The following is a 54001-nucleotide window of genomic DNA, read 5'->3' as shown; positions in this document are numbered from 1 at the left end:
ATATCTTCCTTTTCCTTTAGGGGCTATGGGGAGATGTAGAAGGCCCATGTGACAGATTACCTCATTGATGCTTACCAGAAAATTCCTGACTGATCATTTAAGACTACATTTCTGGGGGAGGTTGAAAACTGCAATTAGGTTAGGTAGGAAGTCCCGCTTTGGTGACTTGGCCTGGCCCAAGTGACATTTTGGGCCTGTGGTTTTCTTTTTATTACTCAGGATGTCTATGTGGGTGATAATCCTAGTCTTGTGCAGTACACAGCCTGCACAACTGCACATTGAACTCCTGCATGAACTCAACCTTCTAGTGCTTCTCCTTTGCGTTGTTACCACCCATGGTCCCATATGGACTATAAAGTCCCTGAGGAAAGGAACATAGAGTTTTTTATACTCATACAGTACCTGGCATTTAGTTGATGATCAATCATTCTTCCCTAGTACTCTGTTAGGGGGCCTCTTCCGATCAGCTCCAGGGAGAGAAACCAACCGTCTTTCGGGCTGCTCCTGACCCTCCAGGTACACCCAATCCAAGTTGCACACACACACCCCATCAGCCTCCAGTACCCAACATTATGCCTGCCCTCCCCTTGAGACCAGATTAACTCGAACACCAGGAAATCGTTACTATCAGAGACTCACAGAGGGAAAGGGGCTTTGTAGCTGGGGCGCAGGGGTGCAAAAGCACCCGGCTCCAGGGGTCCCACACAGGCCAGGTTTGGCCACTGGCCACTGACAAAACCCAAAGGCTTTACCACAAGAAAGGAATTTCAGCAAGGCCAGCGCTGGGAAGACAGTGCACTGGCATCTCAAAACTGTCTCCAAAGGGCCAAAAATACTTTCAGGTTTCTATAGGAAAACGTTGGGCGAGGCCCGATGGGTAGATGCAGGATAATCAGGTCAGTCATTGCCTTGGGACCAGTTATACAGGGTCTTGCTGGCTCTAGGCAGCCCTTTATTGCTCTCAAGGGGGGTAGTTTCAAAGGGGGTGGTTTCAATTCCCTTCAGGGGATGTTTGGCCCTCAGGGTCTTTTGTCTGAGTTAAGAGATAGCTTGAAAAGAAGAACTTGATCAGTTAGAAAGTTTGAGGTCAGAATGGAGGTAGTTGAAGTTCTCATTCAGCCTCACGGTTCTGTGGCCCAGGGTCGTGGTATTCAGCGCCTCTCAACCCCAGGAAGCAGCTTTCTCACGCAGGTGGTGGAAAAGGTGTGGATCTGGTCACCTAGCCTTTGTCTATGCAGGATTCCAGAGGCCCCAGGGGCCATTGTTGGAGAGAGCTCATTTTTAGGTGGTTCCTCATTCCAAACCCAAATCTGCCCCCCCGCCCCCCAGCCTCCAGCCCTTCACACCCTGGTCCCTGGTCTGCCCTCTGCAGTCCCACACAAAAAGCCTAATCTCCTCTTTCAGTAAATAAGAAACTACAAGACCCCCTCCCCGCCCCCCGCCCCCCCCCCCTCGTGGGTTCCAACCCAGAAGAGGTGATTGTTCTTCAGAGGACTGCTCCTTTGTCCCACACCTGCGCTAGGATGGGGGAGGAAGGCTCAGGAGGCGCCTGAGGTGTTGGCCTCAGGTGCTTGCCTCTTTCTACATCCAGGCCCAGAGCCTGGCTCCCAGCCAGAGACACACAGGCACAGAGCAAAAGTAGAGCGGGCCGGAAATCAAAAAGGAAAGCCTGTGCATTCCTGCTTCCTTCTCAGCAAGTTGCCCAAGCAACGAGGCCACTGAGGCTGCTGGCTGGGACATCGGAGCACAAACAAATCTCCTCAGCCAGGAGTCCCTGAGAGCTGCCTTTTAGGAAAAAAGCCCCCCAGGCTTCTTGAGAGCCCCTCACCATCCCAGCAGTCTCTGCCCCCTCGCACCTGTTCTGTCCAGGTTTGGGAATAAGATACGGGCTTCCCCGGGCACCTGTCAGCTTCCAGGAGAAGATCCAGGGACTTATCTCCTTCTGGAAGCCAGCAGCACACCTGCCCCTACCTTGTCCCACAGCGCCTTGAGATAGGCTACCTATGTCCGGGAAGGAAATGCAACACCCGACAGTCTCACTACATGGGTTTGGGGGCAGATGGAGGGGACCCGCTGGGCATGGGGAGGGCGTCTTCCCCGAATGAGGATCGAGGCATCAGAGACTGAACAGAGAACAAGCAGTGCCTGGCCTGGATCAGTGCTGGCCGTGGACGGGTCTCCAGAGACGGAATGCTTGTGGCACATGCTCGGTGGGCAGTGAAGGACAGAAATGGCCCTCTTGTCCCAGAGGCAGCCAAGTGTTAAAGGGGGGGGGGGCGGGGTGTGAGTGACATCCAGGAAGGGTGCAGAGGTACAGAAGCTGGAAGAAGCAGGGAAGGCCAGGCAGATAAGGCTCTGGGTTCTCTCCCCTTTGGGGCCACAGCCAGAGGACAGAACACCCAGTTGCATAATCCTTCTATTTGCCCAGAGCCACATTTTGTCCTGAAGCTTGCTGCCCTGGGAGGTGACGGAAGAAGGCACCCAGCAAAGACTGGGCAGGGAAGGGAGTCGGCAGCGAACGAGGGGTGTGCCGGGTGCCCCTGGCCTTCCGCCACCACACAGGAGAATGGAGCCCCACAATGTGACTGCCACGCTCAACTTCACCCTCCCACCCAACTTCGGCAAGCGCCCCACCGACAAGGCACTGAGCGTCATCCTGGTGTTCCTGCTCCTTATCATCATGCTCTCACTGGGCTGCACCATGGAGTTCAGCAAGATCAAGGCTCACTTCTGGAAGCCTAAGGGGCTGGCCATCGCCCTGATAGCACAGTACGGCATCATGCCCCTCACCGCCTTTGCACTGGGCAAGGTCTTCCAGCTCAACAACATTGAGGCGCTGGCCATCCTTGTCTGCGGCTGCTCACCCGGGGGGACCCTGTCCAACATCTTCAGTCTGGCCATGAAGGGGGACATGAACCTCAGGTAGGACTGGAGGTGAGGAGGGAGCAGGCTGGGCATGGGAGCTGCATTGGAGATGTCAGAGTGTAGGGGGAAAGCTGGGCTAAAGCCAGGATGGGGCGTGAGCGGGGACCAGGTGGATGCTAGGGCAGGGGGTGGTGGGCATTGTCGTCCAGAGTCTATGCAGGGCTGGAGGTAGGATCTGGGGTAGACCTTGGCTTAAACACCAAGTCAAAGGGGCCCACCTGGTCCAGGGGCCTCCTGAAGACTCCCTCACAGGTGGCCCACAAGGACTGTCTTGAAGGAGTAGTGATTTAAACCCGAGGGGCCTCTGGGAAACTCTGCCCACTTACCATGGTGGGCAAGTGGTCTGCCTTGAGACGAGAGGTCCGAAAGGGAGTGCAGATGGTCCAAGCCACCCTGGAACCACAGAGCACTTCCAATCCCTGCAGAATAGGCAAGACGTTCCAAAGATCCTTCCAACTATCCAGGCAGTGAGGGGTTCTTCTAACTTTCCCTGTGGGCCCATCGGGCACAGGAACGCATCTGTGCAAACACACAACCAGGCAGATCCTCGAGTTTCCCAACACTGGCACAGGCCATGCTGGGCCACACCTCAGCCCAACTGGGAGGGAAAACACCAGCAGTGTCCTCTCACCCAAAGCATCCGAGCAGAAGTCGGCAAAGGCTCATTTCCGCAGGGGCCGGCTGAACACCTGTCCTTCCAAACAGGTGGGACTCTGATCTAGAACACCTGCCAGAATGAGGCCATTTCAGTCCGGGGCTCCAGCCCCAGCAGCAGCCCATGCTGGCTGAGGGAAACTCATCAGCGAAAGCTCTTGCCTTTCTGTGAGGCTCAGTCCCCAGCCTAACTCCTCTGACGTTCAGTCCTCAGTGGAGACCTTCTTCCATCCATGCCTGTGTTGGCCAGCACCCTACCAACTCCAGTAAGCAAACCAGACAACTAAGGAAACCCCGCCTGTGATGTAGAGCAAGACCACCGCTCTTTAAATGAAAAAAACAAGAGTGAGCTGGTCCTTCCTGGGACCCACCACCCGAGCTCTGGCCTCTCCACCCACGAGACTCAGCCCTCAGGGAGGTAGCTGATGGGAAGAGAGGCACAAAGAGGGGACTTGGCTCATACAGTCTTCCCTGGGAACACGTTCAATGTTCAACTACCTGTGAGGAAATTCTTCCCTCCATCTGATCCAAGTCCTTCCTGCTGCACAGCAAACCGTCAGTCTGCCCTTTGGGCGCGGCTCATTGCAGCCTCTGTGTCCTGAGAAATCCAGACTGTATCTTAATTCCGGTGCAGAAGGGGTGCAGGAAGTCGGGGGTCAGGGAAGGGGTATTCTCAGGGCTCTGTGAACCTGCAGAAACGGCAGAGCAAGGAAGGACCATGTAAAGAACAAGGAGATGTTTTTAAGTGTAAGTGACCAGATGTCCCAGTCTCATCAGCCAATGGGTGCCAGTGAGGTCTCTCCAGTTAGGCCTGCATTTCTGAGGTTCGAGACCCCCCCGGCCCAGCCTCAGTGACTCAGGAACGTGAGCCTTCATGCTCGCCTGCTCAGCCTCCCTGTCTGGGCCCGTGGGGACTCTCACTTCTACCAAGACTCCACAAAGACAATGTTGGGATGGCCACCTCCTGCCGTATCGTCCCTGCAAACAGACAAACCTCTCACGCACATTAAACCATGCCTTAGAGCCCAGTGGTGCAATATGTGTCTCATCATCTACCTTCACGGCTGCCAGACTTTAAATTACAATTGGAGTTCTTCTGGGACAACATGTTACATGTATTATACTGAAATGATACTGATAATAAAAAACAGCCAGGCACTGCTCCAAGCACTTTCCATGAAATCCTCATACAGCATCCCGTAAGGAGGTGCTGTAAATAGTCCCATTTTAAAGATGAGGAAATTGAGGGGCGCCTGGGTGGCTCAGTCAGTTGAGCATCTGACTTTGGCTCAGGTTGTGATCTCACGGTTCACGGGTTCAAGCCCCACGTCGGGCTCTGTGCTGACAGCTTGGAGCCTGGAGCCTGCTTCGGATTCTGTGTCTCCCTCTCTTTCTGCCTCTCCCCTGCTCATGCTCTGTCTCTCTCTCTTTCTCAAAAATGAATAAACATTAAATAATAACAATAATAAATAAAGATGAGGAAACTGAGCCTAAGAAAGGTTAATACATTTGTCCAAGGTCTGGGAGATTCCAGATCCTGCACTTTTACTCAAATACCTTCATGGGGTGCCTGGGTGGCTCAGCCGGTTGAGTGTCCAACTCTTGATTTCCACTCAGGTCATGATCAGGTGGTGGGATCGAGCCCTGTGTCGGAATCCGTGTCGAGCATGGAGCCTACTTGGGATTCTCTGTCTGTCTGTCTGTCTCTCTCTCAACTCTCTCCCTCTGCCCCTCCCCCTGCTCACTCTCTCTAAAATAAATTTTTTTTTATAAAAAAAGGATTTTTTAAAAATCCTTTCAGGGCCCGGCATGTGTATAGACGAGCCAAGTGGCTGATGGGCCCCCTAAGCAGGGCAGATGCCGCATGTCTGCTGTGGGTGTTCTGTGGGAGCCACTGTGGCCGATTCAAGAGAAGGCATTTTTAAGTGAATCTCCATTTTTAAGTGAAATCTCCACATTTTTCAATATCGGCAACTCATTGAAAACTTTTAAAACACCGTGCAAGCCAAAAAAACGTGTGTTCAGGAGCCAGCTGTAGCTCAAAGGCTGCCAGTACGAGACCTCTCTTTAAGTACAAAACGATAGGTTTTGCCACTGAGAGTTGGGGTGGGGGCAGTTAAGACTCCCATGGCATTTTATAGACGAGGAGCCGAAGTCCAGAGACCTGCCAGAGGTTTCCCAGAATTGGGGGGGAAAGTGTACAGATGTCCAAAAGCAGGGCGTGCGCAGTGCTCTGAGAACTTAAGCAGGAAGGAGGAGTAAGGAACTCCACGTGCCCCTTTCCCTCTGGCCCTCCGTCCCCCAAGGGACAACCAGGTCCATGATGTGCCTACGGACCAGGCTCCAGTCTCCGAAATGGAGCCTGGTCAAGTCACCTCCCCTCCCTGTCTCTCAGGGTAAACTGAGGATCGCGACAGTCATAGACACCAGCAAGGTAGGAGGTGCACCCGGCACCTGCACAGCAGTCCCTTGGGGCCTGGTTTCCAAGGCACACCCCGAGGCACACCGCGTCCCAGAGCAAATTCCAGAACTCCTGACACACCAAGCCAAAGTAAGCATGACTCCTCTGCTCAAGGACATCAAAACAAGCACACTAGTTGTGTGTGGCTCTTCTCCTCAGAAGAGATCAATAGTAGCCCTGTAGCCCCTGTGCGCCCCTCCCCAATCCCGTGCCCCCTACCCACCCCTGGGGAGCACAGACCCTTTTATACTATTGCTACAGGCAGTACTTGTATATATCCATAGGCAAGATACATTGTTGTCCTTGTACGTTCTTAAAATGTGTATAAACAGTACCATACTGCCCTTATCATTTGCCAGCTTGCTTTTTTGAGATGTAGGCATATGAATAAAATAGCTACTTTGTGCCTCTGGACTGCAGTGTCCTTTGCTTGAATGTATCTGTTCTAGTGGCAGACGTTTCGGGGGATTTCTCGTTCTGCTGCTGTGAACAGTCTTGTACCCTATGCCCCTGCGCTGCCATGTGAGAGTGTATATAATAAAAACAGCACTTCTAGGTCGTAGGGTTCACACGTCCACAAATGAGTCTCCAGAGTAGTCATTCCGGGTCACACTTTCCCGAGCAGTGTAGATAGATCCTTCTTCCTCCTTGTCTTCGCTGTACTCGGAGTTGTCAGACTCTGATAGTTTTCGCCACCTGGTAAGAGTGAAATGGGTCACAGCAGTGTTAAATGTGATCTCAAGAGAGGCTTAGCACATTGTCATAGGTTTATTGACCATTTGGTGGAAGACTGGTTCACCATTGGTCTTCCAGAAATAAGTCTTTGCCTATTTCTCTAATGAACTGTTGTGTTTTTCTCTTTGATTTGTAGTTATTTGTTGTTTTGACGCGTTGCAGTGGTCTACTCACAGTTTGGGGCTGGCCCTTATATTTTGATAATGATGTCTCATAACACAGAGTGCTTATTTTAATTTAGTTGAATTTACCAATATTTTTTCTTAGTTTGTGTTTGGTGGGGGGTCCTTTAGGAAATCATTTACTACACTCAAGGTCATGAAGATATTCCTCTACATTTTCTTTGACAAGTTTCAAAGTTATGCTTTTCACATGGAGATTTGCAATCAACCTAGCGCTAATTTTTACGTATGGTGTGATCTAGTTTTATCTTTTCCATATGAATAGAGAAAATTCCCAGTACCACTGAGTGAATTTTTCTCCAGTAAGTTGTACTGCCATCTCTCACATAGATAACATTCACAAATGTGCATGGGTTTGTGTCTGGGATGTCTCCTCTATTGGTCTATGTGGCTCTTTGCACGGGCACCAAATTTTCTTAATTACAATGACTTTATAAGTCTCAATATTTGAAAGGCAAATCCCCACACCATGTTCTTCCTGAAAATTATGTTAGCTATTGTTGGCCCTTAACTCTTCACTTGAATTTGGGGATTAGTTCTCAAGTCTACAAAAATATTTCTGGACTGTTGATTAAATTCATAGATAAATTTAGAGGCCATCTTTATAATATTGGGTCTTCCCATCCATGAAAATGATAAGAGCTTTTTTATTTGGACTTTATTTTATACCTTTCTATGGAGTTTTATAATTTCTTCTATAAAGATCTTGCATATCTCTTTTAGATTTATTTCTAAACATTTTATATTTGTTTCTTTTTTTTTTCTTAATTTTATTTATTTTGAGAAAGAGACAGAGAATGAGCAGGGGACGGGCAGAGAAAGAGAGAGAGAGAATCCTAAGCAGCCTCTGCAGATCCCGACGTGGGGCTTGAACTCACCAACAGTGAGATCATGACTGAGCTGAAGCCCAAGAGTCGGATGCTTAACTGACTGAGCCACCCAGGCGCCTCCTTCATATTGTTAATGTTTTTTAGAAACTCATGGATTCTCTTCCTTACTAGTTATGAATTCACTTGGATTTCCTCTGTTGACAGTCCAATCATTGGCATGTAATGAAAGTCTGGTTTCTTTTTTTCCCATCCCATACAGTTTCTATTTCTTGTTTTGCTGTGCTAGCAAAGACATATATAGGATGATTTACAATAACTGTGATGGTAATAGATATCATTTGCTTTATCTTTCTTCTTAGAGGAAACTTTTTTTTTTAATGTTTAGTTTTGAGAGACCAAGAGACTGTGAGCAGGGCAAGTGCAGCAAGGAGAAGGGGACAGAGAATCCCAGGTTGGTTCCACCCTGACAGCAAAGAGCCCTATGTGGGGCTGGAACCCATGAATCAGGAGACCATGACTTGAGCCAAGGTCAGATGCTTAACCAACCGAGTCACCCAGGCGCGCCCTAAGAGGAAACTTTCTAATTTTTCACCATGAAGTTTACTGTTTGAGGTACTTTTTGATAGATACCCTTTTCAGGTTAAGGAATTCTATTCTGTTGCTAGTGTGCTAATTTTTGTAATGCATGAGCATTGACTTTTGTTGAATGACAATTTTCTGTATCTATCAAATGATACCATTTTTACTTTAATGTGATAATACAGTGATATAGGTCAGTGGATTTAGTCTAATGTTAACCCACTCTTACATTGCTGGGACAAACCCATCTTATTTTTTGTATTATTTTATAAAAGCATTGCTAATCTGCTAATAATGTATTTATGACTTTTCCTTCTTTGTTCACGAGAACGGCCCCTAACTTTCCTTCCTCATGATATCCTTTTGCAGCTTTGGTTCTAAAATTACACTATTCATATACAATAAATTGGGGCATACAATTTACAATACAAAAGGTTTCCCCCTTTTGTATTGTCTGTATGATAGTGAGACCATCTGTACTTTGAACATCTGGCCGAGCTCTGCTATAAAATCATATACATCATGTGGGGTTTGGAGGGTAGGTTTTCACTTCCTTCATATCCTTCAGCAATACTAAGGTTTCAGCTTCATTTTGAATTCGTTTTTGTAGTTTATATTTCCCAGGAAATTGTCCATTCAATCTAAACTGAAAAATGAAAGTACAAAACTGACCTCAGTTTCTTCTAGAACTCTCTAAAATCTTTAATGTGTCTGCAGTTATGTTCCCTTTTTCATTCCTAATACAATCAATGGTGCCTTCTCCCTTTTTCCTGGGTTGGCATGCCAGAGGAGTCTTTTCTTGGACTTGGCAGAGAAACTACTCTTGGTTTAATTGATCCTCTCATTGTATGTAATTTTTGTACATCATTTCTTTCCTCTATTTTCATGAGTTTCCTTTGTTTTTCTCTAAGTTTCTGGGTAAGATATTTAGCTCGTTTTTACTCTTCTGCTTTCCCTATATAAACATTTAAGGCTCTAAACATTTTCCTCTAAGAATTATTTTAGCTGCTCCCCAGATTTAATTATTTTTTATTGAGCTATAATTCATATACTGCGAAGTTCACTCTCTTAGGGTGTATCATCCAATAGTTTTCCGTGTGCTCGCAAGGCTGTACAACTGTCACCACTATCTGCTTCCAGAACATTTAAACATCCCCAAAAGAAACCAGTTAGCAGTCACTACACATTCCTCTCTCACCTGAGCCCCTGGCAACCACTAACCTATTTCATGTCTATCAATTTTATATAAGTGGAATCACACACTATGTGGTCTTTTATGTTTCTCCTTCCTCCACGTAGCACACTGTTGTCAAGGTTCACCCATGTGGTAACACGTAGCAGCACTTAACACATTGCTTTTTGTGGCTGAACCATATTCAGTTGTATGGATACGCCGTATTTTGCTTATCTGTTCTTCAGTTGACATTTTTACTGTTTTCCACTTCTTGGCTGTTATGAATAATGCTTCTATGAACATTAGTATACAAGTCTTTGTGTCAACATACGTAACAACGTATGTTTTGATTCTCTTGAGTATGTATCTAGTAGAATTGCTGGGTCGTTCTGTAACTGTCCCATCGACAACACAGGAAGATTCCTGCTTCTTCACATCCTCACCAAACTTATTATCCATCATTTTTATTGTAGCCATACTATTGGGTGTGGTGATCTCCTCATGATTTTGATTTATATTTCTCTAATGACTAATGATGTGGAGCATCTTTTCATGTGCTTATTTGCTTATTTGCCATTGGTATATCTTCCTGGACAGTGTCCTTTGAAACACAAACATTTTTAATTCTGAAGAAGTTAAATATATCTATTTTTTTCTTTGGTTGTTTGTGCTTTAGGTGTCATTTAAAAAAAAATTTTTTTTTAAGTTTATAGAAGGGGACAGGGATAGCGTGAGTATGGTAGGGGCAGAGAGAGAGGGAGACCGGGAATCCCAAGCAGGCTCCGCACTGTCAGCGCGGAGTCTGACGTGATGTTCGAATTCATGGTGAGATCGTGACCCGAGCCAAAATCAAGAGTCGGACACTTACGACTGAGCCAGCCATGTGCCCCTCATTTCTACGAATTATTGTGTAATCCAAGGTCAGCTCCCATGTGTTTTAAAACATGTGTGGCATCATTATGCTTTTCCAAATATTTTTTCCATTATGATTTTATATTTGACATGTGAGAGAATTAGATCTTTTCTTTTCCAACAGTTCTTTTATTATGGATATCTCGGTTTCAAACCTCCTTTATAAGCAGAAGACCTCAGTTCTGGTCCCTCCCTTGGGCAATAAGACCTAAGCCTCCAGATTCCCAAACACCCTCCTCCCTCCCCACTCCATGCGGTGCAGCTCCAGCCTGACTTCACCCACCAACTCCTTTGCATTCTGTCTCTGGTACCTGGAAACTTCCCTAATTTTCCTACAAGCTCAAATATGTGTTCATAGGTGTTTTAGATGGCCACAGAGGAAGGATTTACCCATTATTAAGTTCTCAGCATTTTTTCAGGCTCTCTCCTCACCTCTGATGTCTTTTTTTTTTTTAAGTTTTATTTAAGTAATCTCTACACCCCACATGGGGCTCCAATTCATGACCCCAAGATCTTGAGTCATATGCTTTTCTGACTGAGCCAGCCACGTGCCTTGCTCTGACATCTTATTCCTAATGATGATACCTCTACCTGTTGCTGTTCTTGATGGCTACATTCTGGCCCCGTTGACCTAGGCCATGCTTGATGTTCAGTTAAGCTATAGTTCACCTCTGTGGAAACAACCAATTAGTGCAGACAGTTAGGGCTGTGGGAGGGGAAACACACACTGAGTGGGGATTTCCGGGGCTCTTGCCAAGCCCTCATGACTAACATGGCCGCAAGAATGGAAACCAGAGTCGTATATTGTCACACGAATATCTGCAAATCCAACAATGTTCCCTAGCAGCTTCATTCTTTCGGGTGGCCTTTCTGGAAGGCCTCTCCTGTACAGGGTCCTGTGACCAACATGTACTGGATTCCAAATAGAAATGGTAATAGTACAATTAGGATACAAATTAGAGCTGAGAAGATATATTATGACTCCGGCTTTGGAACTCACACTCTGTCATAAATAAAGATAAAACAGAAAGTAACAAACATGAGACTGTCAACCTGTAGCCTGTATCTCTTAAGCCTACTGGGAAAAGGAAAGGAATTAATGTATGTAAAGTGCTTAGCACGGTGCCTGGCACGTAGCAGGCACTCAACAAATAGTCTATATTAACGGGCGCTGTCTCTCTGTACTCTCCCCTGCTTCTCCCACCCAGTATCGTGATGACCACCTGCTCCACCTTCTGTGCCCTGGGCATGATGCCCCTCCTCCTGTATGTCTACTCCAGGGGGATCTATGCCGGGGATCTGAAGGACAAGGTACCTTATGGAGGCATTGTGATATCACTAATCCTGGTTCTCATTCCCTGTGCCACTGGGATCTTCCTCAATGCCAAACGGCCACAATATGTACCCTATGTCAAGAAGGTAAGAACCTCGGGCCCCGTGCAGGGAACAAGAGCACCACCATCATCTCAATGTATGGCTTGAACAGTCATTTGGGCTTTTTCTGTGTCCGTTTCCTTCCTCGTTGGAGAATGCAAAGGGTCTAGTATTGGTACACTTACCTCGTGGGCTGGTAATGTACATGAGAGTCCTTTGGAAAAGTTAGGAGGAAAATTGTCTTTGTAACACATTTCATAACACGATCATCAGACATCATTATTTTAATAACCAAAAGGCTTGTGTGATGCACCGCCCAGATGCTAAGTTTTATGCTACACACTCTGATGGCTTCATTGCCATCAAGGAGTCGGGTACTAGCAGAAAGTGGAGGAACACACGAGGAAGATCACATACAGCACACGGGCAGGTGGGTGTGGTTGGATGTAAGAAGGTGGGGTTAGTGAGGAGCAGGGAGTCTAGAAAGGCTTCCTGGAGGGGACAGGCTTGGAAAGGGTAGGATGTGGGTCAGCCTGGGGAGAAGCCTGGATAGAGGACACTCGGGGGGAACGAGGGCAAACTTGGCTGACTTTACGAGAAGCCACAGAAGAGCCCAGGGCAACAGGTGGTGTATGTGCTCGTAGCATTTCAGGTGTGGGGTGGGAGGGAGAGAGGGGTAGGGCCCCAGAGGGCTGGGGGTGGAGGGGCACTGTGGTCACACTCAGGACATCATGCCACTGCCTTGCCCTCGGAAGAATTAGACTCTTGGAGCGTCACCTTGGTCCCTCTACCAACTTTGTGACCCTGGAGCTCAGTCCCAGTCAGTCTCCCCTCCAGCCCACTGCTCACCCCCCAGAGCCCCAGCTCATCCTGGTACTCCTGACACTCCGAGAGCCTGCTTTTGTCTCTGCCCTGGGTCGATGCCTTGGGCCAACCTACAGGGCATGCTGCCTGGAAGCCCAAGGCTTGGCGGCAGTTTGGGGCTTGGAACAAAGAAGCTGCAAGTCAGCTTCTCAGGACTTTTCAGTTTTCACACTACCACTGTCCAGGGTAGTTCTGCCCTTGTCCTGGCACAGTCCCCATACAGTGGCCACAGCGCTCCTTCCCACCCCGTTGGAAGACCCGGAAAGGTCATTCCTCTTCCTTTCCGAGTTCGAACACCCCACCTCAGCTCTGGATGGCATCATCCATCCCCCCTACTCTCGCTTCTCAGAGATGTCCTTTCATCGATTATGGCCCCCAACCTCCAAAGCCTCCCCCAACTTCACTCTCATTTCTTAAGTCTCTGCATGTTTTTTCACAATTGGTGTTGACACAGGTTCACTGCTCTCCAATCTTAAAAAAACAAAGCAATCCCTACAGGGCTCCAACACTTCCCTTTCCTCCCCTACCTACACTTCAGGAAACATCCCTCCAGCACACCTTTCCCCCCACCACTCCCGCCAGGGCTGCTCTCACTGGTAGCAGGCTCTCAAGTTAGTCTCAGCTACTTGAATCCCTCTTCTCTCCTCCTTGGTCTCCCATCCATTCAGCGTCTCGATGACCACCTGTTCTTTCTTCAAATCCAACAGACATTTCTCATCCATCCTTAACGTTTTAGCAACTTTTGGCATGGTTGACCACCGCTTCCCTCTCAGAAGCCTCCTCCCTCAGCTGGGCGCTCCTGCTTTCCTCTCATCTTTCTGGCACGTCTCTTTGTACTCCCTGATGAGTTCCTCTGGTAAAAGTTACTTCTCTGCCTTCGCCCAAGCTTTCTTTTCTTGCCAAATTTCCCAAAGCCCAGGGTCTCTCCACCATAGATCTGGTCCTTCTCAATGACCATCTACAAGCTGATGACTTCCAGAATATCATCTTCAGCCCTCAACCTTTTCCAACTGCAGGATCCACCCATCCATTCATCCATCCATCCATCCATCCATCCATCCATCATTTAAGCAGGCTTCACACCTAGCAGAGTACAACATGGGGCTTGAAATCACAACACCGAGTTGGAGACCTGAGCTGAGATCAAGAGTTGCATGCTTAACCAACTGAGCCACCTACCCACGTGCCCCCAGGATCCATTTATTAACTGTCAAATCTTTCTACCTGAATGTCCCATGCATTTAAAACTCAGTATGTCTTTTTTGTTTCAAGTTATTTCAATTCCACTTAGTTAACATATAGTGTGATACTAGCTTCAGGAGTAGAATTTAGTGATCCATCAGTTCCATATAATACCCGGTGCTCATCACAAGTGCCCTCCCTAATATACATCACCTACTTAGCCCATACCCTGCCCACCTCCCCTCCAGCAAGTCTCATCTTGTTCTCTATAGTTATGGTTTGCCTCTCTCTTTTCCCCTTATGTTCATCTGTTTTGTTTCTTAAATTCCACGAGTGGAATCATGTCTTTTTTTTTTTCTTATTTTCTAATCACATTACACTGTAGTTCCATCCACACCATTGTAAATGGCAAGATTTCATTCTTTTTTATGGCTGAGTAGTATTCCGTGTGTGTGTGTGTGTGTGTGTGTGTGTGTGTGTGTGTGTGTGTGTATCACAATTTCTTTACCCATTCATCAGTTGATGGACATTTGAGCTCTTCCCGTAATTTGGCTATTATTTATTTTTATTTTTAAAAATTTGTAATTTATAATCTGGCTATTGTTGATAGTGCTGCTATAAACATCAGGTGCATGTGCCCCTTCAAATCAGTTTTGTATCCTTTGGATAAATACCTAGTAGTGCAATTGGTGGGTCCTAGGGTAGCTCTATTTTGAGCTTTTTGAGGAACCTCTGTACTGTTTTCCAGAGTGGCTGCACCAGTTTGCATTCCTGCCAACAGTGTAAGAGGGTTCCCTTTCTCCACATCTTTGTCAACATCCGTTGTTTCCTGAGTTAATTTTAGCCATTCTGACAGGTGTAAGGTGATATCTTATTGTAGTTTTGATTTGTATTTCCCTGATGAGTGATGAACTGAACATCTTTTCATGTGTCTGTTGGCCATCTGTATATCTTCTTTGGAAAAATGTCTATTTGTGTCTTCTGCCCATTTCTTCACTGGATTATTTGGTTTTTGGGTGTGGAGTTTGAGAAGTTCTTTATAGATTTTGGATACTAATCCTTTATCAGTTATGTCATTTTGCAAATCTCTTCTTTTAGTTTTGTTGTTTCCTTCACTGTGCAAAAGGTTTTTAACTTGTAGAAGTCATAACAAATGAAAGGTGGTTCAAGATGGTGGCACAGAAAATTCTTGCAGTCACTTCCCACAGACACACCAGACACTTATATATGGTCAGTATATCTTAAATTAAAGCCATCTCCTCCCCGTTATTATCTCAAAGAATGGCATTCCATGTGCCCAGCTGCCTAAGCCACAAAACCATTTGGTCTTTTTCAATGTCCTCTCCATTCCATCACATTCACCTGAAGAGGTGATTGGCTTTTCTGCTTTCTGTCGCTCACTTGGATCCATCTATTCCTCTCCACCTGTGACAACACTACCATCACTTGGGCCACTATCCTCTCTCACAACTGAAACAGCCTTCGAACCTGGCTCCTCGATCAGGTTCAACCTGAGGATGGAGACGGAAAGAACAAACTCCGTCACGTCTCTCCACTGCTTCAAACACCTCCCTGGTTCCATACTCTCTGCAGGATAAACTTTCAATCCCCTTATGTAGCCTCCCGGCTCTTCTTGATTTGCTAAAGCCAACCACCTCCCCCCCCCCCCCCCGACCCCCCGCCTCAAGTGTTAGCTCTTTTCTCTTTGCACATGTCCTTCCCTCCGCCTGGACCAGTCCACACATTAGCAGGGGAAGAAAAACCCAGAAATGTTTGTGTCTATCACTTAATCTTATTCAAGATAGTTTGTGGAGGTACAGGAATACTAAAAAGAAAAAAAAATGTAAAAATGTGAAGTGACCTCTGATAATCATTTAATCCAACTCTGTTCTTTCTCATCTTATAGGTGAAGAAGCCAAGGACCATAGTTAGTCACAACTAATATAAGAATATATCTCCTTCTTAACTCAGAATAATTTAAAATATTTTTAATATTTATTTTTGAGAGAGGGAGATGGACAGAGAAACAGAGCATGAGCGGGGAGGGGCAGAGAGGGAGACACAGAATCCGGAGTAGGCTCCAGGCTCCAAGCTGTCAGCACAGAGCCTGATGCGGGGCTCAAACCACAAACTGCGAGATCCATGATCTGAGCCAAGTCAGACCGTTAGCCAACTGAGCCACCCAGGCGCCCCCTAGAGACTTTCAAATCAAAATCACCCATTTCTAACTGGCTCTGGCAAAAGGTATCTGCTTGTAAACACACTACCCAGTGGGAGGTCACATGTAGATAATGCCAAGATACAATTTCTTGGATGCTCTATTTGGAACGGCAATTCAAGCAATACTTTAACTTACCTAGGCAAGGGCTTATTCGAGTCCATGTGGTTAGGTCGATGAACCTCAGCATGACCTGGTCAACAAGCCACTTTTACAAGCCATCCACCTCCCTTAAATAAGGGAGTCACTCACTGTTCGAGTGACTCAGCCAGTCCACCTATGCTTTTCCCGTAGCTGCTGCTACTAGTGAACTGCCTCACCCGTCTCACGGCGTCTGCCAACCTGTGGCTTACGCTGCTGCCAGGGTGCTGTGTCTTTTAACACTTGCCTCTGCTCCTGCTTCCCTCGCTGTAGTTCCACAAACTCCCTCAACGAGAGGATCTGATTTGTTTGGTCATTCAGCAAGCTGTGGAGGCCACCTTTGTGGGAAGCGCGAGCCAGGTCGTCTCCTGGGTCACCGGCAAGCTGATTTGATTGGCTGCCCACGAAATGGACATTCAGCACATGGCTTCAGTGAAGTCAGGTGGTACAAAAAACGCAGTGACCTATGAAGAAGCAACTACCTACGGCCTCCGGTCTCAGCGGCAGGTTGTGGACAAACGGCAAGACTGAAGTTTTTCAACTCTGTACCTCTCTCTACAGAAGGGGCACACCAAAGGGAGATAGTAGCTCAGACAAGATGCTCTCCAAAGCCTTCAATCTTGACAATATATAGACCTCAGATGGGAAATGCCTCAGAGTTCTCCCTCACACCCTTCCTTGGTACTCATGTGGCCTCAACAGTTCCCAATCTAAGCACTTTCCAACGTGGGACAGGACAACCAGGAAAAAACCTTCCTGGCAGCGAGGGACAAAGCCACTTTAGTGGATAAACGGACTCTTGATCAGCGATGTTTCTGAAGAAAGATCTTGATCGAAAGGGAGCAATGTGGGGTGTCTGGGTGGCTCAGTCGGTTAAGCCTCGGACTCTGGCAGGTTATGATCTCACGGTTCAGGAGTTTGAGGCCCCCATCATTGTCAGCAAGGAGCCTGCTTTGGATTCTCTCCCCCTCCTTGCTCTGTGCCTTCCCCATGCACATGCTCACTCAAAATAAACTTAAAAAGGGGGGGAGAGGGCGCCTGGGTGGCTCAGTCGGTTAAGCGTCCGACTTCAACTCAGGTCACGATCTCATGGTCCGTGAGTTCGAGCCCCACATCGGGCTCTGGGCTGATGGCTCAGAGCCTGGAGCCTGCTTCCGATTCTGTGTCTCCCTCTCTCTGCCCCTCCCCCATTCATGCTCTGTCTCTGTCTCAAAAAATAAAGGTTAAAAAAAATTTTTTTTAAAAAAGGGGGGGGGGGGGAGAAACGTGCAAAGAAAATCTCATATGAAATGGAGCCTGGAAGTCTTCAAGGGAAAGCTCTCATACACTACCACTGGCCTAATGGAAAGCTTACTTTACATACCCCAGCACGAGGAAGTATTTCTCCTTCCCAGCAATAGCCCAGCCAAGGAGAACTGCATGAAACAGACCCTCCCGGCTTCTTTTCCTCTCTAAAAGCAAGTCCCTGTCCCGTGTACTCAGGACTTGCCTATGGTTCACCATGGCTTGCTTGTCCCAAACTGCACTTCCTCTATTTCCAAATAAACTCATTTTGCTGGTAAACATCTGGCTTTAAGTCAACAGTAACAAGATTGTTAATTATTAGGTCTCTGTCCTCCAAGAAGCTTCCTAGCTACTGATTAGGAATTCCAAATAGATGGGAGATAAAAGGTTTTTTTGCACTCCCTTGGTTTCCACCTCTGATATCCACCACCCATGCTCCGTCACTCTGCTCCTCCCCATCCCCCACCACCCTAATTGCCTTTTCTTCCTGTCTTCATTTACAGGGAGGGACCATCACCATGCTTTTGTTAAGTGTGGCCATCATAGCGCTCTCGGTCATCAATGTGGGCAAGAGTATCATGTTTGTCATGACACCACACTTGCTGGCCACCTCCTCCCTGATGCCTTTCATCGGCTTCCTGCTGGGCTACATCCTCTCTGCTCTCTTCCGCCTCAATGGACAGTAAGTATTGTTTTAGACCTCTGTGTTCCATCGGCCTCACTCTTGTCCTGGTCTCTCAGGAAAAGGAGACCCAAAACCTAGGAGAGGCATTTTCCTGGCAGTATGTGCAAATGCACCCACTGAACCAGGAACCCTGGACTCGGAGACATATTGGAGAGAAGGTATCGAATGGCTTAGGAACAAGAGCATCTAATACCCAAAGAGCTCATGACAAAGTGCTCCCTCCCAAGCCTAGGCTCCACCTCCTGCTGAAATCTGGTAGGTAACAACACTGGAGCAGTTCCATGCCATCGTGGTAAGTGTTAATATTCCTCCTTCCCCACTCTTCCGCCCTTTCTGCCTAGGCTTCAGTCTTGACAAGGACACCACTGGGTGACAGCTCTGCTAAGTGGCCCTAAGAGCTTTAGTGGTTGTGGACCTCTGCTGAGTCTAATCCAACTTCACAAACTCAGGGGCTACTTGCAGGGACAGTCGGCCTGACAATCTGGTGTGGGATAAAGAGACCCTGTCTAGAGTAGCACATTTCAGGAACTTTGCCTCTTGTCAGCCCTAGACAAATCCTGCTGGAGTCTGAACGTCAGAAGCACTCTAGTACCCCCCCCCCCCCCCAAAAAAAAACCACTGCCTTAAAAATACAACTTATAAAGTTACCCATTTTAAAAAACACACTAATAAAAAAATTACTATAGAACATATGTAGCATTTGGTTATACAGTTGAGTCAAAAGGCTGTCAATGACTTACTGTACATTGTTTTAAGAGTGACAGGTAATAAATGGCCACACAATCAAGGGCCATCACAGTAGTCTCCCCCTAATAAATGTGTTTTCAGAATTTCTGGTAAGACACTGACCACAACTCCATGAATTAAATATGTATTCATTAGATATAAACATCCCATCCCGCCTCCCCTTTTTAATGTTTAAGAGAGCAAGAGGGACAGGAGGGGCAGGAAAAAGAATCCCAAGCAGGCTCCTCGCTGTGAGCACAGAGCCCACGCAGGGCTTGATCACACGAACCGAGAGTTCATGACATGAGCCAAAATCAAGAGTCAGATGCTTAACAGACTGAGCCACCCAGGTGCCCGTTCTTTAGTCCATAAAACGAGAACAAAACCATGAATATGTTCCAAAGATATTGGGGCTGAACCAAGTTTGGTTTTTAATCATTAAGTGTTTTGGACTCAAAGATACCCAAACCAGAAACTAGGGAACTGGACAAGGGGCCCAAGCATTTCAGATCTTCTGTATGTTCACACTGCAACTGCCCTGTGTGTAAACCCAACATACAAGCCAATGAATGATAGTGGCTCACATCTTCCCTTCATCCCTCATCATCCAGCCATTCTCCAAATTTTAATCTGGTAGTCCTGCAGAAGTGGTGAAACCCCCAAGCTGCTCAAAAATTCTCACGAAAACTCCTGGCCACAAAACTACTAGTCACCACTGACTTCCATATTCATTCAATGGGTCTTGGGTGATTTGGGAGGGAGAAGGGCCAGTGTCGCACCCTCCTGTCCCTTCTGAGGGCATATAAGGTTGCTTTGTTTTGAACCTAACACAGGTGCAGGCGCACTGTCAGCATGGAAACTGGATGCCAAAACGTTCAACTTTGTTCTACCATTCTCAATGTGACGTTCCCCCCTCAAGTCATTGGGCCACTTTTCTTCTTCCCTCTCCTCTACATGATTTTCCAGCTTGGAGAAGGGGTTCTTCTCATCTCCATCTTTCGCTGCTATGAGAAAATCAAGCCTTCCAAAGGTGAGTACTGAATCATTCTCCTTTGAGTTCTCCCATATCCGACCTGATCCTTTCCAGCAAGTGAATCTCTGGCAGGGACCTTTGCAAGGGGCTTCAACTCCTATCAAGTCACTAGGAACCAGGTAGCACCAAGAAGTACAAAGGGACTTCAAAGAGCCAAGGCTCTTATAACTCCACTCCATCTCTGCCTTCTAGCTAGGAGAATCAACTGTGGACAGATGCACTTATGGGAGTAAGGCAAAGGGGAGGCCATGGAAGACTCAGGATGAAGAAATGGTCTTGGATATTAAATAGCTATGAGGTGTTAGTTGTGTGAAATGCCCCTATTCATAATCTGGAAAATGCAGTGTTTCCTAGGACTAGGTTCTCCGGTCCTAGAACCAGGTCAGACCACAGTACCACTGGTACTCCTTTATGAAGAAAAACATACTGAAGCAATGCAATCGAATTAGCCAAAAATCCAAAAAAAGACTCCCAACTCTGGTTACACAGTAAATAAAACTTAAATATAAGCTTATTAAATAGCTATCACAACAGTTTGAGACTTTAAAACCTGATCACTATTGAATTACTTTCTAAACAGCACCTCCTCTAAGATGCTCAGAGCATTTTGCATTCTCTTTAAACTATAATAAACCTCCAGGAAACCCACTAAGTCCCTTCCTTTAAGTGGATCGTTACTGTCTTTTTTTTTTTTTTTTCCAAGTCAGGAAACTTTATTTGGAATGACATTTTCAGTATTTTGTAATTCTAAATGTATTATATTCATATTATAAAGTATATTCTTAACCACTCAAATCCTTCATTTCCCATGAACTTGAGGGCTCCTTCAAGATGTTTTCTACACCCTGGGGATAGACTTAGACCATAGGAGACAACTTCCCCTGGTGATTATCTTCTGGTAGTAAAAACAAACAATTAGCATATAACCATATCAAGCAGCCAAAAAGAAACCAGTAAGTAGCTGAGCATACTTCAGAACTTTGCGTTTGTTCAAAACTAGTGTTGTGTGGAAAAGAATCCCCTCTAATGCTCACCTGAAAGTGACTCAAATCTGTTGCCCCTGAAGTCTGAAATCTCCACCCTCTTGCAAAAGCAGTGAGAAGTGGAATTTTCTAAACTAACCAACCATGTTCCCAAGTTTGCAGGGTTACAACACACTTAAGACCCTCTTCAGAGCCAGTGCACTGTAAGGGCTGATGCGGCTGTGCTGAGAAGGGAGATGCACAACTTTTCATGCTTCTGAGCCCTGTATCTTCTACAAAAATGGGGACAAGATAGGTGAATCCCGACTCCTATGACAACTCCTCACCACCTCCATACAGGCAGAAAAAGGGCTAGGCCAAATACAATGAGGGGGCCATGGAAACTCCACACTTAGAAGACCTCTTAAAGCTATCTCCTCCCTGCGCTTCCTTGCAGAACGCAAGTCCGTTCTGCTGAACGTAAACTCTCCCACTGCACTGTCTGTACCAAGAAGTTAGAGAGGAAGTGATTTAAGAGTCAATAATTTATTAGATTGATTGGTAGTATTACCATTAGGAACGTTCAAGGGAAAGCAAAATTAAGTCATGGGAGGGAGCACCTGGGTGGCTCAGTCAGTTAAGTGTCCGATTCCTGATTTTGGCTCAGGTCATGATCTCTAGATTTTTGAGTTTGAGGCCCCCATCAGGCTGTGTGTGGATAGTGCAGAGCCTGCTTGGAATCCTCTCTCCGCCCTTCCCCTGCTCATGCTCTCAAAATAAACAAAACTTTAAAAAAAAAATTAAAGTAATGGAAGGATGCATGGTAAAAGAGATGGGGGTGGGGGGGAACCACACAAAAACATATAGAATACAACTTAACCCCTAGGATGTGCTGTCTTCCACTGAATAAGCTTTTTTATTAACAGTTACTCTCCTTCCCCACCCTTGACCCTCTTCAACTTTCCAGATAAAACAAAAATGACCTACACAGCTGCTCCAACTGAAGACACGATTCCAGGAGCTCTAGGAAATGGCACCCACAAAGGGGAGGAATGCTCCCCTTGCACAGCCTAGCTCCCCCAGGGGACTGGATTCTGGTCAGAGGATATTTCAGAAAGCCAGTGTGATAGAGTAAAAAGATGAAAGGAACACCAGAAATGAGAGTCTTTCTCCAGCACTGCCAGCAGAAACTATCAGAACTGACAAACCTCGCCTGGTGGGAGGACACAGAGGGAGTCTACCTGAAGAGCCTCGCCTAGCCCCAGCTTAAAAGTTGATACCTATTTAAAAAATAAAGACTTGTGCGGTGCCTGGGTGGCTCAGTCAGTGAAGTATCCAACTCTTAATGCTAGCTCAGGTCATGATCTCATGGTTTGGGAGTTCAAGTCTGGCATTAGGCGCCATGCTGTCAGTACAGAGCCCGTGTGGGATTCTCTCTGTGGCACCCCCTCTCAAAAAAATTAAAAAACTAAAAAATAAATAAAAGAATTCTTCAATGACAGTCCTATGAAGGCAAAAACCAAAACTGCCTTTTGCCCCTGCATCTCCGAAGTGTTCCATAGGCATACGAAAGGCACTCAATTTCTCAACTAGGCAACAAATAGGAACTTGTACCTAAAATCAAATAACCAAATCCTGTTCCAACTTTTGTGACAGAAGAGGGAAATAAATGCTCAGTGCTCCCAGATTTAAACTTCAGAAGTCCTTTCTAACCTTAAAATTTCTCATTCCTTCCCTTTTGAGACCCTATTTGGGGATGGGTTAAAGCTCCTAAAAACACCAACGTGATACTACATGTACAAAAAACAGACATAGAATGCAAATGCAATTAAACAAGACTGGCTCAAAATCTCAGTCGTAATGAAATGAACACATTTCTGGAGAATACCATCATAAGTAGAGGGGGAAAGCCAGGAAACAAGAAAACACAACCAACAGAAATGTCCACTAATCTAAAAGTCTAGCCCATCAATTCATGAGCTATCAGTGGTTTTCCTATTATATCCCCTCAAAACTCAGAGAGCTGCAAGCTACTGCAAAAGGGGTGGTTTCTCCATTTAAATTACATTTCTAAAATTTCAAGTTTCCTATGAAATGTTTTACATAATGCTCATATACAATCGTTAGATTCATGAACATCTCATCCTTGCAAATAGCAGACCGTGCCTAATTAAGATTTTCATGCCATTCAGTATGATTAAGTTCAACTGACTGTAAACCCAAGTTAATTTTAAGGCAGCGTCTGGCCAATGTCCAAGACCACCAGTACTCCCAATACCACAGTAAGTTTAAGAATCACCAGTTTGGGTCACTAACATGCGCTTAATCTGTGAAAAGGTCTACCCACCTACCACTTTTACATATTCTCTTAAACTTAACTGTTCAAGTGATTTTGTCTACCACCCAGCCGACATCACCTGCTAGGAAACTTGGTTAAGCAGAATAGTTTTTTCATGAAAGGAAGGCTGGGCTTGGGACCTACTACCCTCAAATTGTCCTTTTAAAGGACTAGATTTTGAGGACTAGATAAAAGGAACATATAAAGAAAAAAGTTAACACATGTCCCACAAACTCTGGCCCTAAATTTGCTTAGAATAACACACTCCTCTATTTCTCAGGTCTTGGATCTGGGAATTCAGGTTTATTTGCTGGTTCAAATTAACTCCCAGTCACCTTCCATTTGCTCAAAGGGCCTTATATTTTATTGCTTCACCGTGTAACAAATGTTTGTTAATATTAAATGGTAAGCCACGGATATCATTTACTGAAAAACTATCAGAATAGAGTCAAATGGTAAAATATCAAGAAGTATCTACACCATACTACCCAGTTATATTTATCATACCTAAGAACAAAAAAATTGTCTCTTTCCATTTGACATTAACTTCTGGCGGACTTGCAGCCTTCCGAAGCAACCCAATAAAAGAACCTGGGGCGCCTGGCTGGCTCAGCTGGTGGAACACACGACGTGACCTCGTTCAGAGTTCAAGCCCCACGTTGGGTGCAAACATTGCTTATAAAATCTTTAAAAAAAAAAAAAAAAAAAAAAAAGGAAAAAAAAAAAAAACCTAGGTTCCACTGCTTTCCACATGCCTCCACCTCAGTAAACAAACAAGCATACTAAACTCTCCCTAAAATCCATCTCATTCATGGTATACGGTTCGGCTTCCCCATTTTCTGGCCTCAATTTCTAGTCTGGGGTATGAGAAGCAAATGTATGCCAAAAACCTTTCAAACCTATCCCCCCCAAATGGAGTCCCACTACCCAATGCCCACACTTTTGGTTGGAAAGCCAATTGGTACTTCCAACTGTTTTCCTCAGAAAACCCCTGCAAGGCTAAGGCAGATTTGTCTACACTAAGAAAACGTGGTGCTTGGGTTCTGGGGAACTGAACTCCAATGCCCATACTAGTTCACCACTTACTTGCTCTTCTTTGGCCCCAATTTCGCTCCTAGAAGATGCGTTCTTGTATGTAGGAAGTAACTGAGATTCAAGAACACACAGGGAAGACAACTATCAGAGTATCTGGCTACTACGTGTCACTCACTGTTACCATTTATCCAACTCAGCACTCCTGCATGGGACCAAGATAATCTAAGTAGTCTCTAGAGAGTCCTAGAAGAGACTATTAACAGCGCTCATCATCTACACATACAGGCTCCCAGAACAAAAACGGGTGTAGAACCTTCAGCAGTTTTCTCTAGTAAACTGTTTTCCCCTTAACATACGGTCACACCCACGTCACAGCATTGAAAGCAAGAAACACGAAACCTCTTAAAGCACTCTTGTAGGTGGAGTTAAAATAAGCTGTGATCACCTCTGACCTTCAAAATTACATACAACACATAAAAACAATTTTTATAATTTCCTTCCCAAAATATCATTCTCTTGGCTACAGAAGCCTGAACAACCTGATGTCAATACAATACAGTAATAAAGAGAAAGAGCATGGAAGGTCACACACAGGAAACCAAAACAACAGTTACCATTATTTTGAACAGTTCACGGTCTTCTCTGCCCCAGTTTTGACTAGCCCTGAAATGGCAAGATTTAAATTTTCAAAAAATTTAAAAAACCCACCACACCAAACTCCAGGATTCTCTATAAAGGCATTTTAAATGTGCTGAATGTAGATGGGGAGGGAGGAGTAAACCGCATTCGTCCTTCAGACAGACAGACAAAAGCAGTTTTATAATCTTTTATTATCAATAACAAACAGCTGCTTTAACGTGTCGTCAGGCAGCTGTTAAAGGGTGGGTGGGAGGACACCCTTGACCCTAACAAGGAAAACTCAAGCCTTTATGTACAAGCAAATTTAGAGCTCTTTTAAGTGTCCAAAGCTATTAATTAGTTTAATTGAGGCATTAAACTAATTCTGAATTAACATATTTGAATAACCAAGAACTAAAATGTTCAAATCTTTTCTAGTACAAAAAAATTAAATTTGCTTTAGTTATAAAAGAGCTCTCTCAATATACACAAACTATACACTTCAGACATTCACAAAAATGTGAGCAGAAGGCTTATCAAAAGACATTTAATACAATTAGTTTTCAACAACCCCTTGGTGGTCCACATCTACAAAGATATCCAGCCCAACCCAACCCCCCTCCAAATCCCACCCCCCACCCCCCCCACAGAAAAGCACATACTTACCAGAATTTTTAGCAAGTATGGTTTGGGAATTTTTGTGTGTGTTTTTAAAAAAGGCCCCCAGGGCAAGTTATTTACAGTTTAATTGCCACTGTCAACTGATCTGGACCTTGACCGGGATCGGGACCTGGACCTCTGGCGATCCACAGATGCTGGAGACTTAGATCTACTTGAAGAACCACGTTTCTGGCTCTTTTCAGGCACAGGAGACCTACTAACAGAACGGGACTTGCTCCGGCTCCGGCTCCGACTCCTGGACCGGCTGTAAGACTTGCGACTCCGGGAACGAGATCGGCTACGAGACCTAGAGGAACTCCTGGTTCGGGAACGAGACCTGCTTCGTGACCTACTAGGAAGGGAGTAAAAATACAACATAAGAGGCAGTCCCTACAAACCTATTAACTAAAACTTTGTCTTAAAAATGTTAAAGAGATACCTGTGCCTTTTGCTGCCTTCGATTAATTTGATTTTTCTCCCATTTATTTCCTTTCCAGAAAGTTTTTCAATAGCATTCTTTAAATCACCATAAGAGGCAAACTCTACCACCCTACAATTTAAAAAAAAAAAAAAAAAAGCCCTTTATAAAGGTACATACATGTTATAGCCTGGTCTCACACTACACAAACTAAAATACCTTCTCCATGCACCTTTTGTTAATACTACATTGTCTTAGATCTTTTTTTTATTAAATTTTTATTTTTTTTTTTAACGTTTATTTATTTTTGAGACAGAGAGAGACAGAGCATGAACGGGGGAGGGTCACAGAGAGAGGGAGACACAGAATCTGAAACAGGCTCCAGGCTCTGAGCTGTCAGCACAGAGCCCGACGCGGGGCTCGAACCCACGGACCATGAGATCATGACCTGAGCCGAAGTCGGACACTTAACCGACTGAGCCACCCAGGCGCCCCAACATTGTCTTAGATCTTAATGGAGAACAGCATTGCAACAAGGTTTCTCAACCTTTTCAAACAACTGAAATTGTTAATTCTCAGGTGTGGAAGGCTTTCCTATGCACCATCAGATGTTTAGCAGCATCCCTGGCCTCTACCCAGATGCCAGTAGTGACCTCAACCAGTTACAACCACCAAAACTGTTGTGCAGTGCTCCCTACTGAGCAAACTCCTCCTGGATTGAGCACCACTGCACTACAGCATGTCCAAATTTTTTATGTTCTCTAAAAAAATCCCCAGTAAAATTTTCAGTATGTTTTAAAAGGCGGTTATGATCTCCAATACACACTCACCCTTCATTTAATTTAGGTCGATGTGCATCCGCAAAGGTTACTTCCCCAGCTTGTCTCATGAAATCTTTGAGATCCTTAACACAAGACAATCGTGTCAAGCAAAGAAAAGGCGACGTGACACACAAACAACCACATGGTATAAAAAACAAGACTACTGGAAGAGAAGATGTTAGATAAAGTACAAACATGGCATTTACCACACTTGTATTCTATCAGAATTGAGAAATTATCTAGGTCAGGGCACGAAATAAGCAAAAAAGCATATTGCTTTTAAGCAAAATGCTAGAGGAAATTCAGATCTTAACATTAAAGTAGTATTAGTCTATACTGAGCTCAATACATAAGAAAAAAAGCAAAACAAAAAACAAAACAAAAAGAAACAAAAAGAAACAGTACATATTTTAAAAGTAAAGACTAAAGTAGAAATTTTATATTAAAAAAAACAAAACAGAACATTTACAAGACACCAGTTATTTTGTGCCCCATATGTCATTAAAAAAGTTTACTTTACCTTTATTATTATTTCCCTAGGCTAGTCAAGCAGCAAACCGTTAATCGGTCGGAGAAACCTTCATGACATATGCCCGACTGGCTCTTCGCCACCCACTTGAAGGACACTACCCAATCGATGGAAGCCTTTAATCGCACAGCCCTCCCTATTAGCAGACTACAGGCGGATGCAGACATGTTCTACTCTTGAGCAGTTACCAAGGAACACTTTACTGCGATCAGGATTCCAACGACCACCTAATTTCGTATCTTTCAACTCTTTTCGACCAGGACCTCTTATTCGGAAGCGTTACAGGAAGACCGCTCTCAACTTAGGGATCAGATCACGTTATCAACGCTCTGGGATCGCTGCAACCTGGCACTTCAAGTTAAGTGCACCGATTACGTCTAGACCGGCAAACACAGATCTAGAGGTGGCCAATTGATCACTGTAGGAGCTGACTGGCAAAGTCAACCAGGCCCAACCAAGAGTGACCAAGACAACGATTAGGATAACCCACAGGCACTCCTCGTCATAAGGCCAACGACACAGATAGGCTGGCAAATAAAGGGTTTAATATTTGGTTAAAATTGATTTTAATAAACAAGAAAATATATCCTCAAAACATTAAACATTTGATCACTAATTATTAAAATTTGAAATATCCCCCAATTACATTTAATTAAAATTTAAAAATTACAATTAAATCCATTTTAAAATTAATTAAAGATAAAATTACTTTTAATAAAACATAATAAAACATTAACTGCCCATTAATTTTTAAAAAGCCACATTAAAATAGCTCAAAACTGTATTTCAACAAACCTGCCAGCTGACTCTTGAAGATAAATTTTCAACTATAAGCCGATTTTCTGTTCTTACAGGTGGAGCATTTCTGAGGAAGAAAATGAGTACTCACAATGGAAGAAATGCAGCAGTGTGTACCTACTGTGTTCGACTGTGGACAAGTTCAAGCAACGAGACAGAACAAGTCATTCAAAGGACTCCCATCAAGTTTCTACATTATTTTACAGGACTTACTACACGCACTAATCAGGAACAGTGGATTAACATATGAAAAGGAGAAACAATTACTCAGTAAGTACCAGAATCACTTATTGCTAATGGTTCTTAAACATTAAAAGCTCCTCCTGCGGTCAAGATTGTTCAAAGCAGCCATCCACCATCTATCACATACCGTCTATCATTTCGAGGTCTGCGACTACTAAAACGGTCAGAATAGCGTCCTCTACCTCTTCCACCTCGAGATCGAGCCCTAGCATGTTCAATAGTAACCCTACAGGAAGGGGGAAAAAAGACTTCGTTATCTCCACACAAGCCACAAGAGATCGACTTTGAAAAATATCCCAGCTGATCTAGTCCATCTTACGGTGCTCACTGGTTACAAAACTAACGTTCTCACCTTTCACTGCAGAGTTCTTTTCCATCAAGTTCATATACAGCATCATCTGCATCCCTGGGATCCTCAAATTCCTAAAATGTAAACATGGGGAAAAAAACAAAACAAACAAACCAACCCCCTGCTTAATGTGGCTCTAAGATATATTCTACAACATAGTAAGAGCACTGCAAACGTGTGATAGAATGACTATCTTAAAGACAGTGATCAGGAGTGGTTTCCCTCCAACCAACAGCGAGGTTATCCCTCAAGAAAATTCACTGCTCTAAGAAGATACAAAGTTTTCCAAAGATACCCTACCTGAACTCAGTAAAATCAAAACACACTGCTCATCAAAATCTTTAGCGACTTAACAGTAGTTCTAAAACACTTACCACAAAACCAAAGCCTCTTTTCAGATCAATATCTCTTATTCGTCCATACCCCTTGAAGAATCTTTCCACGTCCTTCTCCCTGGCCGCGGGATTTAGCCTCCCGATGAATACTCGACAGCCACTCATGATATCCGGCTAGTATTTCCTGTTAGAAAATGATTCGATTGAAACAATACCAGTGAATGTCAGAAGAATGCCTAGTTAAGGGGCCAAAAACATAAACGGCATAAAATAAAATGTTTACCCGGTGATGTTATAAACAAGATTGCCAAGAGTGCCTCTTATTAGGCCAGGTCCCTTGCAGACAAAATTAAAACTCGGCTCCCAACACGATCCTTCCCTGGGCCCAGACCGCAGCAACCGCAACGCCCACTGCCGCCTCTGGAACTGCGCAGCCGCACTCTCTCCCTGGCTCTTCTGGCCCCCTCCCATCTGCCGCAGTTAGGAAAGGCCGAGAAGTGCGGGCGGAGCCGACCCCGCCCTCCGCAAGGCCAGCCCAATGGTGACTGGCCGCGCGCGCGTCGCCGCCTCCCAGGAGCGTCACAGCGGGTGGAAGCCGGATTCTCGCGACGCCACCGCCGCGCCTGCGCAAACGGCGGCGGGCGGACGCCGGCAGCCACAAAATGGCGGCGGCGGAGACAGCGGTGGGGGAGAGCCGCGCGTGCCAAACGCCCTCCTCCCACCCCCTCCCACGACTCCATAGTTCCGGAGTCATTGTGCCCTCCCGCAGAAAACCCTAGCCACACCCCCGAGCAAAGGTCTCCGCCCAAACTCGGGGGGTTCGGGAAGTGAAGAGGTAAGGAGGCAGGGAGGAGCATAGACCCCTGTGTAAAAATGACCATAACCACGACCGCCCTTCCACCTTCAGTTCCCCTCAAACAGTACCCAAAGGGAGACGTGCCCCAGCGCCCACCTCGAATAAACTGCGCTCATTGGACGCCGTCCTCCGCAAAGAGAGCAGCCCTGGCCACTCACGATCTGAGCGGCCATGAAGAAGCCTCGATCCGAGAAGCCTTTCCCTCAAAGTGAGTCACTCACCTACCGGACAGGATCTTTGGCAGCTGAGAGACCAGAGAGGTCCGTAGTCTGCGACGGAGCCGTCTGCCTCCCCGCAAACCAGGACTAAACTCGTCTACGTCTTTCCAAAACTGACGCACTTAGCTGCTCCTGCGTTCCACAAAATGGAGGGCGCGCCCCTGCGTCACTTCCGGTACCGCCCCGGGGACCTCCCCACTGAATCCAGGGATGACGTTTCCGCGGAGCCGGAAGTTTACGTGCAGTAGGGACCGCTTTACGGTGACCGCGCCGGCGACCTGCATAAGCGATGGGCGGGGCCGAGGGGCGGGAATTGGCGTGGGTGTGGTCGTCAGGTGCCAGAAGCTGCACGGGGCACGGATGAAGGTGTTTGCTCCTTGAGTGGGGCTCGTCAGTGTCTCTCCAGCATTGTCATTGCTAGAGCAAATGGCACTTCTTTTTTAGCTGAATTTTTTTTTTTAAGATACTCCGGAGAGTACTGGGTAAAAGAAACACACGTTTTGCAAAAATAATTTGGCCATCTCTGACTCCTTGCTTCCTGCAGTTTATGCTTGTACTTTGGAGGAGGCTGCTTAGTGCACAAGTGAATATCTTAACCATACCATACCACGGACGTGTGGTTTATAGTAAGAAGACTAAAGAACTGCAGTGTTTTTTAAATGGAAGTTTTTTGCATGATGAAATACTAAAATTGGGACTGCAGCTAGCAGGCCATCTTGAATTGAGGTCAGAATGCAGATTTCTGCACTAGAACTGAACCGGTTGGGAGATGTTTCAAGCTACTTTTAAAGTCCAAATGGTATTTGGTTAACCCTCCCTGTTCAGGTTTCCGTAATGTAACACATAAAGTGTACCATTACTCGGAAACAGAATCTAAGATTGTGTTTTCAAAATGAGGGTGAAATAGCCTTAGGCATCTTTAACTCCACATTTTCCCAGCGAAGTACTCAGGTTGAGAAATTGAGGCATAAATACAATGATTGTGAAAGGTTACTTTTTTTTAATGCTTTTAGGTGGAAACGAAGGCATGCCATTTTTCAGAGTGTCCTGTATCTAGGGTTGCTGTTTGCAACTAAAGTTACACAGAGATGAAGTTCAAGAAGGAGAAGAGCTACTGACGCTTTTTCTGATCTCCCAGCCCTTAGAAACTGTAGGTTCGAATTTAGATAGTTTGTATGGAATGAGCTCCACCATTTAAACATTTGTTTATTTTAAAAAGAGCCTTGGGGGTGCCTGGGTGGCTCAGTCAGTTGAGTGTCTGACTTCAGCTCAGGTCGTAAACTCACAGCTTGTGAGTTCGAGCCCCACGTCGGGCTCTGTGCTGACAGCTGGGAGCCTGGAGCCTACTTCTGATTCTGTGCCTCCCTCTCTCTCTGCCCCTCCCCCGCTCACAAACGCTCACACGCGCTCACGCGCACTCTCTCTCAAAAATAAACATTAGGAAAATAAATAAATAAACATTAGGGGTGCCTGGGTGGCCCAGTCGGTTAAGCGTCTGACTTCAGCTCAGGTCATGATCTCACAGCCGGTGGGTTGGAGCCCTGCATTCAGGCTCTGTGCTGACAGCTCAGAGCCTGGAGCCTTCTTCGGATTCTTTGTCTCCCCCTCTCTCTTGCTCTTCCCCCTCCTTGTGCTCTCTCTCTCTTTCTTTCAGTAATAAATAATCATTAAAAATTAAAAAAAAAAATAAACATTAAGGGGCGCCTGGGTGGCGCAGTCGGTTGGGCGTCCGACTTCAGCCAGGTCACGATCTCGCGGTCCGTGAGTTCGAGCCCCGCGTCAGGCTCTGGGCTGATGGCTCAGAGCCTGGAGCCTGTTTCCAATTCTGTGTCTCCCTCTCTCTCTGCCCCTCCCCCGCTCATGCTCTGTCTCTCTCTGTCCCAAAAATAAATAAATGTTGAAAAAAAAATTTTTAAAAAATAAAAAATAAAAAATAAATAAACATTAAAAAATTTTAATAAGTAAATAAATAAAAAGCCTCAGTCAGTATATAGCAAAATTGTGAACTTAGTTATCTATGGTATGGGTAATGAAGATGGATTTAAAAGAAAATAATGAGTTTGTTCAAAGGAAACACCTTTAGGGGTGCATGGTGGTTCTTTGGGTTAAGCATCTGACCCTTGATCTCAGGGTGGTGAGTTCAAGCCCTATGTTGGGCTCTATGCTGGGCACGAAGCCTGATTAAAAGAAAATACCTTTAGCCGCTAGCCTAATAAACACTGGAATCCTGTAATGTACAAATTGGCCCAAACCAGCATTTTTTAGTTACACTTGTTTACTTTCTGCATAATTAAAAAAAAATGGTCTTCCAGTTATTTTCTATATTTTCAGTTGAGTGTGGAAGCAATTGCTTGTGATTTCACTCACTAACTGCTATTTTTGCTGCAATAACAAAGTAATCTAGAAAAAGTTTTCTGGGAGTGAAAAACAAGAATGTTGGTGCTGTACACCATGAAAAAAGTTGCTGTCTTCAGCCCACAGCATTTGATTTTCTTCAGGACTATTTTTTTTTTTTTTTCAGTAGGCATCACACCCACCATGGAGCCCAACATGGGGCTTGAACTCATAACCCTGAGATCAAGACCTGAGCTGAGATCAAGAGTCAGTTGCTTAACCGACTGAGACACCCCAGGACTAATTTTTTTTACAAAGCCTGTGAATCTTAAAATAAGGGGCGCCTGGGTGGCTCAATCAGTTAAGCATCAGACTTTAGGTCAAGCCATGATCTCACGGTTCATGGGTTCGAGCCCCACATAGGGCTCTGTGCTGACATCTCAGAGCCTGGAGCCTCTCTCTCTGCTCCTCGCACACTCATGCTGTCTCTCTCTCTCTCTCTCTCTCTCTCTCTCTCTCAAAAATAAATAAACATTAAAAAAAATTTTAATCTTAAAAATAAAACAGTAATTTGGCCATAAAAATGGGTTTATTCAGGAATAGTGGAGAGTTGTAATTTGGGACACAGAAGCTGCTGAAAAACCATAGGCACGTCCAACAAAGAAGAGGAACAGCATGTTTTTTGAGAAGCAGGAAGAGTTTGGAATGGGTTGTTTTGAAGGCAAGTCTAAAGTTCGTTAGAGAAAAGCATGGTTTCTCAGCAGCTAAGTTGCAGGGGTAGTTGTTTTCTTATAGAAGATGCAGTGCGCGTCTTTTCTGTGTGAGGGACTGTGATGATTCTTCTCGAGGTTTCTTCTGTTGGGGTCTGTAACTGACACTTCTTCCGGAAATTGCAGAGGAATGCTTTGACTCCCACTGCCTCCCTCCAGACTCTAGTGAGGTTTCCCTTCGTTAGTTTTCACAAGGCCTTTCTCGATTTGTTTAGTGCTTAAACGTTTATCATCTCCACAAAGGTAATTTTTCATTAGTGCCTAGTGACTTAACCTACTGGTTTTTTTAAATGACTTTTTGCAATATTTGTTTTTGCCATGACACCCGCTTAGTAAGTCTTCCTACCAGTTTGTTTCTTACCAGTTCCTCCAATAAACACAGTCGTCTTCCGTGAGCGTGATTACTCTGCTTCCTGTGTGATCCTACAAAATTCTGCATGTGCCCCTATAATTCCTGCATAATGATACGCCTTATTTCTGCTTTTGTTTCCCAGAAATACCTGGCACAGCAAAGATTCAGTATCTGTAGACCTGGATTTTCATTACTATTTTTTTTTTCAGGTTGTCCTGCTCCTATATTAGTGTTTCAACCAAATGGTACGGCATCTTTTTCCTCAGACACCCAAGTAAGTAGCAAATTCTTTAGTAAAGGAATAAGAGGATGCAGAGAAATCACAGGTTTAAATAAATACAATAAAATAAAGGAAAGGAAAGGAAATAGAGTTTATTGGCCATCTCTTTTGGGGGTCTTTCAGCCTAACTATAGGATGTTTCATTCACCACGTTCCTGATCTCTAACTCAGGAGTCAGCAAATTATGGCCTCTGGGGGGTAATTCAGCCTGCCACTTGTTTTTGTATGGTCTGAGGGTGGTTTTACATTTTTAATGGTTGGGGTTGGGGGAAGGTGATCAAAAGAAGACTTCATGACACATGAAAATTAGATTCAATTCAAAGGTCAGTATCCATCAATAACGTTTTTAAGAACACAGCCAGTCCAGTTCATTTACTTAGCGTCTATATCTGTTGTCCTGCTACAAAAGCAGGGCTGAATAGTTGTAATACACACCATATGAACCACACTATCCGGCTAATATATTTACTATCCGGCTCCTTACCGAAAACATTTGCCACCCCCTGAGCTAACTGATTCCTAAACTTTAAACTGTTCTACGAATGCTCCATCCAGCTCCCTCCATCAGATAATAAAATTGTAAACAAGAACGGATGATTCAATCTTTATTTTTAAATAGAGTTTATGGTATTCCAATTATTAAAAAACACATACGCTTGGGACGCCTGGGTGGCTCAGTCAGTTGAGTGCCTGACATTGGCTCAGTCATGATCTCACAGTTTGTGGGTTCGAGCCCCACGTAGGGCTCTGTGCTGACGGCTGGGAGCCTGCATCCTGCTTCAGATTCCGTATCTCCCTCTCTCTCTGCCTCTCCTCTCCTCGTGCTCTATCTCTCAAAGATGAATAAATGTTTACAAGAAAGACAGAGAGAAAAATACCTGTGCTCATTATCACAAAATGTACAACAGGAGAAATAATTGAAAGACGGGAAGAACACTCAGAATCCCATCTCACCAAATCAACCTTGGATTATGTTTTCCTGTATTTCCTTCTCGTGTTTTCTTTCCTGGGTGTTTAATATATGTTTTATTTTCCAATTCAAAAGTAATACATCGTCATTTAAAAAAAAACATAGATATTTTTAAAAAGATGTCAAAAGGCTATCCTTGTTTTTCAAACCCCGAAGGATAATTACTTGGCTTTTTCAATAATTTCTCTGTAGTGTTCTTCTATATATACAAATGCATTTTTAAAATATGAGTCATCTTCACATATAGAATTTGGTATCATTTGGTATGAAGATTTCTTATTCATAAAACATAATCATGGGCACTTTCCATGTTTCTTGAACATATTTATGATCAAAAGTGTATATTCAAATTTGTGGCCGTTTTTCCACTTAACATGACCCAACCACGTGACTGGGGAAAATGCTCATTCTGACCGGTAACTCTGTTTTTCTGAAAATGTCCTAACGATCACCAGATACTTTCCAACACAAAGAAAAAGTATTGCTTCCTTGTTCCTAGCTAATTCTAAATATTTTTTGAAAGGCTTTTCTTAAATCTCTCTTGGAAATGTATGGTTTTAAAAAATGCTCCATTTTCTACTGATTCACCCCTACATCCCTATCTGACTTCTTTCAGTTGCCACACTGTGATTTTTTTGTTGCTGTTTTCATTTTGTACATAATAACCGAAAGTCCTGTGATCCTTCTACTTTAACCTGAGTGCTCTAACCTCAACACCAGATGCACACTAAAATCACCTGACAAGTGTTCATAATATTCCACTGCCTGGGTCTCTACTGGCAGAAATTCTAATGTAATTGGTCCGGACTAGAGTCCTAGTTAGTTAGTAAGGGCTGCAGGTGCCTCTAATACTCAACCAGGAGACCTAGAGGAATGCTGCCCGAGGTCTAGGAACTCGCTTTTTGTTCTCCATAAAATCCACCTATCATCTAGTTCCATCTTTCCTCCTCCGAGGACCCATATCTCACTCGGGTTATGGCTGGAGCCCTGATTGGGACAGTCATGGGGAAGCAGATTTGGGACAGAAATGATCATAACACCAAGATAAACTTAAATTCAGAGCACCAAGCATAGCCTCCTCACCACACCTCTTAATATTGGCAGCTCCCATTTTCTGAGCCGCTATTGTGTGCCAGGCATTGTGCTAGGGACACTGCACACATCACCTCAGTCACTCCTCACATAACCCTTCATGTAGCCATATAACATTTTAATTTTTTTTTAATTTTTAATTTTTTTATAATTATCTTAGAGAGAGAGAGTGCGAGCAGGGGAGGGGCAGAGAGAGAGGGCGACACAGAATCCGAAGCAGGCTCCAGGCTCTGAGCTGTCAGCACAGAGCCCGACGTGGGGCTCGAACCCACGAACCGTGAGATCATGACCTGAGCGGAAGTTGGACGCTCAACTGATTGAGCCATACAGGTGCCCCGGCATATAACATTTTTTAAATGAAGAAACTGAGGCTTACAGAATCCAGTGATCTCTTCTGCCCAGAACATCCCACTTTCTGATTTTCCTGCCAAGGCCCTTCTCACAAAAGCTGCAGCATGACCCTCATGTGAGGCCTCTCTGTGCATTAGGGTGGCCCCAGAAACCCCAGAAACAGGAAGCACTTCTGTGCACTTCTGGCCCACTTTGCAGGACTTTGCAGAGTCCTGACCGCCAAGACCAGAGAAGGTTGGAGTGAGGTCGAAATCGGAATAGGGAGAGCTTCTTTCTCCACACAGGGTGAACTGAAGGAGAAATAGGGCAGTCTCTTTACAAAGAAAGGGAAGAGAAGGTTAGTATAAGGACTCCTGAGAATGTTTTCTTAGGGATACAAAGTAATCCCCACTAACTCAGAATTTGCTGAACTGTTGGCGAAACTTAGCAATTCTTTGTATGTCCGCAGCGTAGTGCTCATGTGATGCCAGCCTGTGCTGTGAGTTAACACCCAGTTTAAATTCTAGCTTTTTGCCTCTGCTGGCAATTATTCTCGAACTCAATGGCTCTTTAAAAGAATCACTTGGGCGCTTTTTCAAATGCAGATCGCCAGTGCCATTTTCCCAGCGAAAAGCCTGATTCAGGAACGCAAGGCTCAGGAATCTGAATATTTAACTGGTACCCAAGTCAGGTGGTTCTGAACTACAGTTTGCAACCACTAATCAGACCTGTGTTGTGGGTCCACTGCTCCCTTTCTCGTGATCTCAGCAGCCATTCCGTGCTCTGTCTCCTCTTTGCAAGCAACCACGCCTCCTTCCTTGTTAGCAGGTGTATTAAATATCACTGTATAACAAATTACCCTAAAAGCGAATCGCTTAAACAACAAGCATTTATTCTCTCATAGTCCCTGTGATCTGAGAAATTCAGGAGTGGCTTGACCGGGTGGTTCCAGTTTAGAGTCTCTCTTGAAACTGTAGTCGAACCGTAGGCTGGGGCCACAGTCTTTTCTGAAGCCTCAACTGGGGGGGGGGGGGGGGGGGGGGGGGGGCGGGATCTACTTCCAAGTTCACTCCCACAACTCTTGACACACCCCGGACCCTTGCTGGCTGTCGGCTGGAGACTTAGGTTCTTTCCCAGGTGGGCCTCCCCATAGGCTGCCTGAACGTCCTCAGGACTCGGCAGCTGAGTATCCCAAGAGGGAGTGATCTGACAGCGTGCACCTCACGTGGAAGCTACAATCTTTTTACAAACCCACCTTGGCAATGACACCCCATAGTGTATTCGTTCGCTAGGGCTGCTGTTACAAAATACCGAGAACTGGGTGGTTTACAACAAGAGAAATGGATTCGGTCACAGTTCCGGAGGCCAGATGTCCCAAACCGAAGTGTCCCCAACTCGAACTGCTCTAGAGGAGGATCCTTCCTTGCCTCTTCCCAGTGACTGGTGTTTGCCAGCAATCCTTGGTGTTCTGGCTGGTGGCAGCAGCACTCCGTCGCCATGGAGTCACATGGCCGTCTTCTCCATCTTCCCCCTGTGCACATTTGTCTTTGTTTGAACTTGTGTCCAAGTTTCCCCCCACCCTTTTTAATGTTTATTTATTTTTGAGAGAGAGAGAGAGAGAGAGAGAACTTGAGTGGGTGAGGGGCAGAGAGGGGGACACAGAATCCGAAGCAGGCTCCAGGCTCTGAGCTGTCAGCACAGAGCCAGACGCAGGGGCTCGAACTCACGAACCCCGAGACCATGACCTGAGCTGAAGTCGGACACTCAACTGACTGAGCCACCCAGGCACCCCTCCCCTTAAAACGGTTTTTCAAGAAACCCTCCTCTGAACCTCTGTCACTTGTCAACCTGCCCCATCTCACCTTTCCTAAGTCAATATGTTTCTTTACAGAGCAGGTAGTCTTTATACACGAGGTGCCACTTTCTCAAGCTCTCACTCACCTGCAGTCAGACTCCCCCCCCCCCGCCCCCCCCCCCCCCCCCGCCCGCCCCGTTCCCCTCCCTACCACCCCCACAACTGCCCTCGAGACATTCACCATTCACCTGATTGCAAAATCCAGTGGCCTGTTAGCAACTCTCATCCTCCGCAATGAAAGCTGTGTTCACCCTCCCCTCACTGTGCGGCAAGCATAGCACTCAGGACTTCGGATTAAGTAGCCAATTCCGTCCTCATGCAACTCACTAAAATCAATTCACACCCTCGTTTAAAAAAAAATATGGAACCCAAAGCTGAAAGTCACACAGCTGGAAGCGGTGGAACCCTGAACCGAACCCAGCACGCCTCTTCCAACTCTGTGGTTCCAAAGGATTTCCTTTCCAAAGTTTACCCAAAGGGGAAATCTATAACCTCATAGCATTATTAAATCAGGAGAGAACATTTCACATCACGGGTAAGTCACCCTGGCTGCATTTTGGTCTCTGTCTTACAAATGTGTGAGCTCGAATGTGCCAATGGTTGCAGCCCTTGCAAGTAAGGACCGAAGCATCTAGGCTGTGTCACACGGGACACCCGCAGGCCAAACTTGCGGGCGAAGCCCTGAGCCAATCGGCTAAGCCTACAGGAGCTGCAATCGTGTGTGCTGGAATTTCGGTCCCAACGCCTACCCTGGCAGCTCCAGAGCTGAATTACGGCCTGGCGCATCCAACAATTTTTGTTGAGTGACTCTATGACTTTCAGCATGCTGCTGGACCTTTCTAAGCCGCAGTTTCCTCGTGTCCGAAATAGGTCAGTAATAGTACTTAATTCATAGGGTTGTCATGAGGATTCAGCGAGGCAGCGTGTGTAATGTATTCGATCCGGAGCCTGGTCCATTCAGCACATTTCAGCGGTAGTGAGTCATACAGTAAACAATGTCTCCTCATCCAGAAAGGACAAAAATTGTAGAGGAGGCTAGGCTGCTCTAACAGAGAGAACCAACAAGACTGAGTTGAAGAACATGGACGTTTCTTTCTCATGTCCCAAATCCTCTGTACGTAGAAGATAAAAGATTGCAACGTCCCAAAGACCAAACCATTCAAGGGGTTTATGAAAACCAGAGAGAACTGGACAAGAGCCCACCATTGTTTGTTGACTCCTATACCCACTCCGTCCTCCAAGCTGTCAGGAACTGGGACCAACCAATCACCGAGCTCTTTCCATCTTTAACATCAAGGGGGAAGCCTCAAAAGTATTAACTCTCCATACCCATTTATAACAGAGCCATTGTGGCAGGGCACACAGGAGAGACCCCCCAGAGAGGGACACACCCCAACCCCTGCAAGATCAGCCCCAACACTGGAAATTGTGCCTTCTCTAATGCGACAATTAGGGTCGAGACACAGGGGGCCAATCCAGTGCTGCACAATTGACATCTGCCTCTTTGACAAGTCAGCGTGCCTACTAGTGGCCAAGTTTAGCCGGAAGAAATGGATGCTTCGGCTACAGAGCTGTAGAGGGGAATGAGAAGCTCTACCGTGTGTTTCTTCCTGATCATTGTACCTCAGGTAAACAATCTCCTATTTTAGGAGCTTGGGTACTGAGTATTTAAGTTAAATTCAATGCCCATGGCTTGGGTGTAATGTGTAATGAGCTTCCGTAGAGATCTGGTTGAATCCGCAGTGAGACACTGCAAGGAACCCAGAGCTGCAGAGACTGGGGGCCTGATGGAAAACCAGAAGCCCAGCATCTCCACGGTTAGCACAGGAGAACTAGTGCAGCTTCTGGTAGGTCTGGGGCTTCCAGGCTATCTTGGTTAGGCTGACCCTAGTTCTCTCCTATGTTTTTTACCACCCTAATTCCTGATGAAGGCTCATGTGCTCCCAGCCAAGGACCCTCTTCAGAACAGTAGGGCATATGGTAGAAATAGTTGAGTGTTCCTCAAAGCAGAAGCATGGTGGGGCGCCTGGGTGGCTCAGTCGGTACAGTGTCCGACTTTGGCTCAGGTCATGATCTCACAGTTCGTGGATTCGAGCCCCGCCTTGGGCTCTGTGCTGACAGCGCCGAGTCTGGAGCCTGCTTCAGATTCTGTGTCTCCCACTCTCTCTGCCCCTCCCCCACTCTCTCTCTTCTCTCTCTCTCTCAAAAAGTAAATAAACATTAAATTTTTTTTTTTTAAGTGGAAGCATGGAAAGAAGAGGCTGGAGGTGGATGGAGATAGACGGGATTATGGTAGGCTAGCTACCATGTTAACGAGCTCAGACTTTATCCAGTGAACACTGAGTAGATGTAAGGTTTTAAGTTGACAGGGACCCCCATAGACGTGACATGGAAATTGATGAAGTCATCCAGGTTTTTGTTGAGGCCAAGATTCTAAGAACAGATTAGGAATGTATTTGCCATAACATAAATCAGTCCTGCGGATGTCACGTACGGCATGGTCACTACAGTTAATAACACGGTATCGCATACTCGAAAGTTGCTAGGAGAGCAGATTTTAAAAGTTCTCATCACAAGGAGAAAAATTTCTAACTATATGTGGTGAGCAGAGTTGTGATCATTTAGCAATATATACATATGTTAAATCATTATGTTGTACATTTTTTTTCTTTTTTTTAATTTTTTTTTATTTTTTAATATATGAAATTTACTGTCAAATTGGTTTCCATAAAACACCCAGTGCTCATCCCAAAAGGTGCCCTCCTCAACACCCATCACCCACCCTGCCCTCCCTCCCACCCCGCCCTCCCTCCCACCCCCCATCAACCCTCAGTTTGTTCTCAGTTTTTAATAGTCTCTTATGCTTTGGCTCTCTCCCACTCTAACCTCTTTTTTTTTTTTTTTCTTCCCCTCCCCCATGGGTTTCTGTTACGTTTCTCAGGATCCACATAAGAGTGAAACCATATGGTATCTGTCTTTCTCTGTATGGCTTATTTCACTTAGCCTCACACTCTCCAGTCATTATGTTGTACATTTGACGCTAATATAATGTTAAATGTCAATTATATAGCAATAAAAATAATTTTTTTTTAAAAATGTATTTGCCTTGGAAGGAGGCTTCCAGTGACCAGTGAGCCCTGGAGATTCCAACCATGAACACTACGGGGACAAGAGTTCAGGGGAAACGGGCTGACCAGAGGCTTACAATCAGGGCTGGGTTTCAGGGATATGATCGACTTGCCTGGCAATTCCGGCAGGACCCTGGTGCAATCAGTGTGTATTTTCTCTTCATTGGGTGCATTTGCAAATGTCGATGTGCCTCACACACTCTGGATTTGTCCACCAAAGAACACGTTCTTACTCTATTGTACCGAACATTTTTTTAAGCTGTTAATTTGTTCGTTTATTTTGAGAGAGAGAGGCCTGACTCGGGGCTCAATCTCAAGACCATGATATCGTGACCTGAGCCGAAATCGAGAGTGGGACGCATAACCAACTGAGTCACCCGGGAGCCCCTCACATTTGATTTTAAATACATGCTTCTTCTGGTTATGATTATAAGGCATGTCAAGTGCATTTTTAGTGTTTTGTTCAGTAAGCCATTGGCCAACCTTGACCTAGTCTGGAATCTGGGCTGTCGTCCCCACACTTCCAAGGCATCTTGCCTTTCTCTAAATTCCCGTGGCATCCATGCTCTCCGTCTCTTCTAGCAGTTGTCACAGGCTGCCCTGGAACAGGATTGTTAGCGGCTAGATTATAAATTCTTTGATGTTAGAGACCCTGTTTTATAAATCTTGTATCCCTCTCAGCACGAAGACAGTCCCCCATATACAGTAGGCAGCCACACAAACCAGCCCACAGGGAACACCACCTTGTTCTTGAGGAGCGTTATGTCCTGTCCTCCTGATCAGACTCTCTGGGCAGATATGTTGCTGCTGCCTGAAGCCATCCCGTAGCCATTAGCAACTGGCTCATCGTGGCTCAACGAGGTTCTCTCTACCTTAGGAACTTTGAGTTTGGAACTGAGAGACCCAACGCTGAGGCATCTTAATGGCAGCACGCCAGAAGGAAGCTGGCTTCCCAGTCTGTGGCCGAAGCACTCAGAAAGGCTTTGGTGCTGGCTCCTCCTGAGATGAACTTGTTCCAACCTCCTGGATCTCATGAGATCCCCAGTACTTTCCACTGATTTCCTCTTTATGCTTGAACTGGCTTCTGTAACTTGAGCACAAAGTAGCCTAACACACATCTTCCGGTGCAAGCAATGAGAGGTGTGTTTATCATTAAGTACTCAGAAGCGTCGAACGAAATCCTGGGGCCAGGATGTGTCCGGGTCTAGGAAGGCATCTGGAAACAGGAAGTGGGAACGGTCAAGAACCCAGAAATACCGACTTTCTCTTTCCTTTCTCTCTCTCTCTCTTTTTCTAATTTCATTTGCTCTCTCCCTGCCGCCTGGCTTTCCCTGCCTCACGATCCGTATGGCAGAAGCTGGCCACACCATGTCCCCCAGTTTTTATATCTTTTCCATCCAAAAGCAGATCTCAGGACGAGGGCGGACTCTCTTAGTCCCAATTCCAAGTTCCAGGGAGAGGGAAATCAGGTTAGTCCAGTTTGGGCATGGTGTCTATTCTCATCCTGGCAGAGGAGATAAGGTCACATGGTACAAGCAGAGCTATCAGAGAGCCCGCCTCTCAGGTGAGGACGAAGTGCAGACAGGGTCATGGTGAACGAGGCTGGCCGCCTACGTGTTGGACAAATGAGCCACTCGACTTCAAAATGGCCCAGTCTGCCTCAGATCCAACTTACAACCACCCACCACCCTTCTACCCAAGCAGGCCCAACCGGCTTATCTGTCTTCCTACACCAGGCTCTGCTTTGGCAAAGATGCGTGAAACCACCTTATTTGCCTGAGTCATGCGTATTTGTTTCACTATGTCTGATGTAGGAAGATACCCTAGTAATTACCTACCGTACCTGGTGACATTCAGGAATTGTCGGAGGCCTGCTATGTGCCAAGTATCATGCAAGGATTTTTGGAGACTTAGCTCATTTGGCTTTCTCAATACCTAATGTGGGTATTGTTAACACCATTTTAGGGAAGAGGAAATATGTTCCAAGAGCCCTGTTTCCCAAGTTCAATAACTATTAGCGACAGTGCAAAGATTCAAACCCAAGTTTGTCTAAACTCAAAGCCCATTTGCTCTTTCCACTGGATCAAGGTCAATTTCAGTATGGAATGGAGAGGCCAGCAGAGTGGGGCCACATCTCTTAGAAAACAGAGGATAAGGGGTGCCGGGGTGGCTCAGTTAAGTGTCCAACTTTGGCTCGGGTCACGATCTCACAGTTCACGAGTTCGAGCCCTGCGTTGGGCTCCGTGCTGACAGCTCGGAGCTTGGAGCCTGCTTCCGATTCTGTGTCTCCCTCTCTCTCTGCCTCTCCTGCACTCGTGCTCCGTCTCTGTCTCTCTCTCTCTCAGAAATAGACAAACATTAAAAAAAAATTTTTTTTTTAAATAAAGGAAAGAAAACAGAGGCTGAGAGGGAAACAGAGCTCTGGATGAGGGACTGTCCCGTTGAGTCTGTTGTCCTGTTCTGCAGCTCGGGCACTGACTCCCCACAGCCCTCACTCAGCGAACTGCCTCCCCAACCCAACCTCCTCTAGGAAAATGGGGCTAACGAGGAACACAGTAATATGACACTAGCAACAAGGCCTGAGGTTCTGTGCGGTCATTTATCTTTCGAGTCTCCGAGCATTTTACGAGTATCACCTGTCCCAGGAAGGTTTAAAAGAGGCTGAATTTAGGGCAATGCCAATAATAATAACAGCTTACAGTTACTGAGCGTTTACTGTTCCTGACATTGTGCCGCCCAGACCTCGTGTGCATTCAACCACGTAAACCTGAAAACAAACCAGGTTTTCATCAGAGGTGACTGACACTGAGACTTTAAGAAAGTAACGTCCAAGGGGGTCACACAACCGGCAAGTGTGGAGGGACCCACGCCAGTTCTCTCAAAGAGCTCGAACGGACTCTGCCGTGACAAAAAGTGCATACTGGATACGTCCCCAACGAAAACTTAGGGACACACCTAGAAATGTTTCAGAAAGCAATCTATCACACAAGAGGGAAGGCGAGGCCAAGGGAAGGCAGCCCTGGGTGTGATGGGTCACGAAGAGCACCCCGAGAGGCCAACGGTCAAGGTTATCTTTTTTTTTTTAATTTTTTAAAGTCTATTTACTTATTTTTGAGGGAGAGAGAAAGAGAGAGCACACACAGGAGGGAAAGAGAGAGAGGGAGAGAGAGAATCCCAAGCAGGCTCCGTGCTGTTAGCACACAACCCCACACAGGGCTCCCTCCCACGAACCATAAGAACATGACCTGAGCCGAAAGCAAGAGTCAGATGCCCAACCAACCGAGCCACCCAGGCAGCCCAAGGTTATCTTTACTTAGAGTTTGAAGCTGCATCAGCCGCTTGCCCCGCCTGCCTGTGCAGGACCACCTGGAGTATGTGAGCCCTTGGGAACACACCAAGACTTTCCAAGGGATAGCTGGGCATTAGATTCCGTTTAAGGGACCCACCTGTAATTCTAGATGCTTGTCTTAGCCAGTCTGAGCTGCGAGAACAGAATACCATAAACCGAGCGGCTCATAAACAATAAAATTTATTTCTCGCAGTTCTGGAGACGAAGTCTAAGATCGAGGCACCAAGAGACTCCTTGTCAGACGAGAGCCCACCTCCTGGTTCACAGATGAGCCAGCCATCTTCTTGCTGTGTCCTCACTTGGAGGAAGTCATGAGGGCACTGTCCGGGGTCTCCTTAATAGAGGCACTAATCCCATTACCTGATCATCTCCCAGACGTTCGACCTCCAAACATCATCTCATTGGGGGTTAGGATCTCTGCATCTGAAGGAGTGGGGGGCAGGGGCAGATACAGACATTCAATCCACAACAGCTCTCCTTGCCAATCCTTTGCTTTTAACTGAATTGGAGGAGGTTATAACCAAGTTGCCAGCCAACAACTTACTAAGTATAATTTTAATCAGTCATAAAATCATTTTTGACATATTAACTCATAAGGAATTTTACAAATTGAGTGACATTACTTTAACAAAACTGCATCCATTCCCATCTGCATAAGCAAAATTCTTAGCACTTACATATATAAATGTCTCTTTCTTGCAATGACTATTATTCATCCAACGTTATATGGGAAAAGCAGCCTGACCCACCTCATTAAAAGATGTCTTTCCAGTAAAATTACTTTTGAAATGGAATAACTGTCAAAAATTGTAATATATTTATTGTGGTGGGAGCTGGTGATGCGGGAGATGGAAGAATTCACCCAAGGCAGAACAAAAGAGATAGAAGTTTATTGAATACATTGCAACAGAGTAGTGGGCAGGACAACCACAGAGATTCTGTCTGCCAGGAGGTGGTGGTGAGGGACTATAGCAATAGGGTAGAGTGAGGGAATATGGGATATATGGAATTTTCCCTTTTTTTGGTAATCTTAAGAACTGTGCCCGGTTGTAAGTAGCCCACTGATTGGTGAGGGCCTAGGGCTTAATGAACCTGGCTGCATCAGCTTGGTGGCCGGTGGTTACCGTGGGCCCTTCTGCCTTGTTCAAATTTCCATCACTAGAAGCCTCTACACGCTGGGTGGTTCAGTCGGTTAAGCCTCCGACTTCGGCTCAGGTCATGATCTCACAGTTTGTGGGTTCAGGACCTGCATTGGACTCTGTGCTGACAGCTCAGAGCCTGGAGCCTGCTTTGGATTCTGTGTCTCCCTCTCTCTCTGCCCCTCCCCTGCTTGCACTCTGTCTCTGTCTCTCTCTCTCTCTCAAAAATAAAACAAAACATTAAAAAATTTTTTTAAAAAGGAAAGGAATGATACAAATTTCTGTCTTAGAAGAGCTGCTTTCCATGTTTTAAAATGATCAGGATAGGAGGGCTGCCTGACTGGCTCAGCCAGTGGAGCCTGCAACTCTTGATCTCAGGGTGTAGAAATTACTTAAGTAAATAAAACTTTAAAACAAAATAAAATGATCAGGATGGGTAGCAAATTGCAATGGTATCCAGATCTCAATGGATCTATTTAAGAGTGATGTAATCGTTTTGTTTTGGAATGTCAATACTGAAAATGCACTAGAAATTCTACCCTCTGTAACTATGTCAACTGATGATGTCAACTGATGATGAAAAGTTTCCGCTGTCAACTTAAAAATTTGGGGACAAGTCCATCATTTTTCAAAGTTCCTTTTAAAAGCAAAATGCACAGTGAGATTGGAAGGCCACAGGCGGGAGCCCCGCGACACTCAACACGGGCACGTGGGGAGGTAGATCCAAAAGAGTTAAGTGTAGTGGGAGTGACCTCACCTCAGGGAGAGACTGGAGCCTGGCCTCGTGCTGAATCTTGTCCCCTGCTTCCCCATTGGGTGGCATTCTGTGACGCAGATGGCTTCTTTAAAAGGCCATTTCTCCCTCCCTCTTGTGGGGTTGCCAAGCCTATATAATCGCCTTCAGAGTCAACAGCTCTGAACCTCAGAATTAGACTCATCGAAGGGTCTGGTTAACAATGCGATTTCTGGGTCCTCCTCAGACCCATGGAATCATGTTTTCTGGGGCTGAGAAAGAAACTGTTACCAACCCAAGCTGGCATGGCATGATGTGGTCTGGTATGAACAGCTGTTTCCTCCCAGAAAATCTTGGCATTCCTGAGAAAACACTGAGCAATTTTCTGACGGACTTTAACTGGCTTAAGAACCTTTTCTGAGAACTTCACCTAGCCTACAACAGTCTTGGGAGAAGCCTACGGAGATTTAACCAGTGCTGGGAGGTTCTAATAACCTTCAACCAGACACTCTTCAAACCTCTTGCTGTCCACAGTCTAACAATGACCATCTAACCCAGCACTGTGTGACAGAAATATAATGCCAGTGGCCAATTCTTTTAAAAAGCAAAATAAAAGTCCCTACAACCCAGCAATTGCACTACTAAGTATTTATCCATGGGATACAGGGGTGCTGTTTCGAAGGGACACATGCACCCCAACGTTTATAGCAGCACTATCAACAATGGCCCAAGTATGGAAAGAGCCCAAATGTCCATCGATGGATGAATGGATAAAGAAGATGCGGTAAATACATACCATGGAATAGTACTTGGCGATCAAAAAGAATGAAATCTTGCCATTTGCCACTACGTGGATGGAACTGGAGGGTATTATGCTAAGACAAATATCATATGACTTCACTCATATGGGGAATTCAAGATACAAAACAGATGAACACAGGGAAGGGAAGCAAAAATAATACAAAAACAAGGAGGGGGACAAAACATAAGAGACTCTTTAATACAGAGAACAAATTGAGGGTTGCTGGGGCAGTTGGGGGTTGGGGGAAGGGCTAAATGAGCAAGAGGCATTAAGGAAGACACTTGTTGGGATGAGCATTGGGTGTTATACATAGGGGATGAACATTGGAATCTACTCCTGAAATCATTATTGCACTATATGCTAACTAATGTAAATTAAAAAATTAATTAACTCAAAGCAAACTAAAATAAAAGAAGTGAAATTAATTTTCATAACAGTTTAACGCAAGAAATGCAAAATATTATCATTTCAATATGCAATCAATATAAAAATTATTAATGTGATATTTTACATCTTTACTTCTTCAAAAGCTGGCATGTGTTTTGTAGTTACAGCATGTCGCTATCAGACCAGTCACATTTCAAGTGCTCAATAATCCCGTGTGGCTGTGACTCACATTGGACAGCAGAGATTTAATTTAAAAAAATTAATTTTAGCATTTTACTTATTTTGGGGAGACAGAGGGCGAGCAAGGGAGGGGCAGAGAGAGAAGGAGACACAGAATCCAAAGCAGGCTCCAGGCTCTGAACTGTCAGCACAGAGCCTGATGCGGGCACTCATGAACCATATGACTCACGAGAGCATGACCTCAGCTGAAGCCAGACACTTAACCCTCTGAGCCACCCAGGTGCCCCAGGAGAGCAGAGATTTAAATACTCTTAAGATTTCCTTTTAAAAATGTCTCCACCAAGAAAGAAGTCTTTGAATTAGGTTTTTCTTTTCTTGTTTTTCTTTTAGAAAGCCTCCTCCCTGGCAGCAAGTTTAAAAAGAAACTTTGACGTGCTTGTAACTAATGCGTCTGGAAAGTTGATTTAACGAGAGGGAGGTGTTTGGAAATCTGCATTTTCACAACTGCTGCAGGTGATTCTTGTGCACGCTTTGGTTTCCAGATCACTCCCCCAAGCAGTCCACACCTACTCTAGTCACAGGCGGCCAATCCTTCTCCAGCCACCTTTGCGGCAACCTGTCCGTTGGCCAAATTCTCTCCTACTCCAGAAGCAATGACTGATACAGCTGCTCAATGGAGTTCTTCTCTTGAGTTATTTTTTTTAATGTTTTTATTTTTGAGACAGAGACAGAGCGTGAGTGGAGGAGGGGCAGAGAGAGAGGGAGACACAGAAACTGAAGCAGGCTCCAGGGCTCTGAGCTGTCAGCACAGAGCCCAACGCGGGGCTTGAACTCACAGACTGTGAGATCATGACCTGAGCCAAAGTCGGACGCTCAACTGACTGAGCCACCCAGGCACCCCTTCTCTTGAGTTATTGACCTCAACAAGAGGATATCGGACTCCTGACACCAGGCCCTGCTGCGTGTCCCAGAGGTCTTGAGCATGTGCTTTATACGTGGAAAAGCTCAGTAAATGGTGGCTGCTATTTTTAGGTAGCCTGGATTTAGAACCAGGTTCTACCATTCAAAAGCCATGTGTTTCAGACACATGACGAACCTCAGGTTTTCATCTTCACTTTCTACTTTTTTTTTTTTTTTTAAGTAGGCTTCATGCCCAGCGTGGAGCCCAAGTCGGGGCTTGAACTCACGACCCTGAGATCAAGACCTGAGCTGAGATCAAGAGTTGGATGCTTCACCTACTGAGCCACTCATCCTTTATTTATTTTTTAATTTTTTTAATCTTTATTTATTTTTGAGAGAGAGAGACAGAGTGTGAGCAGGAGAGGAGCAGAGAGAGAGGGAGACACAGAATCCGAAACAGGCTCCAGGCCCTGAGCTGTCAGCACAGAGCCCGACACGGGGCTGGAACTCACGAACCGTGAGATCATGACCTGAGCCAAAGTTGGACGCTCAGCCGACTGAGCCACCCGGGTGTCCCAATGAGCCACTCATCCTTAAATATAGGGATAAAAATGCTCCTACTTCATAGAGTTGGACCCATTAGGTCAAGTCCCCTGGACCATCCCTTTACCCCAAAAGGGCAGATGTTAAAGAAGCCCATATACCATGGCAAACCACGGGCATCTCAGCCAAAGAAAGTAGGAGGGGATTTTCACAGAGTTTGGGGCATATGCTGAATGATTCGGGGAATGAACGAGGGTAAGCAGGAGCAGGTCTGGACTGAGTGCCATCGTGAAGTAAGGACTGTTTGGTAGCTGAGTTTTGCAGGAATCTTTGTCCAGGAGGCAGGAGGAACAAGAGTGTTACTGGTAACAAAGTAGTAATGATTCAAAAGAGGGGTTATCGGGCCTTCGGAGCATTGGTTTAGGCTCTGTTAGAAACTTGAAGTCTGATGACCCTCAGGGCTAGGGAGTGAATTCAGAACTTTGTTTCCTCGCTATAAAATGAAGCTAGGGGCACCTGGGTGGCTCAGTCGGTAAAGTGCCTGACTTCGGCTCACGTCGTGATCTCACGGTTTCTGAGTTCGAGCCCCGTGCCGGGCTCTGTGCTGACAGCTCAGAGCTTGAAGCCTGTTTCAGATTCTGTGTCTCCCTCTCTCTCTGCTCCTCCCCCACTTGTGCTCTGTCTCTCAAAAATAAATAAATGTAAAAGAAAAAAATTTAAAAAAAAATGAAGCTAACTGTGGAACGTTGCATCCCAAAACCCTTCACTGGAAACTCTGCGCTTAGGCTGGAGGTCAAAGCTGCCCTGTGTTATGGTGACCTGCCTTGCTCAGAACCTTCGGGACCTTTTCTGGAAAAGATCCCAAGTAGCAAAGTTTCTCATAGTCTATGATTTTATTAAATTTTTTTTTAACGTTTATTTATTTTTGAGACAGAGAGAGACAGAGCATGAACGGGGGAGGGTCAGAGAGAGAGGGAGACACAGAATCCGAAGCAGGCTCCAGGCCCTGAGCTGTCAGCACAGAGCCCGAGGCGGGGCTCGAACTCACGGACCGCGAGATCATGACCTGAGCCGAAGTTGGACGCTCCACCGACTGAGCCACCCAGGCTCCCCAATAGTCTATGATTTTAGAGAATAAGATTTCTCAGCCCTGTGTCTTGACGTTAAATAATATCGCCATCAATTTTTATGGCTCATAGTCATAACAAGAGTTAAGTGAGATCATACATGCAAAGTGCCTGGTGCATAATAAGGGCCCAACAAATGTAGCTGCTGTTAGTATTAAGATCGGTGTTCGTATTAGCGTTAGTGTTTGCATTAGTATTATTCTTCCACGTTTCCTGTGAGACCATTCCTTTCCTTCGGCCACACAGGCTGCTGCCAATTTAAAGGGGGACAGTTTTTAACTGAAATCTTAGCCCACGCTGGATTGCTCCTTAAAGAAGCATCGCCAAGGATCCTGGGGCAGGACTTGCCGTGTTCTAACACTGTCCACAGCAGAGGTTGTCTTTTTATGAGTGATCGCTGCTTTCTTTTTTTTTAAATTCATTTATTTGAGAGAGAGAGAGAGAGAGAGAGAGACAGTGCAAGTGGGGGAGGGGCAGAGAGAGAGAGGGAGAGAGAGAACCCCAAGCAGGCTCCAGCAGAGCTGGAGGCAGGGCTCCGTCCTCTCACTGCACCGTGAGATCACGACCGGAACCGAAATCCAGAGTTGGAAGCTTAACCGACTGAACCACCCGGGTGCCCCGACTGCTTTCCTTTTCCAAGAATTCTGTCTTTGCCGTCAAGGTGTCGCTTCTGGACCGTGTTTTGTTTTTCATGTACAATTTGCCTAAAGGCTCCTTGGGGGAAGAGAACCTTATTTTATCAGGAGCCAAGCACACGTGTCAACCCTGCCGCGCTAGATCAGAGTCACTTGCCCAGACCACTTATGTGTGCACGCACACGCGCACAGACTATCAAAGGCTCCCCAGGTTCTGTTGGCTCTTTTGTTTCTTCTACAACACCCCCACCTGGACCCCCACCTCCACTCTCCTTCGCACCTGAGGAAACAAAGTCGTTTTCAGTGTCTTTGTCAGACGGGTTCTTCCAGCTCCATGACCTTCTTTCTCTGACGGGAGCACCTGGTTGCCCTTCTTGCTCTCAAGTGCAGTGATACTGGGGTTAATAACATAACATTTTATTTATTTTGAGTGTCTTAATTCATTTTAAACAAACTGCTTATTTTTCTACACGCATCTCATCAGAAAAAAAAAAAAAACTCTACAAAGAAGAAGAATCCAAATATCTCCACAAGCAGACCCCACATATGTCACCAACGTGTTGGCATTCTTTCTGGCTTTCTCCCTACATGTGTGTTCTTTTGTCAAGTCAAAACTGGGGGCGGCCGGGTGGCTCAGTCGGCTAAGCGTCCGACTTCGGCTCAGGTCACGATCTCACGGTCCGTGAGTCCGAGCCCCACGTCGGGCTCTGTGCCGACAGCTCGGAGCCTGGAGCCTGTTTCGGATTCTGTGTCTCCCTCTCTCTCTGACCCTCCCCGTTCATGCTCTGTCTCTCTCTGTCTCAAAAAATAAATAAACATTAGAAAAAACAAACAAACAAAAAACTAGGATCACTTTTTTTTTTTAACATTTTTTAAAAAGTTTATTTATTTTGGGAGAGAGAGCACGCACAAGTGGGGGAGGGGCAGAGAGAGAGAAAGGGAGACAGAGGGAATCCCAAGCAGGATCCACTCCGTCAGCACAGAGCCCGACTCAGGGCTCACCCATGAACCTCAAGATTGTGACCTGAGCAGAAATCAAGAGTTGGACACTTAACTGACTAAGCCACCCAGGCACCCCGAAATTAGGATCACTCTGTTGGCAGGGTTATAACTTTTTTTTTTTTCCACTTAGCAAGAATATACCACAAACATCATACTCAAATAGATTTTGGGGTTCTTAAACATTTTTTTTAATGTTTATTTTTGTGAGAGAGAGAGAGAGAGAGAGAGAGAGACAGAGTGTAAGGGTGGGGAGGGTCAGAGAAAGAGGGAGACAGAATTCGAAGCAGGCTCCAGGCTCTGAGCTGTCAGCACAGAGCCAGGTTCACGGCCTGAACTCACGAACCGTGAGATCACGACCTGAGCCGAAGACGGCTGCTTAACTGACTGAGCCGCCCAGGCGCCCCTCAAATAGGTTTTGGCACCGTGATTTTAAGTGACTGCTTATCATTTACGAATTGGATTTGCAGTGTTCGAAGACCTGGTAGTTTTTTCTTCCTCCTTGGGATGTTTTCTTCAAAACCAGAAACACCACCCTGAGCAGGTGAACAGTAGGTTGCAAAAGGTTTCGAAGCATGGGACAGCTGTCTTCAGTTGAGACTGCACCCCAGGGCTGCGGAGATTGACGGATACTCAAGTTCATGTGAGGTGAGCGGCCAGCTTGGACAAGGAGACTGATAAGGAGATCTAGGGCAGGACTCACTCTAGAAAAGCTGCTGTAAGGTGACAGACCCGGAGGCCGAGGTCATTGCAGAGGGGAAGCAGAGGGGGAGCCCGCTGCTCTGTGCAAACGCCTGGTCCCTTTCCTGGAGAACCGCGTGGCTGGCTTCCTCCTGCCTCTCGCTCAGGCGTTGGGTGCCCTGGCCTCTCTGTCATCAGCACCGGGCCCTCTGGGAGCAGCTATCTACAGTGCACCTGCTGGAGGCAGGCCCTTGGTGTCCCCAGGGTGTTCCATGCTCCGAGATGGGGATGAGGTGGAGAATGTTTTCGCAGGGAGCGTTTTTGGTTAATTTGTTAATTTGTTGTAGGACAGGCCAGCAAAGGCAAAAACGCACCAACAAACAACAACAGCAAAGAAAACAAGGATTGATCATCTACACACAGAACTAAAATTTCTGGCCCTACGGGCTTTTTTGCATGTTTTTTGGTTTTGCTTCCTTCCGTTTTATTTTGCTTGTGCAGTATTTAAAAACCAAAGTAATAAATTCCTAATATTTTATCTAAAACCAAAGTTATTGGGGTGCCTGGGTGGCTCAGTTGACCGTCTGACTCTTGATTTCGGCTCAGGTGTTGATCTTACGGTTTGTAAGATTGAGCCCTGAATTGGGCTCTGCGTTGATAGTGTGGAATCTGCTTGGGATTCTCTCTCTCTCTCTCTCTCTCTCTCTCTCTCTCTCCTTCTGCCACCTCCCCCCTCAAAATAAGAAAATAAACTTTTTTAAAGTCTTTAAAAAAATGAAATAAAATAAAAGTGTCTGGAGATATGCCTTCCAACTGGTTGGCTGTGGGTACTGACCAAGTCACCACCCCCTCCAACCACTGATCATTCCTTCACCCCACTGCCCGGCCCCAGGGATTTGAGCTCAGAACTGTGGTTATAGATCCAGGGATTTGAGCTATAACTGTGGTTATAGATCCACAGAATGTCAGGAGGCCATTTAGTCCAGAGGTTTCCAAACTGTGGGTCTCCACCTACTAGTGGCTCTTGAGATCACTTTATTTTTAATGAACTAGAATGGAAGAGTGAGCATGAGAGAAGATTCTAGGCTCTCAAAGGACACCGTAGGTACAGTGTAAGATGTATGACTACAGTGAAGGGCAGTCAAGAAGGCTCAAGAATGGCTGACCTGGCCTAGTCCTCTCATTGTACAGAGAAAGAAATTCAGGGCCAGAGAAGGTGAGTAACTGACCCAAAGTCACACAGCTGCTTGTCAGGGAGCTAGGAGGAGGAACTGTA

The 54001-nt window shown here is 45.7% G+C and overlaps 2 protein-coding genes and 1 long non-coding RNA gene across 8 annotated transcripts; 2 read left to right on the top strand and 1 right to left on the bottom strand.

Annotated features, from left to right (window-relative positions):
• The first annotated feature begins 2388 nt into the window (after nt 1-2388).
• Nucleotides 2389-22608, top strand: SLC10A1 (solute carrier family 10 member 1). 2 transcript variants are annotated; one of them, XM_058739474.1, is made up of 5 exons: nt 2389-2922; nt 11661-11763; nt 18019-18197; nt 19760-19956; nt 21889-22608. In XM_058739474.1, exons 1-5 carry the CDS (start codon nt 2567-2569, stop codon nt 21993-21995), a joined length of 942 nt encoding a protein of 313 aa, XP_058595457.1. In that variant the 5' UTR covers nt 2389-2566; the 3' UTR covers nt 21996-22608. The 2 variants fall into 2 exon arrangements, with proteins under 2 accessions (XP_058595457.1, XP_058595456.1); XM_058739473.1 differs by having other exon boundaries at nt 2391-2922; nt 11661-11871.
• A 2497-nt stretch (nt 22609-25105) lies between these two features.
• Nucleotides 25106-30302, bottom strand: SRSF5 (serine and arginine rich splicing factor 5). 5 transcript variants are annotated; one of them, XM_058739479.1, is made up of 9 exons: nt 30143-30301; nt 29349-29536; nt 29105-29249; nt 28734-28804; nt 28509-28607; nt 28136-28205; nt 26821-26894; nt 26012-26122; nt 25106-25924 (listed from the first exon to the last, which is right to left on the bottom strand). In XM_058739479.1, exons 3-9 carry the CDS (start codon nt 29228-29230, stop codon nt 25657-25659), a joined length of 819 nt encoding a protein of 272 aa, XP_058595462.1. In that variant the 5' UTR covers nt 29231-29249; nt 29349-29536; nt 30143-30301; the 3' UTR covers nt 25106-25656. The 5 variants fall into 5 exon arrangements, with proteins under 5 accessions (XP_058595462.1, XP_058595463.1, XP_058595460.1 ...); XM_058739480.1 differs by lacking the exon at nt 29349-29536 and having other exon boundaries at nt 25106-25921; nt 30143-30302; XM_058739477.1 differs by lacking the exon at nt 29349-29536 and having other exon boundaries at nt 30018-30301.
• LOC131517421 (uncharacterized) lies at nt 29712-48518 on the top strand. The gene is made up of 3 exons (XR_009264585.1): nt 29712-29900; nt 33805-33869; nt 48231-48518. It is a non-coding gene; the product is annotated as an uncharacterized LOC131517421 (long non-coding RNA).
• Nucleotides 48519-54001: the final 5483 nt, after the last annotated feature.

The sequence above is a fragment of the Neofelis nebulosa genome, chromosome 7 (assembly GCF_028018385.1).
Source record: "Neofelis nebulosa isolate mNeoNeb1 chromosome 7, mNeoNeb1.pri, whole genome shotgun sequence".
In the NCBI taxonomy this organism is placed as follows: Eukaryota; Metazoa; Chordata; class Mammalia; order Carnivora; family Felidae; genus Neofelis; species Neofelis nebulosa.
This window is presented reverse-complemented; position numbering and strand designations above follow the sequence as displayed.

Bases quoted from the DNA above. Each gene is read 5' to 3' on its own strand.
- SLC10A1 (XM_058739473.1), top strand. From the start codon at position 2,567: ATGGAGCCCCACAATGTGACTGCCACGCTCAACTTCACCCTCCCACCC. The intron at 2,923-11,660 runs GTAGGACTGGAG...TCTCCCACCCAG, and splicing joins AAGGGGGACATGAACCTCAG to TATCGTGATGACCACCTGCT. The intron at 19,957-21,888 runs GTGAGTACTGAA...TCAACTTTCCAG, and splicing joins GAAAATCAAGCCTTCCAAAG to ATAAAACAAAAATGACCTAC.
- SRSF5 (XM_058739477.1), bottom strand. From the start codon at position 29,230: ATGAGTGGCTGTCGAGTATTCATCGGGAGGCTAAATCCCGCGGCCAGG. The intron at 28,608-28,733 runs GTGAGAACGTTA...CCCTTCCTGTAG, and splicing joins AAAGAACTCTGCAGTGAAAG to GGTTACTATTGAACATGCTA. The intron at 26,895-28,135 runs GTTTGTTGAAAT...TCTTGTGTTAAG, and splicing joins CTTCAAGAGTCAGCTGGCAG to GATCTCAAAGATTTCATGAG.